The sequence below is a fragment of the Vombatus ursinus genome, unplaced genomic scaffold (assembly GCF_900497805.2).
Source record: "Vombatus ursinus unplaced genomic scaffold, bare-nosed wombat genome assembly UNPS02008961.1, whole genome shotgun sequence".
NCBI lineage: Eukaryota > Metazoa > Chordata > Mammalia > Diprotodontia > Vombatidae > Vombatus > Vombatus ursinus.
Window position 1 is genome coordinate 6,698,914 of NW_020948739.1, and position 72,089 is coordinate 6,771,002.

General features: G+C 39.1%; 1 protein-coding gene and 1 long non-coding RNA gene across 2 annotated transcripts; one reads left to right on the plus strand and one right to left on the minus strand.

Moving 5' to 3' along the window:
- Positions 1–4,150: 4,150 nt before the first annotated feature.
- On the minus strand, positions 4,151–20,311 carry PABPC1 (poly(A) binding protein cytoplasmic 1). Its single transcript, XM_027850017.1, has 15 exons — positions 19,821–20,311; positions 17,104–17,297; positions 16,847–16,962; positions 14,379–14,518; positions 12,872–12,966; positions 12,399–12,536; positions 11,894–11,989; positions 8,088–8,354; positions 7,798–7,888; positions 7,366–7,476; positions 7,114–7,268; positions 6,490–6,574; positions 5,807–5,937; positions 5,132–5,225; positions 4,151–4,610 (listed from the first exon to the last, which is right to left on the minus strand). Exons 1-14 carry the CDS (start codon positions 20,011–20,013, stop codon positions 5,136–5,138), a joined length of 1,902 nt encoding a protein of 633 aa, XP_027705818.1. The 5' UTR covers positions 20,014–20,311; the 3' UTR covers positions 4,151–4,610; positions 5,132–5,135.
- A 6,516-nt stretch (positions 20,312–26,827) lies between these two features.
- LOC114034355 lies at positions 26,828–48,493 on the plus strand. Its single transcript, XR_003568089.1, has 3 exons — positions 26,828–26,922; positions 33,547–33,625; positions 48,314–48,493. It is a non-coding gene; the product is annotated as an uncharacterized LOC114034355 (long non-coding RNA).
- Positions 48,494–72,089: the final 23,596 nt, after the last annotated feature.

Genomic DNA, 72,089 nt, shown 5'->3' on the forward strand with positions numbered 1-72,089 from the left:
ATGTAACTTTTAACTTGTCTTGTTATCAAAATGTCCAAAGGCACAAAGAGACTGTTGGGCTGGACATTTCAAGTAGAACAATGGTTTAATTTAGAATGTTAAATTAGGTAAAATTGCTTCTAGCAGACATGCCTAAAATGCAGAGCATGGGAGTTCAGTGGCGGCATATATTATGTAGCTGCTTTAAGTAGTTTGGAAACAGGCTGTCTGGTTAAACAAGCTGACCGGCCCTGTACTTTGAGAGCTGTTCAAACCGTATACTCAGCCAACTTTGGCAGGTGATTATTTTCTTTCACGGATAAGGCCATGAATGTTTAGGCTCTGCGCACATTTGTAAGAAGTTACTGTGTGAATGAGAAAAGAAGGCCATCACACACACAGACACACACACACCCTAACTCCACCATTTACTAAACTCTCCATGCTAAAGTAAAGCCCGAATGTAGGCTCCTTGAAGGTAGGTGAGAGGCAGGGGTGGAGGGGGTGGTGTTGCTTCACTTTCTTATAGCCCTGGAGTCTTACATGCAGCAGCTTAATACAAACCTCTGAGTATTTTGAACTAGAATCACTTCTGATGGCAGGTATTCCAAGGGTGAGTTCTTGTCACTCAACTAAGTCTCCTACTATTAACCTACTACTACTAAGTCAAATCTTGATTCTACCAAAGTGTTAGGTTATACTGACTGACAGAAGAAATGTTAGCTGTCCAACTACCTGCTACTTTCTATGAAAAAAAGTTGAACGCTGTGACGAGCTGCATTTTACCATGATCAGGCCAACCCTAGGACCTACTATACACAACTCTTAAGATGATTTGGTACATTTTGCTTCCTTCCCAGGCATCTCTTGGGGGTAGAGGGGTTGCAGTGCCAGTCTGTTAAGCTTAACATAGCCTTGCACCTACTCCTTTGGAGTAGCCTCCTCAGTGGCTATGCTTGGGTGTAAAGCTAGGATGGCCTAAGACTATGAGTCTGATTAATTTTTGATGTTCAGACTCCTAATAAACTTAACCCAAGCTGGTCTCTAAGGTGCTGAAGTAAGAGGCTAGACCTGGCTTTCAATTACAGCTTTTATCTTCTGTGTTACTTTGGGTAACCCCTTCTGACCTTCGAACCTTCAATAATACGAAGGGATGGGGAAAAAGTCAAAAAGGCTCTGGAGCTAAGTGGCTAGTGGATAGAAGGCTTCAAGTGAACCAGAGTTAAAATTTGGCCTCATACATTTACTAGCTGTGTGACCCTGGGCAAATCATTTAATCTGCCTCATTCCTTCTTTTAAAAAACAGGGATAATAAAACCTAGGGCACACAGCTGTGAGGATTAAAGAAGATATTTGTAAAGTACAGTATCTGATACATACTTAGTAAGCACTTAAATGCTTTTTTCCATCCCTTCTTAACCTGCAATTCATGGACTTGTTTAAAAAATACTGATAATGGCATTTCAATGTTTTCTTTTGTAACCACACATTTTATGTATTTAAAAACAGTTCTGAGAAGGGGTCCACCCATAGGTCTTACCAGACTGCCAAAGAGGTCCATGATACAAAATTAGGTTAAGAAACCATGCTAGATGTTTTCTAAGGGACCATTTTAGGAGGCTTGTATTCTCATAAAATGGGCACACTAGCCATCTTCTTCAAAGGATTACTGTGTAAATTAAGTAACTTGTCTTAAGTACTTTGCAAATCTTATATAAAGTTTTTTATGTATGTATGCTGGTATTATATGTAGTAGTGAAGGGGGCCTTTGAGGTAATCTTGTCCCAACTCTTTTCCAGGTGAAGCTGACTTGCCCAAGGTCACATAGGTACTAAATTTGAGATGAGAAATTCTACTTCCAAAACGTGCCTCCTATCCACCTACTTTAATTCAAAGATAACATCCTTAGGTTTTAGTCCTTTTCACCTCTTCCTGTGACTATTAAATAGCCGAACTGGTTTCCAGTTTCTCCAATCCTACCTCTATAAACCGACAAATTACCAAATGATAAGGTTGACCACATTACTCTTCTGGCTCAAACACATTGTTCCGAGGCCTAATTTATGCCCGAGTCCATTTACATGACCACTGGGGAATGCCTGCAAAAAGTCATGCCCATCATTCATTGCATCGTCTTAAAGAAACTGCTGAACCTTCTTGTCTATTCCTCATCAGCAATGAGGGGCGCCTGGACTAAATCGGCTTCCCAAGACCTTTCCAACTCTCGCTGGCCTGGGTTTCTACGTCCCATTGGCATCATTTTCTAGAATCCAATGACCTGCATTCTTAGGACTTTAGTTGCTTAGATGTTTATTAGGGATTTTTGACATGGCTACCTCTTTCTTTAACTGAGCTCCCAATAAATGAGTTTTGGTCTGTCAGACCTGGTTATTTTCATTTCCAGTTCCTAAAGCAGCTTGATCAAGGCCTATGAAAGCCTAAATGGTTGTTTTTCAAGGACTTAACTAGAAAAGAACATCAGTAGCAAAATCAAATTTTTTTAATGTGCAAAATGTGTTAATTTTTTAAAAAGATGTTTGTAGGATTTGATTAAGTAGTGACTTAAATGCCCTCTTTGTGTCCCTTTTTGACAACTAATCTTACTAAGATTTAGGTTGTATTAATAAGACATCAAATAGTATTGTAAGGAACCTACGGCAGTGGGGAAGCAAATTCCAAGGTCTTAGCAAGGAAAGAATATATTGCAGCCTGAGGCCCAACAGTCCCCTACATCTCTATGGTCCTAATCTCTTCACAGTGAAATAAATGAACTGTTTTAAAATATTTTTACCCATACAGTTCAGGAAACATCTCCCCTCAGGTTGTAGTTGTTATCCTTCTTTCCTCCGATCTTAAATAACACTGGTGCTTCTCCTGTGCTATTGTGGTAGTCTACCTGGAGGTCTCAAACGGCATTGCAGCTTGAATCAGATTAAAATGAAATTGGGAAACATGCAGGCCTCCAGGGACTCTTAAGTCTCATTGCCTCCCTCCATTTTGGAGTTTGACACCATTAGGCTACATTATAATGATCAAATATTTGAATTCTAACTATCTGCTGGCTTAGTGAGTCATTGCTATCTATTAAGCCTTTGAGTGCATGTGGTACAAGACCTGCCACCTGTCAACAAGACTCATAGCACCCACCTTGTTTCCTTGTCAGTAAAATGGATGTTTGGTTGGTGCTCCTTATCAGGTCTGCCATTTTAGTGATGTAAGAAACACTTAGGAAGAAATGCCCTCTAACTAATGCAGACTATTACCATCCACTTGCTCTGCAATTTATGGTCAGCTGCCTGAAGGTACTTAAGTTATACACCAAGTGTATATCTTGCCCCAGGGTCACAGAGCCAGTTATGGGCCTAGAAGTTGTCCCCAGAAGTTAACTCAAACCACACACCACACCACACCAAACTGGTTTTCACCAAATATTAAGCTTATTAAATGACCCTAAACTGATAAGGAAAATTCTGTTCATTAATGCTCTTTCAAGATGGAATGTTCACAAAACAGCTGAAAATATAAAGAGCAAAAAGCCTTAAAATATATTTAGTCAAAATAGGATCTTTTCTTATTCCATGATATCTCAAGGATCTACAGAACTGCAGGCTTAAAGGTAGATTAAAGTGCATGGGCTTTATAACATTTTGGCTACTTGAGCCTTTTCTGCTAATGAGGTAAACTATTCCAGAAAGGAAAGGTAAAGTCAGTCTTCATTCTCTGGATATATCACTTCTAGCTCTAAAGCTCTGTGAAAACAGCTTATTTCAATACTATTTTTAAAACACTGGAAAGAATAACCTTCCTTAAAGACATCAAGTCAGACTGAGTTCCCATGTAATGTCAGCACTTTGTTAAGAATCTGAAGAGTTAAAATTTGTTACATTTTTTTCCAAATTGAATATATTCTTAGACATGTTTTTTAATCTATGTCAGTTCTATTCCACTCTTTCCTCTTAAGTTTTGAAGGGGAACTCTAAAAAGGGACATAAAGATTTATTCACCTCTATTGCATTAACACCTGATGGTTCACAAACAACAACTAATTTGTAAGCTTTCCAACTGAAGGCCTGGCGTTGTTGGCTAAATTCCAGCTCAGGACTCAAAGATGCTAGCTACTTTAAAGCATGCCAATATAAAGAAACTGAAAAGAGTATAAAAAGTCATTGTCCACTGTTTAAGGAATTTTTATTAAAGCAAGAATTTTATAATCCAAATTACGTTTCCTTGCTCAGCTATCAATTCTGTTATCTAAAACAGTGGTGATATTCTGAGCTTTTCCACAGTAAAGAATTACAAAATTAAAGAAAGGAATGCTTTAAATTTTTGTACTGTGCTGAAAATTCTTTTCCCCCCGGGTCTATAAAACATTAATTTGTTTTTATATATTTTACTATTTTTTTGGGTTTTTTGTTTTTTCTTGTTTTTTGTTTTTAAATCAATAAGTAATCTAGGACTAGCATTAAGTTTGCTAGACCTGGCATTTGCTCGGTACATCAGGTTCAAAGTTTCCTTTCCTTTTTTTATTTATTTTATATTTTGCAATGTTTTTTCACAATATTTAAGTTTTTCGATGTTTAGATATTTTTCTTCGGTGAAGCAGAGGTTCCATTTCGTGGTCCCTGATCTTTCTGTAAGTTAAGAAAAAAGAAAGTTTATCTCCCCTTTCTTTTTTGCAACAGCCAAGACTCTAAGCCAGGGGTCACCAACTTATGAAATGTGTACCCAGAAGTGGCATGGCTGGTACCTGCAACCACCCAAAACAGTAAGTATGCCATTGTTATCCTAGGTGGTCATTAATTTCCACCCTCTTACCATAGAGCAAACTAGTTTCCTAAAGAAAATTATCCATTTTTCTAGCCCTTGGCTGGCAATGCCTGTTCAATAATTTGGTAAAGTTACTCCTTAAGTCTGTTTCTTCTGGTTGATTTATCAAGCTATCAAATAAGACAATGTAGAGCAGGAAGGGAGTATAGCCCCCTATCACAAACATGAAATTTTGTTCTTTCTTACTACAATTTGTAATTGTGATATATATTAAGTGAAGTGGCCAGAAGTATTCTTGCTACATAAGGCATTTTAAATTCTTCATCTGATAAAACTTGAGGACAAAGTAGGAAAACCAACTTGTTTTTTCCTCCAAAGTACTTACTCTTTTAAACAGTTGGAACGCCAGTGGCACTAACTGCTTTCTGGGCAGCTTCTTTAGCTTGGTGAGCTTGCAGTACGGCTACGGCTTCATCAACCTGAGGATCAATTAATGGAATTAGAACAAAGGAGGCTCTATCTGGTAGTGTATAAATAATTCTCAGTGCATTCCACCACTCCCCACCCCCAAACACTGCTGAAGTATATTAGTTGCCTCATGACTACAAAAAATGCAAAGATGACAAGGTGTATACCAACAATAATCTTATCTTGTCCTGGCTATGCGTCAATTAGGCAAAATGGGGGGGACTGGCTTTGGCTGGCCACTCAGGACACAAGCTAGGCCTGACAGTCAAGTATTTACAGCTTGGTAGAATCCCTCCTTCCAGGGCTTATGCTGTGAAATAGCCTGTCAGAGAGCACCACAAACAAGAACCTTAGTGGAGGGAAGACATTAATCACTTATGATTGTAAACCTTATTAATAAGTGGGCAAATTTCTGCTCAAAGTGTGATATGGGGAGAGCACTAGAAGAGTCAGGAAGAAATACAGGTCTATAGATCTTGTCAAGTCTAACCCTTGAGCATATTACCTTCTATTACTTGTTCATTTTTTAAGTAAAGACCTGAAAAAAAAAAAAAACATTCAAGCACTAGTCTAGGTCAGAAACCAAGATTACCTTAGAGCGAAGAGACTCGGGAGACTCAAGCATATGAAGCAGCTCAGAGTTGTCAATTTCTAGCAGCATGCCAGTGATTTTACCAGCCAGGGTAGGGTGCATGGCCTGAATGAGTGGAAACAGCCGTTCACCTAGGGGGTAGGGTGAAAAAAAAGATTTCAAATTCATATTTTATGTTGGTGCCTTCCAAAACTTCAAATCAGAACTATGATACTAATACTTGTAACTATGAAAAAAAATACAGGAAAAGCTGCTTTAAAGAGGACTTGTTTCTTTCATGAAAAAAATACATCTAGAAAGTCAGATTATCCATTCACAGTTCATCTAATCACTCCAGGGTACATCAGTTTTTCCCATGAAAAAACTACATAATATTAGATGAAAAATTAAAGTCTGACAAACTCAGCAATCAAGTTTTTCCCCCTCCCCGTTTTGGTTCAAATTCCCCTTTCTAGAAACTAGATATGATCCTCTTTTGTGATCACTCCAAATCAGCTAAAACACCCTACTGCCTTCTTGGATGCTACCAAGGCATTAAAAATCTCATTTCTGCCTGAAAAGTATATGGCTTAAATTTCTAACCCCTAACTCCTTGATTTTGTCATTAAATACAAATGAATACCATCGAAACTAATCAAAGAAACTGAAATAAAACTCATGATTGCCTAAAATCAAACACATACCCAACATCTGCTTTTGCTCTTGAGGAGGGGCAGATGCCAACATGGAAGCAGTTAAAGGTTCCTGACCTTGCACATGAACAGCAGGCTAGAAATAGAATATTAATGAGCAAATGCATAAATTGACACTACTTTGGTGTTTATATGTACAAATGAAAGCATAAATGAAGACTGTAATCTGGCTACTTGAATATGTAATCAATGGGTAATACAGAATTTCCAAGGCCCACAGCCCATTCCAAAGTAAACCCTGAACTTTTTTCCCCTTCTGCAAATGTTTCCACCAATATTTTGCTAAACTGCATACCAAATAGGATAAAGAAACTAGGATGACTTGGTTCTCTGACTGAAAATAAAGCAACTGGTGGTTAAGCATCAGCTGTTTTTACCTCTACGTTCTGTAGCTCAGAAATATAATTATCAACATGTTCTATTTTTTTTAATTCTATCACAAGGTAATCCATGTTATTCATCTATTATGAAAGAAATATGCATTTTACATGCTATTGAAAAATGGAGACAGATGCTAATAAACTTTTTTTAAAATCGCCCAAACTGCTTTATTGTGCTGCTGCCTTCAGCTCCTGTCGGGATGGCCACCATTTATAATCAGAATTAAATCCATACCTGCTGCATGGTAACCTGTGGTTGTGCATTAAGATGCTGTTGTGGATTGCGAACACCTGCAGCATACTTATACTGTGGAACTGTGCGGACAGCAGGTGTAGCTGCAGCAGCAGCTGCTGCGGGACGTGGACCCATTGTCTGAGTTGATGTGTTTGCTGAGGGGGAGGAAAGGATTTTTAAATATATAATATGAAATTAAACCCTAAAAATATTTTTTTGCTATTTATTACATCCCAAAGATTAAACACTCACCAACACGCTGTGTTGACATGACTCGTGGAACCTGTGAAGAAGCTGGTCTCATTGTACTAAATGGTGGCCTAGGAGCTGCTGGGCGGATAGCACCGGGCATGTTCTGGAATGCTTAATTTAAAAAATGCAGCCATGTGTTACTCATATTATCAAGAAAACACATATTTATATACTTTAAAACTCAGTCTCATTTACCTTACATTTGCAGTGTTAAGAGATGTGGACACATAAAAGGAGTACAAAACTAAGTTATTAGCTAGCAACAACCTTCCTAACACACTATCTAAGGGCCCTAGGATGACACTTCCTAGATCCTTAAACACACTGTGAAAAGAAGTTAAGGGTAACTCAACTGTAATAGTTTGAAGAGCTTGCTAATGATGTGCACTGCTAAATTTATGTTTTATAAAAGAAAAAAAAAAAAGGGCTTACGATGAGGTCTGGCACCCTGAGCAGTCCAGCGAGGACTTGGTCTGAGTTGAGCAATTTGGCTAGCAGGATAGTATGCAGCACGGTTCTGAGTCTGCAAAACAAAATTAAATAAACCAATCAGTTACATTATCTTCAACTACTTCCCAGACACTATGCCTCTACTAAGCAGGTACCTCAATTAAATCCTTACTAAAATATACTAGTAAAATATATACCATCAATATTTATGGCTTTAACTCTACATTATAAAATATCTTCATGTCAAAAGTTATCTTTTCTCTAGTACATACCTGAGGAATAGCTGCCATGAAGTAACCTGAAGGAGGCTGATAGGGGTTGATCACAGGGTTGGGCACAGCTCTGACACTCGCCATTCTCTGCATGTACTGGTTTGTGAGGTGAGCCTGCCTCTCCTCTTTGCGCTGGGCTAAAGCTACATACAATGGCTTAGTGGCAACAATCCTGCCATTCATTTCTGTGACTGCTTTGGTGGCTTCCTCTGGTGAAGAGAAACATACAAACCCAAACCCCTTGCTGCGGCCACCTTCCATCATCACCTTGTTGAAAAGAGGGGGGAAAACAACACAAAAACCATTGAAATTAAACACATCACTAAAGCGGCAATAATAAGCATGAACAAAGGGCTCTACACACAGTCTCATTTCTTCCTTATCCTAAGTATTTAATCTTATTTTTGTGATTACAAAATTGGGGCTCAGACCAAGTTGCTCATGTCAGTGGGAGCTAACAAGTTGTGGGAACTTCAAGTCAAATGCTCATTACATCATACAAAGAACCACTAATGATGTCATTTATTGTTCCTGGATGATCTGCGTACGAGGGTTTACTGTAGGGGTGTTCCGCTCCTGAGTTTATCTTTCCAAAATTAAGTTATATGTCTCCTACATACAGCCCAGTACAACATTTGGGGTTGAGGTTTATTTTTCTTTAAATGACCCCATATAGGAAAAACCAAAGAAACTGCTTCCTCTGTCAATTAGTAATAAACAAAGCTGAATAAGGGCAATGCCTTCACCCACAGGCACAAAGATGAAAAACTACAGGACTCAGTCTAGTGCTCATTCCACCATAACCAGGAACCACTAATGACATGATGTTACATTGTTTCCAGATATTGCACAATGGGGTTTATTGCAGACATGTTCCGAATCACTTGTGTTCTACAACATCCAATTTTTAGCCCAGTAAGAGATCTAAGGTTGAAATTTTTTCCCCCTATTACCCCCCAAATTGGAACAAGCCCACGATGATCTGCTTTCTGTCAATTAGCAATAAATGATAAAATGTTGAACAAGAGAGGAATAGGATAACCATTTGGCCAAATATTTTCAATAAAGGACTAGATTCTGTTCACTGAACGTCCAATTTTTCATTTTATGTTACTCAGTTCCAATGAAATTCCAATTTCAAAACTCCAAAGTTCAAATGGAAGTGTCAATGTTAATATGAACAAGCCAAGTTGCTTTTCTTGTAATTGTCAAGAAAGATTTGATTGTTCTATTTCAAAATACACGCCAAACCACTGGCTAAGTAAGGCCCTAAGGTGAAGCGTAACAGTCATGAAAATTTAGAGTCCTATCTAAGTTAAGGTGTTGTCATTTAATTTACTAGAAGTCACAGGCTTCCTTTTAAGTAATTTGGTTCAAATTAATTCAATTTTCAATGGATACACCTTTATATACCAAGGCACTCAGGTACTAGACTTAAGGGAAAATGCTTGAGATGCAGTTATACTTACATACAAACCTCAAATGAAAACAGAAACCTGTGCATTTTTTCATTGTAGAGTGGAGACTAGAAAAGTGATGGATCTCTAGAATGCAAATTACTCCATGGAAAAAAAAATCAAAAACTGTACCTTAAATGGTTATCACAAATAGAGTAGGCCATCAGCCTTTCTCCTTCTGATACCCAAACCGTCATTAGTGATCTCATAACCACTTCCCTGAAATACCTACTAGTACCTTCTGTACTCACCAAAATTTCTATTGTTAGCTCATTTATGTCTGACAACTAAATATTCAAAACATGTGGTCCACTGTCCCAAGAGCAAACTTGGAGAAAAGTTATCAGAACCAGACTCCTCTTAAGCTTTTATCTTGTATTAGAGGTTCTTAACCTATGGTCTAGGAACTTTAAAAAATTACTAATTATTTCAACAAATGGAAATCCTTTATAATCCTATCTTACCATAAAGGATAAATCTATATTACCCTTTAAGGTTTGCAAAGTGCTCTGTAAATCTCATTTTATCCTCATAACAACCCTAAGTAATGCAATTATTCTCCCTATTTTATAGAGTGATGAGGAAATGGATAGACTTGGCCAGGATCACACAGCTAGTAAGAATCTGAGAACAGATTTTAATTCAGGTTCCAGCATTCTATCTACTGTACCACCTCAGCTACCTCTATTTTATTTTATTTTATTTTTGGCTAGGCAATTGGGTTAGTGACCAGGGTCACACAGCTAGTAAATGTCAAGTGTCTGAGACTGGATTTGAATTCAGGTCCTCCTGACTCCAGAGCCAATGCTCTATCCACTGTACCACCTAGCTGCCCCCTATTTTATGTATTTTAAAACATTTAAACCATTATTCTGGGAATGATTCCATAGGCTTCACCAGACTGTTAAAGTTAAGAATGTAAAAGTTAAGAATACCTGCTTCAGATCAAGCAGGTGCTGGTTCTTCCTTTTTTTTTTTTTTTTTTTTTTTGGCTGGGCAACTGGGGTTAAGTGACCTGCCCATGGTCACACAACTAGTAAAAAATTATCAAGTGTCTTGAGTTCAGATTTGAATTCAGGTCTTCCTGCCTCCAGAGCAGGTGCTCTACTCACTGAGCCACCTACCAGCCCCTGGTGCTGGCTCTTAATCACAGCCTGGTGTGTGTATGTGTTAGTGTTACTGGTTATAGAAGTAGAAAATTCTCATAAATAAAATTGCTTTTCACAAAATTAAATTACCATGCCATATTACACTATTTGAACTTCCATTTCTTGTTAACATTGCTCTCTCTCTCTCTCTCCTGGTTCTCCTACCTGACCACTCCTGCCTTCTTTGCTGGGTCTTCTTCCACCATCATGTCTCTTGATCATGGGAGTTGGGGTCCTCCCCAAAGTTGTCCCGGGTCTCCTCTTTGTTCTCTATACTATTTTGCTTAAGCTTCCCAGCTCCCAGTTTCAATTATCTCTCTGCAGATAACTCTCAAGTCTACTTGTCCAGCCCTAGTCACTTTCCTGACTTCCATTATACTCCTACCTCCAGCTGCCTATTAAAGGCATCTCAAACTGGCTATCCCCTAGATATCAAACTATGTCCAAACCCTCCCTGACTTTACACACTCTCATCCCCCATTATCCAATCAGTTATCAAGTCCTATCATTTTCATAGTACATGTTCCCCTCCCATCCCCTCCTGTCCCCTCCCGACACATCCAGGACATCCTGTGCCTGGACAGCCAGCTAGTTGGGTCTCTGCTTCAAGTCTTCCTACACTCTAGTCAATTCTTCACTCAGCTGCCAAATTGACCTTTCTAAGGCACAGGTCTCTCCTATCCTCTCCCCTCAATCATAACAACTCCAGGGGCTTCAAATCACCTCTGGGATCAAACATAATATTCTGTTTGTCATTTTAAACCCTTTATAACCTAGTCCCCTACCTTTCCAGCCTTTACACCTTACTCACCCCATGTACTGTGCAGTCTAATAACACTGGCCTCCTTGCTCCTCACACGGGACTGTCCAATCTCCTAATTCTGGGCATTTTCTGCCTGTCTCTCAGGCCTGGATGTTCTCCCTCCTCTGCCTCCTGGATTCCTTCAAATCCCAGCTAAAATCCCACCTTCTACAAGAAGCCATAGATCATATATCTAATTACAGTTATGCTTGAACTTGATTACAACTGTTTTCGAAAAGTGTTTATTGGAGAGCATTTAGTCTATGTATTTGTTACTGTGATGAGAGCTTAGATAATTAACTTGTATCCAGTCATCCATCTACATATATACACAAATGATATAAGCAATCCCACTTTACAAAAAGAAGTATTTTCAAAATCTATTACCCAAATTTTTACCTTTGCACTAGTGATTGTACCAAATGGTGAGAACTCTTTTCGAAGACGCTCATCATCAATACCATCATCCAGATTTTTAACATACAGGTTAACACCCTAAAAAGAAGCAGTTAAGCATAAATAGTATTTAAGGAAAAGTCTTGATATTAGAGTTTAAAAGTGGGCATCCATGCTTAATTTAATCAAGCCAGTAGTCTAAGATACTTTTATCTGAGGAAATTTCAAGAGCTTGCCATGAAAGTCTTATTATGTTCTTTAGTCATTTCACGGGTCACTTCTCACTTTATGCCCCCCAGAACTAACATTTTAGCTTCCTTACTTTTAAAAATAAATGGGATAAAAAAATAAGTGGGACAATTAAAAAATTAAAACCCTAAACAGTTTATTTTTTACCACAGTAGCTTTTCAGTTTTATTTTTCCTCTCAGCTCATAAAAAAAAAAAGCTTCCCCAACCTGGCCTTAGTCATCTTAAAAAAACAAAAGAAGAAAAAATAAAACTCAAACCTGGTATCTGGTGATCCTATCCTGCTTCATTTGTTCAAATTTGCGCTTGAGTTCCGTCTGTCGCTCCACTTTTTTCTGAGCTCGGCCAACATAAATTTGTTTTCCATTCAGTTCTTTTCCATTCATCTCATCTACAGCCTTAAAGATCATAAAGATAAAGCACTTTAGATCTACATGGAGTCCAGTAAACTGTGGCTGAGAATGACCAATCAACTTGTCTACTTTGAATCAGTGGACAAAGCTTGTTCTGGAACTAAAATTTCTCCAATTTATGACATCACAAACTCCTCAAAAACATAAATTTCTCATAAAATATATGCATCCAGAAATTTAACAATAGTCTTCACAGTACCTACTAACTTGGATGCCACAATTCAAGATTAAAATACCACAATACTCTTTTTTCTTTCAGAGATTATTTGTACTCTATTTGCATAGAAGATGGTCATAATTTGAGAAAATTAAAGGCTTACTTTTTGTGCATCTTCATGTCTTTCAAAGCTCACAAAGCCAAAACCTTTGGATTTTCCACTTTCATCAGTCATTACTTTTACACTTAAAGCAGGTCCTTTAAAAGAAAAATTTAACACAGCATTCCAAAACTATTCAAAAATTGCTAACTGATTTTCCAAGATTCAACACACATCAGAAGAGATAAAGAATTAAGCATGAAAAAATAAAACTTGGCTTTTATTCAGAATACTGAACACCACAGGAAGCTCTAGTACTATTAAGGCTAGATTAAACTTGTAAATGAATACATCTTTAATGTTTGCAAAGCCCTCTCTCTTGTATGATCCTTTATACTCATCTCTAAAAACTACTTGTTTCGACTTAGAACAAATTTTCATATGAAAAATTTTCTTACTGGTATTGAAATGTTTTTGTAAACACATGAAAATGAAATACCACCACTATTGGTTAAGCCTTGGCCCAACTTGAAACAAGTAACATATGTATCCTCAAGCTGTCTGAGTGTGTTTGGAGTAGAGTTTATCCTACCACCCCCTTAAACTGGTCCCTGTCTTCACCCAAGCAAATGATTTTCAATATACTCTTTGTCTGGACCTGTGATTTCTTAAGTCGAGGGAAAACTTCTACCATACACACAGGCCACTTAGCCTTACAGAGTTAAGTTGCTTCAAGTTCTCAGAGGTAATGCCTCATATACTAAGCTAGCAGGTGTCAGGGATAAGACAGGAAACCAGCTGTTTCTGACTCCAAGGTCAGTTCTTTATCCACTCCACCGTGCGATAGAATACTAGGTATACCTAGGTTAAAAAAAAAAAAAAAAACAGCCCCAAACCTTCAAACCTGTATGGCTTCCTAGTGTAAGAGAAGACAACAAAGGTTGGGTAAGAAACTGCATTTTCACCAAGTTTAAAAAGTTTAAGATGGTCGGTCTGTGCTTTTCAGAACTAGCAGAAAATTATGTTATGGCAAGGCAGACAAGAGCATTTATGGATAATGTACCATTATCACTCAAAATGTGGCCACAAATTTACTATGCCTAGTGCAAAATTCATAGTACATAACCTAAAAATCAATAGCATTGCCTCTGTAAATTAACCACAACACATAAATGCAATGACTTCTAACTTAAAACCTAATTCTATCTCAAAATACTTGAATCCTTTGCTTAAATAACATCATTTCTTGAACTATCATAAAATTATCAGTAACTCCTCCCCAAACTAGCACTAGAATATTTCCTAGTAAGTACGCTGGCTCTAATCACCTGGAAAAATTAATTGCTGTTGATGTCAATATTTTTTATTCTTAATTAGAATCACATTTACCCAAATTTTTCAGTAGACTAAAGTGTTAGTTTAAACTAAGAACTTATCGTATTATAATATAAATTTTAATTTAAATTTAAGAACTTTATTGTAACATACCATGTATTTTTTATGAAAACTAATAAAAATCAAAGTTACAGCTTAGAACATTATAAATATAAAGAAATGTAACAGACATTACCAAACTTGCCAAAGAGCTCCTTAAGTCTTTCATCATCCATGTCTTCACCAAAATTTTTGATGTAAACATTGGTGAACTCTTTTGCTCTAGCTCCAAGTTCTGCTTCTCTTTCTTTACGGGATTTAAATCGACCAACAAAGCTAATGCAGAAAAGTAAAGACCAATATTAGTTAGTTTTGTGGGTTTGTTTTGTTTTAGTTCAGAAGGAAGCTAGCTTGATTTTATAATAGTTATTTGACAATCTTTATTGTAGTCAGAAGCAGCTAGGTGGTGCAATGTATAAAGCCTGGAGTTAGGAAAACGCATCTTCCTGAGTTCAAATCCAGATGCTGTCGACACTGTGAATCTGAGCAAGTCGCTTAGCCCTGTTTGCCTCAGTTTCCTACTCTGTAAAATGAGCTGGAGAAGAAAATGGCAAACCACTTCAATATCTTTGCTAAGAAAACCCCAAATGGGGTCATGAACGGTCAGAAATGACTAAACAAAAAACTCTGATGTAAATTAGTGCAAAGCCACCATGATTTGGGAAGAAGGGTGAGGGGGATTAGCTGCAGTTTCTAATAAAATATTTTCACATTGCAGTTTCTATTAAAACTTAAAGTATTTACATGCGGACATTTCTACATATTGGTTTAATTTTCTGGTTTGTGTCCAATCTTTCCTTTATCTTTCTCTTTCCCTTTATGGCTGTCATTTTAAGTCGAAAAATGCTCTTAGGACGGATTTTAGAAAACACATTAATCCTAGAATTGCATAGTAGTGCTGTCTCAGCAGGAATTATGCTGATAATGGAATTAACTTTTTACTAGTAACAACAAAATCACTTTAGTTTTTAGGAGGTATAATCAATTAGATTGCGTTCCTTGAGAACAGGGGCTGTGTTTTGCCTTTCTTTGTATCCCTATTGCTTAGCACAGCGGCTGGCATCCTTGAAGGCTTGACTTTTCATATGGAAAAAGCATTTATAGAGCTCCTACTATGTTCCAGCACCATGGAAACTTTTTTTTTTTTTAACTTGATAACTTTGGGAGATAGGTGCTATTATTCCAATTTCCTCAGTTAAGGTCTAGATTTGCCCAAGATCACATTAGTTAGTAAATGTCTGAGGGTGGATTTATACTTAGGTTTTCCTGACTCCAGGCCCAATGTTCTATCTATTTTGCCATCTAGCTGTCTTAATGTCAATATATATTGTAAATCTCCCGTCTGTATAGCTCCATGGACAAAAGGGTTCTATATTGGTTTTTAAAATTAAAAAAAAAAAATTGGGGGCAGCTAGGTGGTGCAGTGGATAGAGCTTTGGCCTTGGAGTCAGGAGGACCTGAGCTCAAATCTGACCTCAGACACTTGACACTTACTAGCTGTGTGACCCTGGGCAAGTCACTTAACCCCAATTGCCTCACCAAAAAAAAAAAATTTTTTTTAAAAACTGATGTGAATAATGCTATCAATTTTGGTTATTTCACTCACAACCCAAATAAAAATACCTAGAAATTTCATTGTTTTTGATCAAATTGTCAATTTCTGGCCATTTGTAGCAGAAAGAACCTAGGTTTTTACTTCATTTATCCAAAGGTATAAAATGCTTGGTCCAATGAATTTTTTTTTTTATTGCTTAACTAGTTATTCAAGATATTTAGTTTTTGTTCTCATTTTCATCTGAGAGCAGTCTTCTCAATCCTAGAAATGGGTTTCCAATGGGCAAAACTCTTTCCAACACGTAGGCCTTTCCTATAGTGTTGCTTTGAAGCATACCTTTGAGGGCCTCTAAATAAAATCTGCTTTGGTTTTCCCTTCTGCACTCAAGTTATGTCAAAGTCGGAAGACTGTCTTTAGTCTCAAGGTTGTTTTCTGGGCATGTTAGATGAAGAATGCTACAAAAGCAGGTTCTTTCTTATTAGCTAATGAATTACCTATCAAAATGAAACCTGAGTCTTTTGGCATTTATGTACAACTTCAAGGGCTTCATTAACCTATTTAGCCAAAAATCTGATAGAATTTCCATTTAAACCATTTTTGGTTTTTCTTGCTTCAAAAGTTTACCTACTTTGTAATCTAAAAGTCATTGGGAACATTTAGGAAAACTAATCAATTATTTGTCAGTAATTAATCTTATAACCAACTTTCAAATTTCAAATTATTCTGGTTATATACACACCCCCTTTGTTTCATTTTTGATCACTAGTTCTAAATTCTGCATTTAATTTTAAAAGTCTTACCTCCCACAATTTTTCCTGGCTGTTCAGTATTATTTTCCTCATTGCTATTTACCAGTTTAGTTACTTATGATATTCAAGTTATATGCACATTATCTTGAGCACTTTTAAATAAAGGCAATATTAAAACAAAAGTATATTTTATCAGTAGAATGTAACCTCCTTGGTGACAGCTAACTTTGGTTATCTTTGTAGCATGTAGCATATCCCAGTTCCTTGCACATAATAAAGACTTGATGGCTATATACTTACACTTTTCGATCATTAAGAAGCATTCCATTCATTTTTTCAATAGCTCTTTCAGCAGCTTCTTGTGTCTCAAAGTGTACAAATCCATAGCCCTTTGACCCATTTTCATCACATACCACCTAAAAAATTATCATGTTACTAAAGTTATTATTTGCTTAGTAGTTTCTTAACATTATATTCTTATCTCTTGCAATTTACCTCATCTAAACACAACTAAACACTACAAACTAATATATTCATTAACTGGAGTTTCAACTTACCTTACAAGAAAGGATGTTTCCAAAAGCAGAAAATGTATCATACAATGCTTTATTATCAATGGATTTATCCAAATTTTTGATGAATATATTGCCCACACCACTTTTACGCAGTGATGGATCACGTTGAGACCACATGATACGCACTGGCTTGCCCTTAATGACATCAAAATTCATTGTATCTAATGCCCGTTCAGCTGTGGAGATAAAGAAAATAATCAAATTATCTACATGTAAGTGCTTTCAAGATTTTGTATTCTGAGGGAAAAAAATGCCCATAACACCTTAATAATGATCTCAGATCAATGCTCCTTCCATGTAACTTTTGTGAATACTGGGCAAGGAAGAAACTGCCAATACTTTAATCTGTTCAAAGTATGATAAATGAAACATCAGAAATGGTTTCCCATGAACAAAAGATGATAATACAGCAGAATTTTTAAGTTAACTGACATTATCTTCTTTAAAGATCCAAGGCATTCTTCTACCAAATAGCCACTATTTCCCCTAATTTTTCCAAAGTTATATAAGATAATTTATGGTAATTCTTATATTCCACAACCTCCTTCCCTCAATGTAAATACTCTTTTATGGTATACTCTGCACATCACTTGGCCCAAATCCTTACTAAACAGAAAGAATTTATATTTTAATAATTTTGGTTACAAGTTGAAGTTTGATTTAGCAATGATAGGCTCTATAAGGCATCTCAAGATGTCAGGAAAATCTAGCCCTTGGGTCAAAGGACAACTATTTCCTAAGTAGTAGTACCTTTTCCCAAAATTTAAGTAAGAAAACCACTTTCATGATGCCCCAGGCACTTTTCTACAAATGACAGTTCCAGTTCCTACATTTTGGAAATCAGCTAGCCAGCCTATTATCAATTGACTACTCATACTCAGTTTCTCCTGGTTTAGCTGACTTTGCTTGAACTTCTTTTGAATGAGTCACCACTTCCTACTGAAGCAAGCTGGTGACTTTCAAAGATTAGTATATAAGCCCATCCTGTCAGGCAGTGTGTAAGCAAAAGTCAGCTCTGAATGATATCTGCTTAAAATTTTTGACCCTAAAGCCCACAAATTACAGAACTACAATCCCACAGGAGAAATGCTTTCTGCTTTCTGTTGATTGGTTGCTGCACTGCTCTTTAACTACTAGAAAGGACTAGTAATGTAAACAGAACCCTGTATCCATGGCAACCTACAGTTCTACTTTTCCAAGCACTGAGTAATTTTTATTTCTTTAAAACTTTACAGTCCCAGCTCCAGATCTATGTATGAGCCAAAGAATCACCTCCAACTTGCCATTTTCTGTTTACTAGTGATGACCACATTATTGTAACTCATTTTATCAATTACCTGTCAAAAAGTAAACAAAAGTCATTTAAATAAGAGTCAGTTAAATAATATATATTTTGGGGAAAACCATTTGATACCATTTACAATTAGTCTAATGGATTTTAGTCCACAACTAAAATTCTATTTTCAAAGGAATGTACATCTAGAAAACAAAAAGTTTAAAGCCTTCACGTTTCAGAATGATTATAAATTCTCCTTTACAGCATATAAAAGCTGTAAATATGCCATTAAATAAAATTAATCTAATTTTGAAAAAGGTGATTCAAATGCCAGGCCATTTCTGTCACTTTAACAAGCCACAAATTTGATTAACTTGGCTGAACTTTAGAGTTGAATTCATAATACTTTTAAAAATGTCAAAATTCTAGTAATCATGAATCCCGACTATTGATACAATGTTTCACAATGTCGATTACAGATGAATACCCTGTTAGTGATTTCACATCAAAATAAAATTCCTTATACTCTGAAGATAATGGTACTAAGCAATGGTGAAACTTTGTAACATAGAAGAAAAGAAGAAACCTCAAAGTCCTATCATCAGGTGAAACATAAGAGAGAAAATACTGAGCGAATTTCTCAATAGCTTGAAGCCAACCAAATTCAAGTTAGTTATACTGTTTCGAATTTTGCCATTTACAAAGATAGACAGCTCCTCTTCAGAGGCCAAATTGGGGGGAGGGGGAAGGGGTTCCACCCAGAGGCAGTCCCCTTCCTCAACCTGCCCCACCCCTACAAACTACCCCTCACCCAAACACTTTCCAATAGGCTTTATATTCTGAACTTTATTTCAAGGCCCAGAGGTCTCCCCTCGGAGGATTTCAGCAGACACAGGCCTCGGGCCTATGGGTTAGAGTTCAACACGTGGTATTCGTGGGCACCTGATTTCTGTCACGAACGTCTTCCCCTGCTTCCTCAAAGCTGGAGGCCCCCAGTATACCTGAGGAGTCACATCACTGGCAGCCGTGGAATGGGCCGGCGCCCAACGCCCCAAACCAGCAAATCCCACGCCTTGGAGAGGGAGGGCTTGGGAAATACTGGATCCCAACCCCCAAACCTACGCGTCATCAAAGTTTGGAAGTGGCTTTGCGGCCGAGAAAATGGTCGCAAAGGAGGAAGTGCTCGGGGCGGGGGGCGTGTGGGTGCCGCGTGTGTGTGAACATGGCTCCAGGGACAGCCCAGCCCGGACGCGTCCTTTACCCCAACTTGGACCCCAACCCTTAGCCCGCCCGCGATTCTTCTCCCACCCCTTAAGAGCTTCCCTCCCAAACTGTCCCCTCGGACCCACCCCCATCCGGTCCTCGGCCAGCTCCCTCGTGGCCTCTCCGCCCCCGATCCCTTCCCTCCCGGCCCCACTCTCACCGTCCGCCGGCTGCTGGAAATTGACATAGGCGTAGCCCAGGGAGCGGCGGGTGATCATGTCCCTGCAGACCCGGATGGAGAGGATGGGCCCGGCCGGGCTGAACTTCTCGTAGAGCATCGCCTCGGTCACATCGGGGTGCAGATCCCCCACGTAGAGCGAGGCCATAGGATAGCTGGGGGCACTGGGGTTCATCTCGGCGCCGCCGCCCGAAGGGCCACAAGCCGCGAACTTTCCGTGGGAAAGGTAGGGGAGTGTGGGGGGCCGGAGTCCGGAGTCGAGGGGCTGGGGGGAGGGGAAAGGGCAAGCGCAAAGGGACAAAAATCAACCAGAATCGAAAACTACTCAACGGCCACGGAACGGGTACGATCCGCCGCCGGCTACCGGTGCTGCTTGCTCAGGGGTGGCTCGGGAGGTGGCTGTGGTCCTGGCGGCGGGGAAGGCCTGTCTCTTCGTTCCCTCTCGGAGCTGCTGCGGGGCCGCGGGCGGCGGGTCGGTCTCGGCTGCTTCACCGGGTTATTTTATAAAACAGGAAAAAAAATAAAAGTCTCCGGCGGGGGAGACGCGGATTTTTTATGATTTTTTTTGTGGGTTTTTTAAAAGATTTTTTTGTATTTTTTTGTATTTTTTTAATAATAAATGTGTGTTCCGGGGCCGGAGCACACACTCCGCACTCACAGCACTAACCGCCGGGGAGAAGGGGACGCACCGCCTCCCGCACCCTCTACTTATACCCGGCGTCGTACTCGCCCCGCCCCCGCGCGTCTGACGCCGGCGCCCGGCGCGAGCGTCAGTCCAGAAGAAGGGGGAGAATGAGGAGGAAGATGAAGGGGAGGAGGGGAGAGAAAAAGAAGAGGAGGAGGAAAGAGCAGAAAGGAGAGGGAGAGGCGGTGGCGGCGGCTGCGGGTGTAGGGAGGGGTAGGGTGGAGAGGACAAGGGGTGGAGCCGCCGCGCATGCGTCAGAGGATGGGGCGGAGCGAGCGTTAATGCAGGGCTGGGGGAGGGGCGACTCCCTCGCAGAGGAGGTCCCCGACCCACCCTCCAGTAGGGGAAGCGTTAACCCGTCATAGCGGCGGTGGGCGGCGCGCGGCAGCTTCCTAGTTCCCTCGGTCTAACCACCCCCACGTGCTCTGGCCTCTAGAGCCTCCCCCTCCCCCCTTCCCCGCCCTCGGGTGCACCCCACCCAAGGACCCCCCCCCCGTCAACTCCCGGCCCGCACCTCCCCCAGCGTGGAGGGCACCCAGAGACCAACCCCCCAGCCCTGACATATGCATGGGACTGAGCAGCGAGCAGCTCTCGGTTACCCCAGGCCGGCCAGACTACGAGTCCCAGCCTGCAGCGCTTCCCCGCTCTGACGACCCCAGGAGGCGGCGCGGCGCGGCGCCGGCCGGGATCCGTAGTCCAACGGCCACATCCCCCGCCCTCCCCTAGGCGGGCGGACTGCGAACGCCCGGGGCGTGGGCTAGCTGTCTGCTGCTTCGGGCCGGGCGGAGCTCGCGTTCCCTCCTTTGGGGCTCGGGGATCCCTGACTCACCGCACCCCCACCCCCACCGCCACCTCCCGCGTCCGGACTTCCGTCTTCGGTTAAACGGTCGCTGCCGCTTGCCGCCCTGATGGGCAGCCCCTTTCCACGGGGGCTCGGGATGGGGCGGGGGATGCGTGACAGCCAGCACGTGCCCATCCTGGGCTCGTTAAAGGTTACGTTCCTGAGTGATAAACTGAGCCTTCAGGACCCCCTGTTTCCTTTTCTTCATCTCCCAGTCGGGGATGGTAGCCTGGCTTCCCACACAGCCACCAGAAACTTGCTATTAGTCAGATGGCTCTATTTGGGGATTTTGCAAATCAGGCTTTTTTTTTTTTTTTTTGCTTATATGGATTTAACATTCTATGCTAGAGGTTGCTTCCTCCTAAGGCAGGAATCCCTAACTTTTTTTGTTTTTTAATTTGGGGAAGGGGGCGGCAGAAGAGGGGTCATGAACCCCTTTGGCAGTCTGAAACCTCTAGACCTCTTCTTAGAATAATGTTTTTAAATACAGAAAAATAAAACATGGGAAGCTAATTGTATTGACCTACAGTTTAAACATTTTAAAAAAAATTTTGTGGATCGGAAGTTTAATCCCCTCTGCCCCAGGTCCTGAGGATCAGCTGTTACCTTACTGTGCCACTTGGCATACTTTTTCAGTTCCGTTCAGCCCACGTGTAAGTGCCTTCTGTGTATGAGCAAGGCGCTGTGCTGGCTTCTTGATTTTCTATTCCTAATAAGGTATATGTACACGTTTTTCACAGAGTGTTTTAAAGACCTGGAACATATGAAAAGTGAATGGCGTTTTCCCTGTCCAACCCCAGGAACTCTGGCTATAAAGAACTGTCACTTAGGAAAAACGGAAATGCCATATGGTAAAGCTTTAAAAATAATTTCTATAAATTCCATTAAGGCTTTACCTTAAGCAGTGCTAAAGATCAAATACTGGCAGACTAATTACAGTAATGACGTCGTTAGTACAAGGGTACGGGTCCTTATAATGCAAAATAAATAAGCCCACAAAACCAATAACAAAAAAAACAAACTAATAAGCCCCTCAACTGCAAACTCCATCAGGGAAAAAGAGTTCTTTTTGCTTTCCTGAAGCAAACTACATGCTATCACCCACTTAAAAGCTAGTTCAGGGTTTCTCCTGTGAGTTTCACAGCCGGTTCACTTTCATTTTGAGGTAGGAATAAAATAGCTTTTGGGGGACGAAACTGTTACAATAACTTGAATATTGGTGGTTAATTGCTAAAAGGCAAGGGAACTTTATAATTGAACAGTTGAAAGAGTACTCGATTTGAAGTGAGAGAACCAGGTCTCCTCAATTCAGTCTCTTATTTGAGTAACCTTTAACTTTCTCTGTGCATCAATTTCCTCATCTTTATAAATAGGATGTTCAGCTAAATGATCTCTGACATCCTCTTCAGAGCTAAACTTATGATCTTGTGCTTGATTGTTGGTTTATTTGGCATTTCCTGTAAATGTTTATAATAGTAAATAAAATTGACAGTTGATTTATGTACTTCATTAAGCAAACAGTGGGGCATAACTTATGTTTCTGTTTTGAAAGAAACATAACTATTATGAAATGATGAAATTGAATTTGTAAAGCTCTTTACAACTTACAAGGCACTTTCTTTATAACAATCTTTTGAGACAGTTATTGGAAATTACTGTGCAGTTTTTATAGGTAAAAAGGAGGCTCAGAAAAGTTGCCTACAGTTACCCTTTAAATGAGAATAGACTGGGAACCTAGGACTTCGGACTCTTCAATGCTATGTTCTTTCCCATGTATGATGGCTATCATTAGACTTTTGTATGGAAATCAGTATCATCAATATATTTTTAAAAAGCCTGATGAGCAGAAAATATATGAGGTGACATAGGGAACTACCCAAAAAACTCAGACTCATTCCCTGCCCTCAAGTAGTTTATTATAGGTCCCTATGTTTTATAATTTTGAGATTAATAAATACAGTATTTCCATCATAGCCATAAAAATAAGGCAAAAGTTTGCTCAAATTCTTCTTTTGTTGAACCAAAAGGAAAAAAAAACCCAGTAGAAACCAAAGACAAAAAAGAAATTAAATTGTGACCCAGTTATAATTTTGTATTGGGTTATGATATTTATTATTAAAATAAAAATGTTTCAAATTCATAATTCTTAGTTTAAAAGAGAAAACACTTTATTTTGTGACTCTACTTAAGGATTGTAATTTCATCAATAAGGATCACCCTCCAGTTTAGTAGACTTTAGACTGAACTATAGACTGTCTTGTAGCATTGTTGTGTCGGAAAATTTCATTACCCTGTGTCCAAGCTGGTTCAAACCCCTTTGAATTTAGTTTAGACTGGTTCTTGGATGACAGATGTAATAGTCTGTCTTCTTTCCATTCTTGAAGCCTTTCCCAGCTTGGTAAGACCAATTTCTGAAATAATGTTTAAGACGCTAGAATTTCCCCTACTCTTCAAGGAAGCATTAGAGAACTTTAGTGTTAATATTCTTACTAATTTATTAAGAATGAATATTTTAGAAGCCTTACAGAACTAATTTAATGACAGATATAATTGGTGTGGTTAGTCCCTAATAGAACTTATTTTTTACAATCTGATAAAGATGATTGGCATAAAGGAAAGTAATTCAACCATTTGTCTGCACCTCTTTTCATTCTCTGTATTCTTTTCCTTTTCCCATCAACTTCTTTTTTGGCCTCTTTTTCCTTTTCAGTTCCCTCTTTAAAAAATCAAAGTGCTGTCTATGTTTATCTGGTTTGGCTATATTTATCTAATTTTAGATTGCAAGCTGTGGGACAGAATAATTTCTCTATGTGTGTACAGCATCACCCTGTGGGTGCTTAAAAATGTATAATGACATCATTACCATTCAGTTTTCAGCTCAATGAATAGACTGCAGAGTTTTCTAGAGAACTTTCATCATTTAAGCTTTCTTAGATTTTTATAGATAATTTTCAGGCCAGTGGTATTTAGAAGACACCAAAAATACTCCGTAAGATTTCATGTAATATAGAAGACATGATAGTTGACTGCTTTAATGATGTCTTCAGCTAACTGTGAAAGGCCCACTTTATGTGACTAAGAAAAGATCTCAGGAGAGCTGATCCATTGGAAAGGGATACTTTAAACATATTCCATCTAGTAATGAAATAATAATAACGAGTGATGTGGGATGCTTTAAGTTTACTGTATTTTCTTCATTTGATAGCCGGAAGGACATTCTTTCTGATGAGTAGCATCATAAATATAAAACTAGAAAGGACCTTAAAAGGATTTATATCAACCCCTTCATTTTACAGATCAGGAAACCAAAACTTGGAAACCCTGCTTCTCTAACTTTAAATCCAACAGTCTTTCCATGGCACCAAGCTTCCCTCAGAATGATTGATAAATGGATGAATAAGTATTTATTAAGTACTCACTAGCTGCCAAGAATCAATCAATTGGTTGATTGAATGAAGAATAAGCACTAATTAGATGCTAAGTGCTAAGAATACAAGTACAAAGAGAGTTTCAGCCCTTAAGGAGCCTACATCCTAATAGTATTTCTGGAAACCACACTAGGGGCCAGGGCAAGTATTTCAGTTTAGAAAATTACAGGGAGAGTAGTGAAGCCATAGAAAAGTACAATGACTAGCCTTTCTAGGAATAATTGTGTAAGTGATCTGTCAGTCAGGCAAGGAGCATTTATTAAGCTCCTACTATGTGCCAGGCACTGTGCTAAAGAAGGCAAAAAAGATAATTCCTGATCTCAAGGAACTCACAGTCTAGCCTATTGGAGAAGACAGCAGGCAAACATCCATATACAAACAAGTTGCACACAGGCTAAATTAGAAGGAAGTTAACAAGGAAGACATTAGAATGAAGGAGGTTGGGGAAAGGCTTCTTGCAGAAAATGAAACTTAATCTGAGATTGAAGGAAGCCAGAGAAGCCAGAAGGCAGAAATATGGAAGGAGAGAATTCCAGGCATGGGGGACATCCAGTGAGAAGGCATGGAGTCAGAGATGGAATGTCTAGTGTGAGGAAAAGCAGAGAGGCCAGTGTCCCGGGGTCACAGAGTTGGGATGTGGGATGGGGTGTAGAGAGGGCAAGGTGTAAGAAGTCTGTATAGATAGGAAGGAGGAAGGGACGAGGTTATGGAGGGCTTAAAATGCCAAACATGGCTTATATTTATTTCTGGAGGCAATGGGGAATCATTGGAGTTGATTGAATATATGGGGGAATGGTATGTATGGACATGGTCATACTTGAGCTTTAGGAAAATCAATTTGACAGCTACATGGAGGAGAGGCTGAAAGCAAGGAGGCAGCTAGGTGATGAAGTGGATAGAGAATTGGGCATGCGGTCAGGAAGATCAGAGTTCTCTTTACCTCAGTTTCCATGAGGATAATAATAGCACTTACCTCCGAAGGTTATGCTGAGGATCAAATGAGATAATATTTGTAAAGCACTTAGTACAGTGTCTGGTGCCTAACTAATGCTTATTCTCTTCACTTCCCCAGGGAGACCAACCAGCAAGCTATCACTGTACTTCAGTCCTGAGATGATGAGGGCCTGCAAAAAGCTGATGGCAGTGTCAGAGGAGAAAAGGGAGCAGATACAGTAGATGTTATATGAAGGTAGAAATGTCCTCTTATCCAGGCCTTAAATGTGGACTAGGATTTATCCCCTGCTACTGTTTAAGCCAAGATAGTAAATCTGTCATCTAAGGACTGATGTGACCTTAGACGAGTCACTTGTAAAATGAGTTCTAAAGCTCTGTTAAGGTCTGTAATATTGGGGAAGCTATTCTCTCTTATCTGAGGACCAACTTTTCTAAATTTGGAGAGGCATAGAAGGTTGGGCCTCTGGTAATTAATTTTTATCATCCACAGCAGGCAGTGGTATAGTGGACTGACCTTTCTTAAAATCCTGTCTCTACCATGTGTGTATTTGTGTGACTTTGTTAAATCAGTCCACCTCATTTTCTGTCATCTGAAAACTGAGGGATTGTACTAGTCTCTAAGATTCCTTTTAATTCTAAAACTATGACTTTATGAGTTCAGGAAACCATTTCCTAAGGCACAGAGGAGCTAATTGGTAGAAGGTTTATTCTCACTGATGAAATCAAACTGTTTCATTAGGCTCTGTTCTTGCCCTATGTTTTGTGAAGGAAAGGGCTGCTGTCATTTTTTGATGCAGTTAAGATGGTGTTCATTTATCCATAGTTCCAAGACCTAGGTAAAATGTTAACTTATTCATGAAGACTTCCTTCATCCCCCAGCTGAAAGTTTTTTCTTATTTATCTGATTTCATAGAATTTTATATTCTTCTGTGCAGTCATTGTATTCTAATTTGTATCATATTTATCTTGTAACCCTCCACTAAGGTCCTATTTCTGGTTATTCATTGTGGAAGGAATATTTATACTGATGAGATCAGAAATCTTCAGAAATTATTAGTAATAGTAATTTGTGTATGTTCTATTTTCTGTACTAGAATATAAGCTTCTTGGAGACAGGAACAATTTGTTGTTTGTCTTCGCATCTAGCCCAACCTTCTGCACGTTGTGGTATACCTAGTAAGTATGTAATAATAAAAGTTTAATTAATTAATAAATAAATGCCTCATAGAATATTTGTACCTTGTAGTGATGATCACAGTTCACTGTGGTAATCAGGATCTGAGGAAACAAGTCACATTAACCGAATTCATAAAAAGATATTTTATTTATTTATTTTTTAGAGGGGGAATGTATCTGGCAAGATTACCATTATCAGGAAATCATTCATAGCCCTGTCTTCTATACCAAATTACATTAATATGTACTTTATTGAGAACAGAATTAGAACAAAGAGGATTAGAGATTTTTAAGGGCTACCAATCAACAATAAATCAATCAATAAGCATTTATTTAGCTCTGTGTCTCTAACAACATGCTAAATTTAGGGGATACAAAGGAAGGCACAAACAGTCCCTGCCCTCAAGGAGCTTACATTCTATTGGGGGAGACAATATGTAAATAACAAGATGCACATAAGATTTAAAAATAATAGCTAATAACATCTCTAGTCTTTCTGTATTTCTATAAAGTTGTGGCTATGGGGTAAATGGCCCTTCTCCACTCTAGGGCTATTTCTTGTCTAGACAACTAATATTATTAGAGTCAGAGTACCCACTATTTTGCTCCATGCTGGACATATTGACAAAAATCTTATGTTCTGGTTCTTCTTTTTCTAGAGTTAGACCCAAAGTAGACCATAATCCTTTTGTTTTCTGTATATGCTTTGTTCCTGTATCCAGTGTAGGTTGTAAATTTATCTTAGAACTCCTTTCATCAGCATGAGGAACTCCTGGATGTCACTACTCTCCATTCAGATCAGCACTCCTCTCACTTAGTGTTAAGTTGAATGGGACATTGAAAAGTTAAGTGACTCGCCCCATAGTAAGCATCTAAAAGATATTTGCTGCTCTTCCTCCTTCCTTCCTGGTAACACTTGTAAGAGATAGAACTCAGGTATTCCAATCTCCAATGTTAGCCCTCCATCCATTAGACTCTTTTGTTATATTACAATTAATGAGGCTATAATCTAATTGCATTGCCATTTTTATAAAATGTAGCAATAGATTTTTATTAATAACTTTTGTTTTTCCATGACTTAGGTTTTCTCATTTTCTTCTCTCCCTCTCCCAGAGAGCAAACCCCTGATAACAAAGAATTAAAAGGAAAAAAGAAAAGGAAAAAAATGAGCAAAACTGATTAACACATCCAAAAAAATCTGAAATGATACGTAATGTTCTACAGCCATGTATCCACCACCTCTGCAAGGGAGGGGAAATGAGGGAGAAGGGATGTATCTTGTCAGTATCATTTTACTAGGGCCAAGCTTGTCTTTTATACTTTTGCAACTTTCAGTTTCAGTTGTTTTGTGGTTGTTGTTCTTTCCATTTACATTGTTGCAGTTATTGTGTATATTGTTTTTACTGGCTCTGCTTACCTGTTATCAGTTCATAAAAGTCTTTCCATGCTTCTCTGTATTCACCATGTTTATCAGTTCTTAAATAATAGGTAACATTTATATAGTGCTTGCCATGTGCCAGGCACTGTGCTAAGCACACTTTATGATTATGCATTATGATCTCATCACTATTCCATTACCTTCATGCACCATAATTTGTTAAGCCATTCTATTCTCCAAGTGATAGACATCTACTTTGTTTCCAATTCTTTCTTGCTTCCAGAAGTACTGCTATTAAGTATTGAAGTATATATGGATGCTTTCTTCTTGCAGTGGCTAGGTATATGCCTAGCAATGGAATTTCTGGGTCAAAAGATTTCAATCGCTTTATCTGAATAATTCCAAATTACTTTCCAGAATGGTTGTATCAGGTTATAGCTCCACCAACAATGTATCTTTTTAAACTTTTTTTTGTACATTTTGTACATTTTAAAGCATTATACAATTTTCTCATTTTCTGACCTATAAAGGTAAATGGAAATTTTAAAAAATCTACATTCATCCAAAATGCAACAATTATACATATGACAAATAATATATAAAATATAATTAACATATCTTAAAAGTTCTGGAGGTAATCTGACTCATTTAGTAAGCAATTATTTTTGTTCTGAAAACAAATTTCTCTTTACCTCAACTTCCATGTTGGAAGCTGGGGAGATTTTTTTTTTAAATGGAAGAAAGGAGGTTATGATTCACACCTATCCAGCATGAACATCACTTGAACCCAAACTCTTAAGTTATTTTGCAGCCTGTCTTTGATAGGTGAGGATCCTCATTTCAGTCTGTCAAAAACTGAAATGTCAGATTTATGCTCTTCTGTGCCTAGAAAATCTTATGTGCTCTTTATTTTTTTTGAAGTTAAAAACAAGTGGTTATTAAAATCCTATAACTTCCCAAGTAGACAACCACCTTATATCTACATATTACTACTATCCTTATGTCTACTTAATATTCTCTGCAAATAAATGCCTTTTAACTGAGATTATGGCTCCTATGCCTCAGGGATAAAGTTGAGGAATTTGAAAGTTGTGCTGGTCTTTCCACAACCTCTCCAACATTGACTATTTCTGTCTTTTGTCATCTTTGCCAGTTTGCTGGGTATGAAGTGAAACCTCAGGGTTGTTTTGATTTTATAATTCTTTTAGTATTAGTGATTTTGAGTATTTTTTCATATTAATAGTTTGCAATATTTTTTGAGAACTTTTTGTTCCTAGCCTTTGACCAATTCTTTTTTGGGGAATAAGCAATGCTGTCTTCTTGATAAAATTTAGGAACCACAATATAGAGAGTGACTTCAGCATTTAACGAATACTATAACATTATAGAATTTAGAGATGGGAAGTCCATTCATCCAATCCCTTTATTGTACAAATAAGGAAATTATGGCCTAGAGAAATTAAATGACTTGTCCTAGATCACAAATGTAGTAAGTAGTAGCTCCAAATGACAGTCTAGTATCCAGTTAAGCACTAGATTTGGAAGGTAGAGGGGCTGCTCAGGTTTAAATCCTAGCTCTGCCACTTAGTACCTATTTGATCTTAAGTAAGCCACTTAACCTCAGTTTCCTCATGCTATGATTTCCAGTCTTCTGACTCAAAACCTAGTGCTCTTTCCACAATTCTTGAATTGTCTCCCATGTTCCTGAAAAACTACCTAAGGGCTTCTGAGGCTCCATGTATTTAGGTAAGGTTCACTGAAGGATTTTTCTTTTTAAGTCTGGATCTATGATTTCATTGGCTTGGAGGACTTCACAGAGCTATTCAACAGAATTTTGTCTTATGATCAAATGAATAAGCAAATGACTAAAAAGAAGTGCCTTAACACTCACATAACATACTTTGTAAAGCAAAAGGAATGGAAAAATGTGACAACAGAGGCCACAAGGAGCAAGTGTCATGTGCAAAAGAATGAAGACAGGAAAAATTCCCATTATGATATTACAGTTATCCCTTCCACATTTCGACTTTCCCTATTGCAGTTTCAATATATCGAGGGTCAGCATAAGAAATTAAATGAGAATTTTTTGGGAGTTTTGTGGAAGCCACAGATGACATGGGAAGGCTAACAGACAACACAGAAAAAATTTAGAAACTCAGGAATGTATAAAATATATGTATAGTATTATATAATATTAACCCAAACTTTACAATAAGGTACTATAAACACCCCATAAAAGAGAAAGAAAAAATTCAGACTTCTTTTCTGGTGTGAAGGGAGGGTCAAATAATTTTACACAGATTGTCCAGATCCACAGGGGTGCCATGCCCCTAATCCCCAGGATGCAGAAGGGATAACTGTAGTTCTGGTGGGTTAGCCAGGAAAAATTAGCATTGTAGCAAAATATAAGGTTCATCTATGGCAGTAATGAGAAATGAGGTTTGTAAGATGTAGAAGAAGGTTTGGAGATGAAGAGCCTTGAATGTCAATCTGAAGAGTTTGGATTTCATTTTCCAAGAGTCAGCATAAATTTTTGAGCAGAGTGTGAAATGATGAAAATGTTTGATAACATTTTTAGCAACTGTGTATAGGAGAGACCCAGGGAGATTTGAGGCAAAGAGAACCACTAGGGAGCTGTTGTATCGGTTTAGGTGTGAGGTAATGGCAATTAATTAATCAATAAGCCCTTTATTAAGCAGTTATAATGTGCCAGACACTGCCTGGTACAAGGAATATATAGCAAAAATAAAACAGTCCTTCCTTGCCCTCAAAGAGCTTACATTCTAGTATGTATGGAGATAGACTAATATGTCTACTGTGGAAATGACAATCAATCAATCAATATGCATTTATTAAGTGCCTACTATGTGCCAGGCACTAGTCTAAGCACTAGAGATATAAAAAGCAAAAGACAGTCCCTTTCTTCAAGGAGCTTACAATCTAATGAGAGACACAGTGTGCAAACAAATAGATACAAAGCAAGTTACATACAGGATGTGCAGGAAATTATTAACAGAGGGAACGCACTAGAATTAAGAAGGATTGGGGAAGGATTCCTGTAGAAAATGGGATTTTAGGGACAGCTAGATGGCCCAGTGGATAGAGCAGCAGCCCTGGAATCAGGAAGACCTGAGTTCAAATATGACCTCAGACACTTGACACTTACTAGCTGTGTGACCCTGGGCAAATCACTTCACTCCATTTCCTTGCCCCCCAAAAAAGAAACTGGGATTTTAGTTGGGATTTAAAGGAAGCCAGGGAGGGCAGTAGTTGGAGCAGAGGAGGAAGAGCATTCCAGGCATGATAGGGGACAGCCAGAGAAAATGCCCAGAGGTAAGAGATGTTTTATTTGTAGAACAGCAAGGAGATCAGCATCACTGGATCATAAAGTATTGGAGTAAGGTCTAAGAGGACTGGGAAGGTAGGAGGAGGCTAAGTTATGAAAGGATTTGAATGCCAAATAGAGAATTTTATATTTGCTCCTGGAGGTAACAGGAAGCCACTGGATTTTATTAAGTAGGGGGATGACATGAAAGGACCTATGGTTTTAGGAAAATTACTTTAGTGGCTGAATGGAGGATAGATTAGAACAGGAAGAGACTTGAGGCAGGCAGACCCAAAGTTAGCAAAATTTTGTAGAAGAATCATCAGGACCTAGTTTTAATCTATGGGGGCAAAGGAAGAGATAAGTAAAAAAATACTTATGATGTTTCTATCCTGTGGTTCTGTAGGTAGCTGGGGATTAATTGGATCATGTCATATGTTTGGGGGAGGAGTGAATAGATTATTAGCTAAAAGTTCAAGTGTCATCCTGTTAGGACATCAAGTTGGATCTAGATTCATCCCTTTCCCACCCCTCTAATTGAGTGTTCTTTAAACTTTTACAGCCTACTCACAAAGCTTCAAATGATCTTTCTTCAGTTTTTTTTTCTCATTTAGACATTTCATTACTCATAAAAGCTTATTGTCAGTTTATAAATTTGGAGTTGCCATCCTCCACTTCCTTTTATGAACCAGTTTTTTAATGCGTTAACACTTGGTCCAGAATTGATCCCCACAATTGACCACACTGTTTACACTTTTCCATAGTCTAGATTAGGACCAAAAAAATGACATAATTGGACAAAGACTAGAGGGAACTCCCTTTACCAATGCTGGTTAATGCCTTCTCTGTAACTCAGTCTCAGAGAGTTGTCAGTAGTATTGAGAAGTAAAGTGCTTGCCCAGGATCACACAGCTGGTGTGCTTTACGGGCAGGACTTGGATGCAAGTTTCCTTGGTTTATGAGGCTAGCTTTCAGTTGATTATGTTGTGTACCCTTGTACTATAGAACTGAGTCTGATAAAAAGTCTGGTGCTCTTTTGGAGGCCTTCAGTTGTTTAGCATCATGATGCAACTTCTGCTCACTCCCCTCATGAAACAAGTGCAGACTTTCTTTATTCAGGTAGGATAATCCCTAGGCAATTTTAGAATTTGGGTAAATTTTATCTGTTGAAATTTCCCACCTCTCTCTTTAATCCAATTCAACAACATCTATTAAGTCCCTACAAGGTGCCAGGCACAAAACAAAAAAAAACGAGGCGCTTACATTCTACTCGGGAATTATAACCTATAAGTGTAGTCTGAGGAAGATTGAGGAGAGACCACTCACAACTAGGGGGAAAGGAAGGAGGAGGACTCAGGAAAGACTCCCTGGGCAAGATAGCCCTGTACTGAGCCTTGATGGAAGACGAAGATTCTGAGAGGCAGAGGTGGGGAGGGGGTGCACCCCGAGAATGAGGGAGAGGTTGTGAAAATACATGGAGGTGAGGGATGAATCATCGAGTTTGAGGAACTCAGTGAGGTAGCCCAGTGTTGCTAGAATGTAATCAATTCATGAAGGGGAATAATAGGAAATAAGGCTCCACATGCAAGTGTGAAGCAGATTGTAGAGTACGCTAAATTCTGTCTTTCCTCCGTTTTCGGACGTCAAGTGATCTCTGGCTGTTTTGGCAATGCTGAACTCCTCATTCGGGGGCCGGTGAGGGGAGACGGGGACGGTGGCAGCTGGAGTCAGCTCTCTAGAGCCAATTGTTAAATTTCCGGTGTAAGCATTTACATCGTGGAAATCGGCAAATGCTGCAAATCAGCATGTGATTTATTGTTTTGTTGTCTAGACTTAAGGAAGTGATGGAGAAAATGTTAATAAAATATGAAACTGAGATGTTAAGCTTAAAAATGTGTTGTGTGTACATTTTTCCCCACAGAGAGCTGGATGGTGAACATTTACCAGTATCCCTCTGCCCCCATTGCAGTTTCTAACCCAGGAAGGCCTGGATTAAGTAGGTGGGTCTTCCATTCTGAGACCTTAACCTTAATCTTCTATTCAACATTTACCTTTTTGGCATCCCATTCTTGCTGGGGATGTGCTTTCTACTAATACAGAAATAATAAGAGTTGACATTTATAAGATATTATGTATATAATCTCTTAAGGTTTGCAAGATGCTTTCATAACAATACTGAGTGTGTTTGTCTCATGACAATCCTTTAGAATAGGTATGTATTATTCTCATTTTATAGATGAAGAAGCTGAGGCTTAGAGACGTGAGTGACTTGCTCATAGTCACACAACTAGTGTGAGTCAGGATCTGAAACCAGGTGTTAGCTGACAGACAGACTGAATTTAAAAGATTTATTAAGCATCTACTGTGAGCAATTACTGTACTAAGTGTTGGGGATACAAATACAAGTAAACAAGACAGTCCCTGCCCTCAGAAAACTTACATGCTAATAAAGGAAGACAACTCATAGAGGAGCGCTTGAATTGGAAAGGAGAGAAAGGGGCAAGTACATATATGGCAGCTTATGTGGTTTGGACATAGTCAGGAAGTGGTGTGGTAGCTCAGTTTCAGATAATTTAAGGTGAAAGCTTAATGTGTTATGTTCCTGGCAGCAGGGCAGTTAGGTGGGTGCCAGGCCTGAAGTCAGGAAGATTCATTTTTCTGAATTCATATCTGCCCTCAGACACTTGTTAGCTGTGTGACCCTAGACAAGTCACTTAACCCTGTTTGCCTCAGTTTCTTCGTTTGTAAAATGATCTGGATAAGGAAATGGCAAACCAGACACACCTGAAAAATGACTGAACAACAACAGCAACATTCCTGGCAGCATGATAGAATGAATAGAGCCCTGGATTTGGAATTAGGAAGACCTAGGTTTGAAATGCTTACTAGCTCACACACTCACTAGCTGGGTGACCTTGCATAAGTCACTTAATTTCTCAGCTTCAGTTTCCTCATCTGCAAAATAGGGATAAAAACAACTGTAGCAATTATCACACAGGCTTCTTGGATATAATGTCAGTCACTACTATCAATCACCTACTTTGAGCAGGATACTTTCAGAAGCATTGTTGAAGAATAAAAAGGAAATGTAAGATGCACGTTTCCTCCCAAGGAGCTCATGCTATTTAGGGAGACATAATATATACCTACAACAGCTGAAGACATTTTTATGAAACAATTGTTTCATAAGCAAATTCATGTAACAAATATTTAATAAAGCCTCCTTTGTAAAAGACTCAATGGAACATATACAAATACATTGAGCAAATTTTATCCAATACAGCTTCAGCTAGGCCCTAGCTATCCTTTAGCAATTCTGCCTCACTATTATTTCCTTCTTATCTCATCTCCCAAGAAGCTTTTCTAAATATTTGCTTCTTGGGTGGCTAGGTGGCGCAGTGGATAGAGCACCAGCCCTGAAGTCAGGAGGACCTGAGTTCAAATTCAGCCTCAGACCAAACACTTGACACTTACTAGCTGTGTGACCCTGGGCAAGTCACTTAACCCCAATTGCCTCACCAAAAAAAAATAAATATTTGCTTCTCTTTTTTCACCTATACCCATGATCAGATCCCTCCACCTCCAAAGTGAATAGCACATAGCCTAGCATCTATTAATTTGACAAATAGCGACTTGAGGGCAAGAACTGCCTTTCTTTGTATTTGTATCCCAAGTCCTAGCACAGTACCTGGCTCATAACAGGGACTTGATAATGCTTGCTGATTAATTTAACAATTACTTGGTGAAACGTACTTTATCAGTCAAAGGATACAAAGGTAAAAAAAGAATTTCCATCTTCAAAAAACTTAAGTTCTATGTGAATCCAGCAACTTCTTTCCTTTATTGCAGAAACCATCTCAACATCATTAACCACTTGTCCTGCCTTTCCTTTCCTTTGGTTACAGAAGAGGAAGTATCTTTCTACTCACCAAGGCTAATTCTTAACTTTTGATCTCCTTCCTTCCCATCTCTTTCAGGACCTTGCTCCAGGTCCCCTCTGAAGCATCTTCAGTCTCCCTCCCATTGGCCTATAAACAAATACATTTCTTCCATCCTAAAACAAAAAACAAAAACAAAAATAAAATTTTCCTTGAACTTTCTACTTTGTTTAGTTGCTGTCCCTTATCTTCTATACCCTTCACTGCCAAACTTCTTGAAAAGATTGTCCATCTGACGTGCCCTCCACTTCTTTCCCATCCATTCTCCAGTCCAATAAACATTTATTAATAGCCTTTTATGTGCCAGACACTGTGCTAAGCTCTGGGGATACAATTAATAAAAAGAAAGACAGTTCCTGCCCTCAAATATCTAACAACCTAATGGAGGAGGGGGGGGAAACAATACACAAAAGGAGGCAGGATGGGGACGCCAAAGGGACATCTTGTTCCATGGAATTGAAAAACCAAGATGGGTAGCAAGGAGTGAGCTCCAAAGTCCAGTTTCTGTCCTCTGTAAAGGAAGGCATTGGGTAGAGTTTGGTACTCCACCCTCCACCCCTCTAAATCTGAGGAGAAACAAGGCTGAAAGAGGTGGTGTCAGGCTCCACTGGAGTTAACTGCATGGTGATGTGATTTGGAGTGATGAGCTCAACCTGGGAGTGGCAGCTTGTTGTAGTTGAAAAAACCAAGACAGGGCAGCACCCTTCTGTCAAAACTTTTCTGTCCTGGTCACCAGTGACCTAATCACCAAATTGATGGCCTTTATCTATCATCTTCTTTTACTATTCTGTAGCTTCTAAGATACTAGAAATGACTTGCTGCAATTGACTATTTGATCTTCCTAAATTTCAGAGACACCCCACTCTCCTAGTTCTCTCTCCAGTCACTCCTTTGCCTCCTTTGCTGATTCCTCCTCCTCCTCTAAGGTTCTGCCCTTCCCCCTTTTATTTTCTTCCCTACTCTTCTTTCCTTGGAGTATTCCTGTACTCTCAGTTTCAATTCTTACCTCTATGTAGGTGATTCACAGATCTACATCTCTAATCCTGACCTCTCTTCTGAGTTCTGCACTTGCATCTTCCACTATCTCCAGCACATCACCACTGGATGTCTCACTGGCAACCTTGATTTGAACATTTCCTCCTAAACCTGCTTTTCCTTCTGACTTCACTCTTTTGTTTGCAACATTACTGTTGATCCAATGTCCCATGTCTAAATGTTGGTATCTTTGGTTGCTTACTTTCCCTCATTCTCATATGCTACCCTTACCAGGTCCTGTCTTCAACATTTCTCACATATATCCTCTGCTCTCTATTCCAACTGTCACTCTCCTGATTAAATGGATGAAGGATACCTAATGTCTAGTTTATAATATGTCTAGTTGTGTGGACAGCCCATAGTCCATCAGTATTTATCTTGGATGAATGATAGATAGTGAGCTAAGCCCAGAATCAAAGAGGAAAAACAGAGAGATTGCATTTAGAAAACTGTGCAGTGCTTTCAGTGATCCCCAAACTGCTCAGTAACACAAAAAATCCATTCTTTTATTTATTTATTTTTAATATTTTAATATTTTTCTGATTACACGTAAAAACAATTTTTAACCATTTTTTTGTTTTCTTTTTTACACATTTTGAGTTCCAAATTCTCTTCTGCCCCCTCTCTGCTTTGCTGTCATTGAGAAGGCAAACAATTTGGTAAAGGTTATACATGTGTAGTCATGCAAGACATATTTCCATATTAGTCATGTTGTAAAAGAAAATACAGACAGAAAAAAGCCCAAGAAAAATAAAATTTAAAAAATTATGCTTTGATCTACATTTAGATTCCATCAGTTCTTTCTCTGGAAGTGGATAGCAGTTTTCATCATAGGTCCTTCAAGATCTTCTTAAATCTTTGTATTGCTGATAATAGCCAAGTCATTCACAACTGATCATTGTACTGTATTGCTGTTACTGTATACAATGTTCTCCTGGTTCTTCTCACTTCACTTTGAATCAGTTCATGTAAGTCTTTCCAAAAAATCCATTTTGTTAATCAAATATTCATTAAGGTCCTGCAATGTGCCAGGTGATGGGGATACAAATACTGAAGAAACAATCTTTACTCACAAAAAGTTTCCATTCCAATGAGAGAGACACAATTGTTCTTCTAGTTAAGCTAAATGGATTGGGAACAATATCGAATTTCCAAATCATCAAAATTGCGGGTAACACAAAGGATGATGAAGAAGTCTAACTTATCATAGCTGTCTCAAACATAGCACAAGGTAATTCTTCTGTCAAAGATTTATGGAAGGACATGGAAAAGAATCTCACAGGAACAAAAGGTATGGGTGAGTTAGGATCTGCCACCCAGGGGAGGGAATGCCCACACAAATGAGATCAGGAATCTGTCAAAGTATTGGAGCATTATGTTGGCCTCTTATCTCTCTACTAAACTGTAGGCTCTTTGTGGGCAGGGCCTGGGCTTTATCTCAACTTGGTATTTGTTTTCCTTATTATTTGGAAGAGGGCTCTGTGAATATAGTAAGTGCTAAATAAATGTTTCTTTTATGTTGTCATATTGTCTAACTTAAATGAGTTAATTATCTAGTAAGTATGACAAGGGGTCCATTAAAAACCACAAAGTGAAACTGTCTTTGATATGTGGCATATAAATTATTCAGAAAACAATTGCCACAGGTATTCAGTGAGGGAGAAATTGAGTCCAGCTGATATAATATAATTTTTCCTTAAAATTAAGGAAAGTGTCACAGAGGAGGCCTTATTTGAGCTTGACCTTGAAGAATGTTGTGTAGGATTTCTTCATGGAGAGATAGGGCCTGGAGAGAATAATACTGGTAAAGGGAGAAGCATGTGCAAAAACATGAAAATAGGTATGAGATATGCAAGAAATGATTAGTAAATCAGGCGATTTTGAGCAGATGATTTGTTTAAGATAGAGTTAGGTAATATCTTGGAAGGCCTTGAATACCATGTTTTTGTGTTTGGAGCTTATTTGGTAGGCAATGGGAAGTTACGAAAGCATATTGAGGAGGAACGTGGCATAATAAAAACCCCATTTTAAAAAGATTAAGTTAGAGCAAGGTTTATTAATATTAGAAGAGACTAGAGTCAAGGAGACCTGTCATGAGGCTATTAAAATAGTTCAGGTATGAAAGTAATAAGGGCCTAATGTTGTAGCTGTGAAAAGGAAGCAACATCTAAGAAAAATTGTGAAAGAAGAATCATGGAATTTGGTAACTGATTAAGTGGAGAACATCAAAGATGATGCCAAAGTTTTTAGACTATATAACTTCGTTGTTGTTGGAGTTTTCATCCCAATGAGGGAGACACCATTCTTCTAGGAGAATGGTAATAGAGTTGATAGGAACAGGAAATTAGAAGAAGGAACTGATAAAAGAGCCTTCAAGTCAGGGATGGAGACAGAAATTATAAGTTATCACAAAGTGGTGATAATTTGAACCTTAGGAGAGTTTATAGAGAATGAAGCTATAGAAGAGGGGGATGCCTTTGAAAGAAACTTCATAGGGAAATAAGGGCAGAGAGCTATAAACAGAGCCCTGGAGAATGTCCTTATTTTATTGTTGTTGTTCTATTGTCTCAATTGTGTCCAACTCTTTGTGACTTTTAGATTGATTAATCAAACAATATGTACTTTTCACTTAATTTCTCAAGTTAGTTTATTTCTATAGACATGTAAGTGTGACAGTATTATATAGAGAGATAATTTGGTTTACTTTAACATTATAGTTGGATTTGAGTTTTGTATATTGGTTGTATTTTATACAACTGACACAAATAAATGTTTGCCTATTAGGCATCTCCATTGCCCATTGGACATTTCCAATTGTATGCCCTATAGGCATCTCAAATTCAACAAGTCTAAAATAGAACTCATTTTCTTTCCCTCAGATCCACCACTCTTTTAAATTCTTTGTCTATCTAGGGGCCACTATCCTTCCAGTCACCTAGGTTCACAACCTAGATGGAGAATGCCATCTTTGACTCCTCGCTTTCGCTTACCCTATATATCTAATCACTTACCGAATTTTGTCATTTCTATCTCCACAACATCTCTTATACAAATCTCCTTCTCTCTATTCCCATAGTCACTCCCCTAGTTCAAGCCCTCATCACCTCTTACCTAGACTGCAGTAGCCTTCTAATTGGCCTGCCTGCCTCAAATCCCTACCCACATTAATCCATCTTCTACACAGCTGTTGAAGTGATTTTTTCTGATATTGAAGTCTGACTATGTTACCCCACTACTCAGTAAACTCCAGTTGTTTCCTATTACATCTAGATCCAGCATAAACTCTTTTGTTTGGTATTTAAAGCTATTCACTGGGGTGTAAGGTGTGTTCAGGGAACTCTACTACCTCTGGTCTGAGGGCTGCTGAGCCCTTTTCAGGGCTGCTTTCTACCTTTGGTGTCTACCTGATCCACCTAATTCACACCCGTGGTTCCAAGAAGCAGTGGCATGCACTGAGGCCACACCCCAGTAAACCATTTTGGCAAGTGAGCTAAAACAGATTGAGGGTAACTGAGGGGTCTCAAACCCATTAGTGAGTTAGGAAGGTGTCTACTCCAACCATGTGTAGACTTACCCTGATGGAATGGACTGATGAGAATAATTTGTTCCAACGGCCATGAAGGCAGCTGAAGTAAGTGCTGTGGAGTTCTTAGAGCTTGGTTTGACATTGAAGATGCCAAGGTCATCCACTGTATCTCAAGCTATCACCAGTCATCTTGACTCTATCCTGCCACTGGACTGTTATGACTCTGGGGGAGAGAGTAAAGCTGATGACCTCATGCAACTCTGCCTCACTTATATTCAATTTATGCATGAATCAAAAGACATTACCCATGTCATTTCATTTTATCATTTTTACTTTTTCTAAGTAAAAATTTCCTGTGGTGACAGGCAAGTGACAAAGAATCAGGTGCAGATACTTTGGAAGCTGTAGTCACGACACTGCACACAGACAGCTCAGGCCATAAGGTTATCTTCTGACCAGAAGCAGCAATGGCATTCTGAGTAGCCTTTTAAGGATCACACTGCTCACTTCCTGGTGTGAGGAAGGGGATAGACAAGGTGCCCTAAAAATTGTCTGCTTCTCCAGCTCTGGCCTGTTTACTGTAGCAGGTGGGGGATCCCACCCTGCAGTCAAAACACAAAAAAATGTACAAAAACTTATACAAAGATGATTGCACTCACCATCAGTACATGGAACATGCACAAACTTATAGATAACATAAAATCCAGTAGACCTGAAAGAAAAACAGCTCTTGTTGCAAGAGAATTCAGCAGATATTGCATCCAAATAGCAGTCCAGAGTGAAACAAGTCTGGCAAATGAAGGCCAGCTTACTGAAGTTGGAGCTGGAAACACATTTTTCTGGAGTGAGTGCAGTGAAGGGGAGGGCCAGGAAGCTGTTGCAGGTTTTGCGATCAAAACTAATCTTATCAACAAGCTTGTATGCCTATCAAAAGGAGTGAATGACAGGCTCATGACCAATATGATTGCCTGGAGACCCTTGTCATCAATATGCAAAAAGAGGACAAACTTATAATTCTGGGTGACTTTAATGCTAGAGTAGGCTCAGACTACTAAACATGGCAGGGAGTCCTTGGGAGGAATGGAGTTGGAAACAGCAACAGCAATGGTCACTTACTTCTGAAGACTTATTCATCTCATGACCTTCTCATATCCAAATGCAATAAAACTTCATGGAAGCACCCTTTCAGCAACCATAGGCATTTAATAGATTATGTGATTGTAAGGAGAAGAAATAGACAGAAAGTGAGAGTGAGGAAGGCAATGTGTGGTGCAGGAAATTCCACCAATCATAAGCTTATCCTCTCCAAGCTAAATATTCACATTCAACAAAAGCAGAGGCCCCAAGGCAAAGTGACTACCAGAAGACTTAATGTCAACAGATTAGAGCTCTTCTCTGAGCAGGAACAGTTTGTTGCTAACTTGGAAGAAGAGTTGAGCCAACACTTGATTGGCAACAGTGGAGCAGAAAAGAAGTGAGCACCTTTCAGAAATTTGGTGTACAGCACTGCATTTGCTCAGCTGGGTCAGAACACTCAAGAACATCAAGACTGGTTTGACAAAAATGGTGGGGAAATTCAGAAGCTGCTAAGTGAAAAACAGGAACTCCGCAGGGTTTACCAGCAGGTTAATTCATCCATCTCTAAGAAGGAAACATTTCACTCCATTAAAAATAAAATACGAACAAAACTTAGAGAGATGCAGGATTGTTGGCTCAGTAAGAAAGCAGATGCAATTCAATTTTATGCTGATAGTAACAATCCAAAGCATTTTTATGATGCCCTGAAGGCTATTTATAGGCCAAAGACCTATGGCATATCTCAGCTACTTAATGCTGATGGAGCCACATTGATTAGTGATAAAGACATGATGGGCTGAACACTTCCATAGTGTTCTCAACAGACCATCATCAATCAATGCTAAAGCCAATGACCATTTACCTCAGGTTGAAGTGAATCCCTCTCTAGCCAAATTTCCAACTGAAGAAGAGGTTTTGAATGCCATTAGGTTCCTTTCCTGTGGCAAAGCACCTGGTGCTGATTCTATTCCAGCTGAGATTTACAAGGTAGGGGGTCCACAGCTCATACAAAAGCTGACTGAAATTTTCCAGGTTATATGGCAAAAGGAATTCCCCCAGGAGTTCAAGGATGCCTCCATTGTCTATCTCTATAAAGGTAAAGGAAATAGATTGTCCTGTGACAATCATGGAGGGATGTGTGTGGAGGGGGGGAGGTCTCTCTCTTAGTCATTGCTAGTAAGATTCTTGCCAGAGTCCTCCTTAGTAGGCTGATTCTTCACCTAGAAGATGGTCATCTACCTGAGATCCAATGTGGCCCAGGAATGGTTGATATGGTGTTTGCTGCCTGACAACTTCAGAAGAAATGCCAGGAGCAGAACAGAAGTCTCTACACAACATTTGTAGATCTGACCAAGGCCTTTGAAACAGTCAGTCATGAGGGTTTATGGAAAATTATGTCAAAATTTGGTTTTTCAGAGAAGTTCATCACTATTGTATGTCAATTTCATGATTGCATGCTTGCCCAGGTTTTGGATAATGGACAATGCTCTTGTGCTTTCCTAGTCACCAATGGAGTGAAATAAGGCTGTGTGCTGGCTCCTATGTTTTTTAGCATGATGTTTTCAGCTATGTTGTCAGATACCTTCAGTGAGGACTAACATAGCATTGAGTTTAGCTATTGCACTGATGGTATGTTGTTCAACTTGAAAAGGCTACAAGTCAAAACTAAAGTGGAGGGAGTGTTGGTACATGATTTTTTTCTTTGCAAATGATTGTGTACTCAATGCAGCCTCTGAAGCTGAGATGTAACAAAGTGTAGATTGATTCTCTGCTGCTTGTGCTAATTTTGGTCTAACAATTAACACCAAGAAAACACAAGTGTTCCATCAGCCAGTACCACAACACCCATATATGGAACCATCAGTTACAGCAAATAGAGAAGTTTTGAAAACTATGGATAAGCTCACTTACTTTGGCAGTATACTTTCCAGGGATGTACACATTGATAATGAGGATGATGAATGCATTGTCAGAGCTAGCTCAGTGTTTGGGAGGCTCCAAAGGAAAGTGTGGAACAGAAAAGGTATTAAATTGACTACCAAACTGAAGGTCTACAGAGCCATTGTGCTGACCTCATTGTTGTATGACTATGAAACCTGGACAGTATGCAAGCACCGTTCCAGGAAACTGAATTGCTTTCATTTGAATTGTCTTAGGAAGATTCTGAAGATCACTTGGCAGGATAAGGTACCAGACACTGAGGTCCTTTCTTGAACTAAACTGCCAAGCATTCAAACTCTACTGTAGACAGCACAACTCTGATGGGTTGGCCACATTGTTCTGATGCTTGCCTGAAAGACTATTTAATGGAGAACTGACACAAGGCAGGTGATCACACATAAGTCAGTGGAAGTGATACAAGGACACTCTCAAGGCCTCTCTTAAGAACTTTGGAATTGATTGCATGACATGAGAGACATTGGTACAGGACCACCCAGCATGACAAGCTCTCATCAGAGAAGGTGTTGTGCTCTATGAGCAAAGCAGAATTGAAGTAGCTTAAAAGAAACATGAGATGCACAAATTTAGAGAATCCACCCCAAATGTTCACATGGCCTATTTATGCCCAGTCTATGCTAGAGCATTTGGTCTGATAAGCCACAGTCAGACACACTATAACTTGACTCTAACATAGTGTTGTCATTTTGGTCCTCTTCAAGAATGAAGGACAACAGCCAACCAAAGCTATTCACCAACTGGCCCTTTCCATTCTTACACATCATACCCCTACACCTTTTAGTGGTCCAGTCATACTGGCCTTGTTTGCTGTTTCTACACATGATGCTCCATCTTCTCTGTCCATGTCTTTGCTTTGGTGTCTGTCCTCCATGCCTGGAATAGTCTTCTTTCCCATTTCTGCCTCTCAGAAACTTTGGCTTCCTTTAAGATTTAGCTCAGATGAAATGGTCTGTGGAAAGGCCTTCCTATGTACCCCTAGCTGCCAGTGTACTCTCCTTGTGTATTATTTTCCACCTACACTCCATTTATGTACAGTCATCTCTCCTATAAGAATGTAAGCTTCTTGAGGGCAGGAACTATTTTTGTTTTACTTTGTATGCCCAGTACTCAGCACGGTGCCTGGCACACATATTTTTTTTTGTTTGTTTTTTAGGCAATTGGGGTTAAGTGACTTGCCCAGGGTCACACAGCTGGTAAGTGTCAAGTGTTTGGTCTGAGGTCGGATTTGAACTCAGATCCTCCTGACTTCAGGGCTGGTGCTCTGTCCACTGTGCCACCTAGTTGCCCCCTGGCACACATATTAAATAAGCATTGAATATTTTTTTTTTCTGTTTGAATGTGCTTCATCTACATAAATTTAGATTGCTTCTTCAGAATACTGAGGTCTAATTAAAATAATGTACTACATATATAGTATTTTTATATACATCATCTCATTTGAGTCTGACAACAACACTGTGAGTTAGCCAGAGCTGGCTTTATTTCCTCCATTCTCCTGGGGGGACAATTGAGGCCCAGAGAGGTTAAATGATTTCCTGAATGTCATATGGGTAAAAGAGACTGATCCAAGATGGAGTGATGAAATTGAAACAAGTCAGGCTCTTCACATACTACACAAAAAGCAATAAAGAGAAACACCAAAGAGAAAGAAAAGAAAAATAGCTAATAAAGGCACAAAGAAGAAAAATAAAAGTAAGTTAAAATTTAAAAATATCTAAGGAAGCATGGATAATACAGTGGATACTGTACCAGAGTAAAGAAGACTTTGGTTTGAATTCCCCAAAGAAACTTGCTTTCTGTGTTACTCTTGCCAGGCAGGTCGCCAACCTCTCTGGGCTTCTGTTTTCTCCTCTATAAAATAAAGATATTGGACTTTATGACTTTTAACCTTCTCTCTAGTGCTAAATCTATGATCTTGTGATGCTATGAGCAGAGTAAAGTGACAATACAGTAAACAATATAGTAAAAAAACCCAAACCTATATAGTGGCTATCAGCTAAAGTACCAGAAGCAATGAAGATGGGGGAAAAACATGTGTGATATCCCCAAAGAGGTCTACAAGTGGATAAGGACACATTCAAATAAATTTGAGAAGAATTGGCACAGGTAAGAAAACCACAAGGCCAAATGAAAGAAGAGTATGAAGAAAATTTTTTTAAAAAGAGGAAATAAAGATAGAATTAAAAGATGTTTAAAAAGAACTATCTGAAGGAAGTAATGAATAATAATAATTATAATGATAATAACTAATAATAGCTAACATTTATATAGTGCCTACTATGTGCTAGGCACTGTGCTATTTATAAATATTATCTCATTTGATCCTCACAACCTGGGAGGTAAAAGCTACTATTTTCCCCATTTTATAGACAAGGAAACTGAGTCAAACAGAGGTTTAGGTGGCCCAGGGTAACATAGCTAGTAAGCATCTGAGGCTGGATTTGAACTGACTCCAAGCCCAACACTTTATCCACTGTGCCACCTAGTAGCGCCAGTTAATGTGGAGAATAATGTGGAAAACCTAAAAAAAAAATCCTAAGAAGCAACCAAGAGAAGATTTACTCATCAGGATCAGGCAATGGGATTGACATAGTGCATTACAGCTGGAGATACAGCCTTTAAAAAAAAAAATTACTGAATTATCCAAATGAGAGGCCCAGGGAATGGATGACAATGCAGCAATCTCAGGATTACTAATACCTCAGAAAATTTACAAAAACAAGTACCTGAACACCTTATTCCAGGGAAAGAAAAAAGAAAAAATTCCAGATTTAGAAAAAACCCAGAAAAACAAACAAAAAAACCCCACAACTAGTGAAATCCAAAACCAAAAAATCCATAGGATTCTAACCCCCTAATCAGGAAGAACCTAAGATTTATCACACCTAGACACATCACAGTTAAACTACCAGAGTATCACTATAATTTCATATTGCCAGGACTAGAACCTAAGTCTTCTGACTTCAAGTTCAGTTGTCTGTCTATTGGGCCATACTGTTCCGGCAATATTCCTGCAGAGGAAGAGTCGGCTATATTTCTTGCACTATATATACTGTTGAACATTTCTATTGAAATTAAACAGATTCCTTGATAACCAGAAACATATCATAATGCCAGTTTTATGGCTTTTGTTTCATACTTTATCATGATTGCATAAAATCAATTGCATAAAATTAGACTGATTATGAAATACAGCTTTCTGCACAGGATTGGATCAAATGGCCATTTTATCATCTCTGGCATCCTGTACCAAAAGGGACAATATGCATCACCATAACATTTTTTACTAGAGTCATTAATTACTGTCAAGTGGCAAGTCCACTGGCTAAATAACCACCAGGAACTTAAGCCTATTGATGATACCAAATGCTTTTAGGGTCAGTGAATATAGGTTTTGATGTTGCTGCCAGAGCTTTAAAAAAATCATTGTATCTCTTCTTATGTGAAGATCATGTTCATTGTACCATTTATTATGCCATTGTAATTTCAGCGATTGATTGTATTGCATGGTAGCCAGCCCTGAAGGATTCTAGCCAAAATCTTGCCCACAATGAAATGCCAAGGCAATAGTCAATGTGATGTTTCTCATGATGTTTTATGGTGATGTTGGCATTTTTGAAATATACTACAGAGCAGTAATCCTCAAAATTACTTGGTACTGGTTAAAAAAACTGAAAAGCCAAGCAGTGAAACAAATTACATATATAATATAAACACAGAGAGGCATACAAGTATAATAGCATATTATTCAATAAACCCAAACACCCCAACTACTAGAGTATTTACTATTAAATTAAAACACTTGGGAAAATTGGAAAGCAGTTTGGCGGAAATTACGTTCAGGTCAATAACTCACATTGTATGCCAAGATGTTTTAAACTTGCCCTAGAATGGCAGGTTAGGGTTCTAGATGCTTATAACTATTTCTTCCCTTAGGGTTCCAGGGATAAATAAGTCAGCGGTTTTCGGGTTTTTTTTGTTTTTTTTTTGGTTTGTTTTTTTTAAGGCAGTTGGGGTTAAGTGACTTACCCAGGGTCACACAGCTAGTAAGTGTCAAGTTTGGTCTGAGGCTGGATTTGAACTCAGGTCCTCCTGACTTCAGGGCTGGTGTTTTCAAAGGAAGAAATACAAACTATAAGCAGTCATATGAAAAAAAAAGTTCTCCAAACCACTAATACTTAAGGAAACGTAAATGAAAATAACTCTTAGGTTCTACCTTATGCCCATCAGATTGTCAAAGACACTAATGTAATGCAATATTATTGTGTATAAAAAATGATGAAGGGGAAGCTTTCAGAGAAACCTAGGAAGACTTGTATGAAATGAATAGAACCAGAAGAATGCAGCAACAACTTTAAAAGACTTAAGATTCAGATCAGTAAAATGACCAGTCATATTTCCAGAGGATGGAAGATGAAGCATGCTACCCACCCCTTGGAAGAGAGATGATGGACTTAGGGGGCAAAATGTGACATATTTTTCAGATATGGCCAATTCAGGAATCTCTTTTGCTTGGCTATGCGTATTTGTTACAAGGTTGTTGTTGTTGTTGTTATTATTTTTCAACAGGAAAGGTGGAGTTGGGTAGGTTAGAGTTGGGGAAAAAAAGATAAGGAAGAAAAGAGGGTTATTGAAGAATTTTTTAAATGTGCAGAAGCAAACAGACAAGTTGGACAGCTTTGAAAATTATATGTTGAATTTATTATATACTTAAAAGAAAAATAAACCAAGCTGTATGTAAGAGATATCTGTGGTTTCATGTACAATCTTTTTTTTCACTACTCTAGACTGCATATGGAAATACTCATTTCACTTGGTGTTTTAAAAAAACATTTAAAAAAGAAGAAAATATTGTGGCATTTACTTAGTATTCTGCATGTGGAGGAAAAGACTGGGCATAAAGCTAAGCAAACTCCTGCCTTCTTATTTAAGCAACTAAGATTGAAAAGTTTTCTTGTATTATTACATATAAAAGTTTTGTTTCAGAAATTTCAGGAGAATTGATAAATACAAACCACTTATTTGAATTGAACACAAAACTTGAAAGACAAATGCCTATGTTTTTTTTTAGGTAAAATGTTTAATCCATTTAGACTTTTTAGACTTTCTTAATGAGTAGTTAGGTGATCAAGTTCTCATTTCTCTGCCTACAGATATCCCCTTGAAGACAGTGTGGTGTGGTGAGAAAGAACACTGGATAAGAGTCAAGATAAACTTGGGTTCAAATTCTACTTCCCATAATTACTAGTTCTGTAAACAGGGGCAAGTCATCTTTCCTTTCTGAGCCTGGGTTTTCACATCTGTAAAATGGAGATGGTGGTATGAGGAGTATCTACCTGAGCATGTTGCAAGTTGAAAATTAAATAGTATATGTGAAATGCATTGTGTTACTACTATAAATATTAGTTACTATTAAGTAAATAGAGATTCCCACATGCTAAGAAAATCCTTAGCATGCAAAGACAAAAGACTCAAGTCAGCATTTGTAACTTTGAAAAGATGGTGGGGTTCAATTTTATTAAATGTATAAAATTAACTATAAAATGTTAAGCAATAGGGCTTAAATATGCACTAATTAAAATGATCACTATCTTAACATCCTTTCTGTGGAACACATTTCCCTCTGATTTGGAAGCTTCAACATCTAGCAAGCCAAAACAAAATAAACTAAATGTCATTTTGTCCTTGAAAAAATTAATACGGTCTTCTTGTCTATAGCACTGCTTCCCCCCTTGAAATACAGTTAAGACTCAAAAAACATTTTTATATGTACAGAATATTTACAAATGTTATATAGAGCCTCCAGAAGTATTTGATTGAGGAGACAAAATGTACATGATAGTTTCCTTAAAGGTAAGATCTTGCTTGGTTATAGATTTTTCTCCCAGGCTCTTAGGAATCCAATACTGTTCACTTAAATAACACAAGAACCCAAAACAACAAGGATCTGTGACAAAGAGATAAGGAAAGAACATGTGATTTTCAAAGAGAATGCTACTTTAAGCCATTCCTTTGCAAGATAGTAGTGCCTGTTTGCTTCAGATACTGTTTTCTGTAGTAGATTATTCCTGGGTTAGTGCCAACCACAAAATAGTTGTAAGAGCATAAAGTAAGTAAACACATTGAAAGCACTTGTTACTGAGGGGAACATAAATTCCTTCCCTATTTTGATGCCACTTTTGTAAAGGAACTTTAAAAGAAAATTGAACAGGACTAAGGGTAATATGAGATTGTCATTGGCAGTGGGAAGAAAAGCAATGAAGACTGACCAGGACATTAGGAGCATTTCTAAACAGGACCAGACCTGACCAAAATTATTATTATTTTTTAGGCAATTGGAGTTAAGTGACTTGCCCAGGGTCTCACAGCTAATAAGTGTCAAATGTCTGGTCTGAGGCCAGATTTGAACTCAGGTCCTCCTGACTTTAGGGCTGGTGCTGTATCCACTGTGCCACCTAGCTGTCTCTCTGACCAAAATTATTCAGTAGGCAAAGTTTGTCTTCCAATTCACAGTCTTCCCTTTGTTTATTCAATAGAATTTAAGTTCCTTGAGGGCAAAGACTGTTTGATTTTTTTTTTAATCTTTGTAGCCCCAGAACTTTGCACAATGCCTTGCACATAGTAGGTGCCAAATTCTTGTTTAATTGAATTAATATTCCCTCAGTAGCACAGCCTCTCGGATACCAGATATCTCTGTTGTCATTTTCTTTGAATTTATCTGCTTTGGTCTTTTATTTGTCTAGCTCCCTTTTAAAGGCCATATCCAAGGCATGAGTTCAATTAACTAGCTATTAGTCAATCAGTAAACATGTATTAAACATCTATTATGATCCAGGCTCTGTACTAGGTGCTGGGATTAAAAAGACAAAAATAAGGCAGTCTCTGCTTTTGATGAACTATTATTTCTTTGAAGAGGCAACAAATACATTGTAGAATCAATGAGAAAAGCCCTTAGAAGTCATCCAGTTCAACCCCTTCATTTTTCAGATAAGAAAACTTAGTCCCAAAGATTTTAAGTGACTTGCCCAAGTTAATACAGGTGGTCTGCTGTAGCCAGGGTTTCAAATCTATGTTGTTTGACTCCAAACCCAGCTGTAACTTTGTTAGATTGGGGGTGGGGGGGGGAGGGGAAAGACCAGCTGATTAGCAACCCTCCCCCTGGAATCCTGTGATTATTGAGTGGCCTTGGTGAAAGAATGGTGGCACTGATGAGGATGGGATCTAGACCCCAAAAAGGAAAAACCCGGGACTTTCCCACATGGCTAAATCTCAAGCAGTCACCTGAGGCTATAATCCCATCAACTGGCCTTTTATTGTGCCTACACCCAATTTCCTAATTCTGTTACCCTTAAACCTCCCTATGTCCCCCAGCCACTTCCCACTCTTAATCCTATCTAGGCTCCATTCTTCCTTGGCCACCCCTGGAGTTCTATTACCTCAGACTACTTGGCCACTCCTAGATCCCTCCCATTGTCTTTCTGTATATAAGGTCCATCTTGTCTCCATTAAGATGCTCAAATTCTTATAGTCTAATCACTGGTGAGATCTAGCCAACACCTCACAGACCTGCAGATTCCTTAAGAGTCTGGCTAATATGGGAAATCTTTAATAAACATTGTTTTTGGCTGAAAGAAGGCTTGGATCGAATTCTTTTAGGTGGGACAGGACCCGCGTGTTGTGATTTTGAGATTCCAGCACCCCTAAACCTCTAGGCCTCATCAGCACCTGCTTCCACAGCTGGTTATTCCTTACAAAGGAGAGTTGGACATGTAGATCCTGGGTGTAGGGAACAGGGAATCTCATCTGGATTAGTAAATAGTAACAAGTGTTAAAAATCAGTAACTAGTGTTTGTGTTCCCCAGGCTGAATTGAACTCGTAAGGCTTAAAATATCATGCCAAGTGAAATTTTGCAAAGAATCCTTGGTCAGACATTTTTGTTGCTCAGTCATGTTTGACTCTTCATGATCTCATTTGGGGTTTTCTTGGCAAAGATATTAGAGTACAGGGCTAAGTAACTTGCCCAGGGTCACATAGTGTTTGAGGCTGAATTTGAACTCATGGAGATGAGTCTTCCTGATTCCAGGCTGGGCACTTTATTCACTGTGTCACCTAGCTGCCAAGTCAGACATAGGGATCTAACAAATCTCTAGTTTTCTAAACTGTAAGATCGTTGAAGGAAAAAAAATCTTATTTTCTCTTTTATAGCCCCAAAGGGCCTAACATCAGTGTTGTGCAAACAGTAGTCACTCAAGAAATATCAGCTAAATTGCATTATGGAATTTAAGGCATCACAGTAAGCCAGTAGGTTAGGTGCTTTGAGGATCAGGTAAGCCATTCTGGCTACATCTGCCACAGGAAGCTGTTAATTCTTCCTATAATAGAAGGCTGACTCTTTCTCTAAACATGATTTGATTAGATTTCCAGTGACTCAGATGTCAAATTGATCTTCCTAAAGCATAGGTCTCACCATGTCACCTCCCATTCAGTAAACTCCAGTGATTCCATATCATCTCCAGTATCAAATATAAATCTTCTGTTCAATATTCAAAGCTCTTCACAACCTGGACTTTTCCTACTTTTCCAGTCTTATACCTTACTTCCTTCCCTGTATTCTACAATCCAGTGACACTGGCCTCCTTACTATTTCTGGTGCAAGGCACTCCATCTCTCTGTTCCAGGCATTTTTTTCTGACTGTCCTCCATGCCTAGAATTCTCTCCCTCCTCATTTCTGCCTCCTGGCTTTCTTCAAGTCCCAGCTAAAATTTTGTCTTTGTAGAGGAAGCCTTTCCTAAGCCTCCTTACCTCGAGTGACTTACCTCTGTTGATCATCACCAATTTATTCTGTATTTATCTTATTTATATATAGTTGTTTGCATGTTTCCCTCATTATAATGGAGATGGGATCTGAACCCCTAAAAGGAAAAAACCATGTCTTTGGGATCTGGACCCCAAAAAGGGAAAGCTCTGGGCTTTCCCACATGGCCCAATCCCTGGTGTTGGCCTGAGGCTATAATCCTATCACCTGGTCTTTCATTATCACCTACATGCCCAATCTCTCAATCCTGTTACTCTTAACCTAGCCTAGCCTTCCATTGTCTTGCCTCCCTTTGGCTCCTGGCCACTTCCCACCCTTAATCCTATCTAGGCTCTTTTCTCCCCTGGCCACACAGTCCAGGTCTCTGGCATTCTGTTACCTCAGTCACCCTAGCTTACTGGCCACTCCCATCCAGATCCTCCTTAGACCCCTCCTCCAGTCACCCCAGACTACTTGGCCACTCCTAAATCCCTCCTACAGTCTTTCTGTATGTAAGGTCCATCTTGTCTCCATTAAGGGGCTCAGATTCTTAAAATCTAGCCAATAGCTCACAAATGTTCAGGTTCCTTAAGAGTTTGGTCAATATGGCAGATCTTTAATAAACCTTGTCTTTGGCTGAAAAAAGGCTTGGTTTGAATTCATTGGGCAGAACCCATGTGTCATGATTTTGGGGTCCCAATACCCCTAAACCTCAACAATTAGACTCTAAGCTTCTTGAGCAGGGACTTTTTAACATTTCTTTATATTCCCAAGGCTTAGCAGAGTGCCTGGCACATGGTAGGTGACTGACTAGTTGACTGACTGATTTCCATCTTTTTCCTCTTCCACAGCTGTTCTTTCAATATGCCTCACCACTATCCCCCAAGAGTTCACTGGTCATTAAACTCTCTAGGGCAAGCTCACGGCAGATGAGTAGGCAGGCCATGAGAGGATAAGATTCAACAAGTGACTCAAGATACAATTTCTTGTCTACTCTTAAAGTTCTGGTTGTCTTGAATGGACAGTTCCTCAACCAAACTGAATGACAGTGATAGTTGGCTGTCCTATCCACATTTTACTGAGCTACATCAGTCAGAATTTCCCCGAGACTGGCCTGAAGACAGTGCAGTTTGGAATAATTACTTCCTAATAGCCTATGTATGTGCTAAGCTAGTAACTGAATTCTGGAGCATTAAAAGTTTTGTTTGGACCTGCTCTCTCTGCTCAAGTGAAATCTTGTTACCAGAGTAACAGCACCAAAGCATGTTATTGGATTGTTATGTGGGAGGAGGCTTAATTTGATTCCAGATGACTTGCGGTTCCCTAGGAATTCATTTTCTACTAGTAGGTCATCATTAGTAATCACCAACTGTAATCACATACTGAAGGCAGATAAGGAGTCACTCACGTGCATAATTGTAGTGACTGAAATGCCTTCTTATCTCCCAAATGTCTCCTCTACTAGTCTGAGGTGATACTTAGGTTTCCCAACAATACCTTCATTCTCTAGGGTTAAGGAATTGGTTATCTATAAAGTACCACCCTATAAGAATGAGACACACAAGAGATAGTTTGATGGGGATTTTTGAAGGGGATACAGGCAAGATCTGAGGATGGAGTACTTAGAAGTGAAGGTGTTTCTTTTACATAACCTGCTAGCTATCAGCTCAGTAAGCTCACCTCTTATCCAGGGCTTTCATATTACTCCAACTTTCCCTCTCTTGAAATGGCATGGTTCTAGGGGACTACTTTTACCGTTTTTTTTGTATCACCACTACTTGGTACAGTCCCTAGCATATAACTATATTAATAAATAAATGCTTGTTGACTGACTGACTGACTGGGTAGCCAGGGAGCCCAGTGAGGGCATTGGGTGCTTGGAATTGAGCATTTAAGAGGAAGAAGGGGTGCCAAAGACATTTTATTACTTTACAATTTTAACCTAGGCTGGCCTCACTCCTACCTTTGTTTTTTGAGACCATGTCTCTCTATCTCATCTAGGCTTAGAAGTACAGCAGGTACTCATGTGTCTAACTCTACTATTGATCAGCATGAAAGCTCTGACCTGCTCTATTTCCAACCTGGTATGAGTCACCCCTCCTTAGGTAGCCAGATGGCTCCCTATTCCCAGGGACTCGTTATATGTATTGAACCTGATTGGCTTTAGCCCTATAAACTCAAGTGATCCATAAGCCCCATCCTCTCCAGTGGTAGGGTCACCACTGGGTTTAGCCTATATTTATACAACAATAACAAATGATTTGGTCTGACATATATAAGTACAATATGAAATAGAATGCATTACATGTCAGAAAAATACAAGTTTTGTTAAAAAGTTTGTAGTAGTGATGGGGTTGGGATCTGGGCCCCAGAAAGGAAAAACCCTGCACTTTCCCACATGGCCAAATCTCCCATCAACTGGCCTTTCATTGTGGCTACACCCAATCTTCCCTCCATTGTCTTACCTTCCTATGGCCCCTGGAAATTTCCCACCCTTAATCCTAGCTAGGCTCCATTCTCCCTTGGCCACTTGGTTCAGGTCCCTGGAATTCTATTACTTCATAGACTACTTGGCCACTCCTAGATCCCTCCTATAGGCTTTCTGTATATAAGGTCCATCTTGTCTCTCTTAAGATGCTTAGATTCTTATAATCTAGCCACTGCTTATACATGTTTGGACTCCTTAAGAGTCTGCCCAATATGATAGATGTTCTAATAAACCTTGTCTTTGGCTGAAAGGAGTCTTGGGTCAAAATCTTTTGGGCAGGACCTGCTCATTGTGATATTGGGGTCCCAGGACCCCTGAACTCCTAAACCTCATCAGTAGGGTGATAATACAGAGAAGTTAGGCCTAGCCCTCCCTACTATGGAAGGAAGAGTTTTGGTAGCCAGTTGTGAATGGTGGATTCTCATAGAATGGTGGATTCTCTCAAAGAGACTGTACCAATCTGAATATCCATCTGTTGTCTCAACCCCCCCCCCAAACTTGAATGTAATTAGTATCTTCCTGAGTGTGGGAGTTTCTTTCCTTAGACTGGATTTTCAGGACTGAATTCACTTCCCTTTGTCTACCTCAATATAAAATTCTACATTCTACAACCATCTCAGGCCACGCCAAATCAGGCTATGTCTAGAAAGTGGCTACAAGTATGACTTCACCCAGAGCCAGAACAAGCCCGGAGACCAAAGGGTGTGATGAGACAAAAATGTATGTTTCTTGGTATTTTTTATGTAGAAGTTAGTGTTCTGTGCATGGTTTAAATTAATGAAAGAAAAAAACATTCCTTGGACCTGAGTTTAAATCCGGCCTCAGACACTTGACACTTATTAGCTATGTGACCCTGGGCAAGTCACTTAACTCCATTGCCTAGCAAAAAAAAAACAAAAAAGAAAATGGAAAAAAAGCATTCCTTAAGCATTCACTACTTGCCAAGTTCAGAGTTAAATGCTAGGAATACAAATATAAATGCAGAGATAGACTCTGCCCTCATGGAGTTTATATTCTAGTGAGGGAGACAATGCACATCTTCCTATATAAAGTTATAGACGGTGAGTAGGTCATAAAGGATTAGATTGATATACTCCATCCAGGAAGAATAGCAGAGATGATTCAATTATGGTTCATGGACAAGCATTTGTTTGGTACTCCCTATATGCCAACACTGTTCTAAATTTAGGGATACAAAGAAAGATAAAAACACAAAAACAGTCCCTGCTTTCAAGAGTTTATATTCTAATGGGGAAAGAATATATATATATATATATATATACACATATATATATATTTATATCTATAAACATAACTATAGAGTGATGTGGTTTGGGATTGCTGGTGACCCCAAAATGTCAAAGTATAGGATAGCTTCTGCCTGGAATAAATTCACACAAACCTCTCAGTTAAGTGACAAGGTTTATAGTGTAGTATAGCATAGCATAGTATAGTATAATATAGTGTAGTATAGTATAGTATAGTATAGTCTACTCTAGTCTAGTCTGGGCTGGGCCAGGTACAACGGTGAAAGGAATTTCAAGTAGGCTAATTAGGTGATCTAGATGGGATAAATGAGTGATTGGTATATGCAAGTAGTTTGGGATGGGCCAGGTACAACAGTGAAAGGAATGTCAAGTAAGCTAATTAGGTGATCTAGGTGGGCTGGGGTGGGCCAGTTGCCTTAGGCAAAGGTACCAGTGATCTGATCTACTGAAATGTATGGGAAAATTCAAAGACATGATCTTTTCCTTTTAGAGGTCCAGGTCCTATCACCCCATCAAGAGTATAAGGAAGGTTGTAACCTTAGCAGAAAAAGTTGTAGGGGAGAGGCAAAAGGCCTTCTGTTGAAGGTGGAATTGGAACTGAGTTTTGAAAAAAGGCAGAAGTGAGGAGGGAGAATTTTCCAGGCATGGGGAATAGTTAGTACAAAAGCATGGAGATGGGAACTGGAGTGGTCAGTGTGAGAGTAACTCAGAATCCTGGATTATAGAGTGCCCAGAGGCTAAAAATAGTTGAGAAGACTGGAAAAGTGGGAAGGGTACAGGTTGTAAAGAATCTTAAATACCAAACAGAGAAGTGTATATTTGATCCTAGGAGAAATGTGAAACCACTGCAATTTATTGAGCAGGGGTACAGCATGGTTACAACTGTACTTTATGAAAATCATTTTGGTAGTTGTGTGGAGAATGTACTGGAGTGGGAGTCTTACCTCCCTATTACCCTAGGGTGGGACTGTAGGATAATAGAATGCCAGGGACTTGGACCAAGTGGCCAAGGGAGAATGGAGCCTAGCTAGGATTAAGGGTGGGAAGTGGCCAGGGGCCATAGGGAGGTAAGAAGATGGAGGGCCAGGCTTGGTTAAGGATAACAGAGATTGGATGTAGCCGCAATGAAAGGCCAGTTAATAAGATTATAGCTTCAGGCATAGCCAGAGATTTGGCTGTGTGGATAACTCCAGAGTTTTTCCTTTTTGGGGTCTAGATCCCATCCTCATCAAAATTATTAATGTTTTTTTCCTCTCTTTTGTTGATGAAAGTGCCTAAAAACATAAATTTTTTTGTTTTTTGTTTTTTTTTGGTAGGCAATTGGGGTTAAGTGACTTGCCCAAGGTCACACAGCTAGTATGTGTCAAGTGTTTGGTCTGGGGTTGGATTTGAACTCAGGTCCTCCTGACTTCAGGGCCTGTGTTCTATCCATTGTGCCACCTAGCTGCCCCCATAAATTTTCTTTAGGATTGCTTTGGCAGCATCTCCAAAATTTTGGCATGTTGTTTCATTGTTGTCATCATCTTTAATATAATTATATGTTGTATCTATGATTTGTTCTTTGACCTACCCACTCTTTAATTTTGTTATTTAGTGTCTAGTTGATTTTTAATACTTTCTTCAATGACCCTTTGTTGAATGCAAATTTATTTCATTGTGGTCAGTAAAAGTTAAGTTTAATGTTATTGCTTTTCTGTATTTGGTTGTAAGGTTTTATATCCTAATACATGGTTGATTTTTGATAAACATATCATACACCTCTAAGAAATGGGTATACTCCTTTGTATTCCCATCACCAGAGGTTTGTTATATTTTCTAAAGTTCTATTTAGGTTCTTAACTTCTTTCTTATTTGCTTTTTGTTAGATTTGTCTAGCTCTGAAAGGGATGTTTTTGGGTCCCTCACTTTTATAATTTTATTGTTAATATCTTTGTGTAACTCCTTTAGCATTTCCTTTAAATATTTAGATCCTATACCTTTTTGTGTGTATAGGTTAACTATTGAGATTATTTCATTGTCTATGGCATCTTTCAGCAAAATGTAATTTCCTTTTTAACCTCTTTTAATTGAGTTTGTTTTTGCTGTTGTCTTGTCTGAATCATAATTGCTACTCCTGCTTTTTTTAATTCCCTGAAGCATAATAGATTTTGCTTCCTCCCTTTATTTTAATTCTGTGTGAGCCTTTATGTTTCAAGTCTCTTTCTTGTAAACAACATTTTGTTAGATTTTGCTAAACTCTTCTATCTTATAGGTAAATGAATACCATTCACATTCACAATTGTAATCCTTAATTCTCTATTTACCTCCATCAAATTCTCTTATATTTTCTTTGCTCCCCACCCTTTTTTTAACACTAGTTTTTGCCTATTCTTTTTTTTATTTTTACTTTTTCACTCTGTCCACTTAGGTTATCACACCCTTACCTACTGGTGCTTTGCCCAAAGGCAACCTTTTAATCTCTGAAACTTTTTTTCTCTAAAAGATCACCTTAACCCCTAATCACTCTGGCTGTCATTGACTGACCAACAATAGGTCCCAGGCCAACCCCAACTTGGTTATTGTTTGGGCCCTGATTGGCTCAGAATGAATGTAAATAGCAATTGTTTCTGCTTTGGCCAGAAATCCTGAGAATCTTCCCCTTGAAAACCTACTTGTTTTAAAAGAGGTCATTCTTTGCCTCATTTCTTATTAAGCCTTAAAAATTGAATGAGTGTTATTAAAGACCTTAGCTTGAAAAGGCCAAAGTCCCCCTTTACATCCTAGCCCATCTCCAGTTGTCCATATCTGGCCACCAGACCCAGATGGCTCTGGAGGAGAAAGTGAGGCTGGTGACTTTGTATAACCCTCCCTCAGCTAAATCCAATTCTCTTGCATGCCATGGCATTTCCTCCCTGATGTCATGGTTCTTTTCAAGAATGAAGGATAAACAGCAACAGTAGTTTCCTTTTAAATCACTCTTTATAGTCTTCTCCAAGCTTAGGGTTGTTTCCATTTATAAATAATCTCTCATGAAATCTACTCTCCCTTTTATTCACCTTCTTTTCCCTCTCCCTGTTCCCTCATGTTTCCCCTTGGTGAAATGAATGCATTTTTGTAACTACCTCTTTATGGATGTGTGTAGTCTACGTCTCTTGACCGGTTCACATGAAAGTGAGATTCGGGTGGCTCCTACTCTGTCTGCCCTTCCATGTTTGTATACATTTCTTTTTGTGCTCTGATTATATAAAATAATAAGCTCCCCCATTCTTCCACTTCCCTTGTCCCCAGTGTATTCTTCTCATCCCCCCTACACCTCCTTCCTTTCTTTTTTAAAGATCATCAAAACCACAAAACCATTTCCAGGCCCTCTATCTTATTTGACTCCCTGATGACATTAGGATTGTGAAGGGATTCTTGTCCCTGATAATATTTGGGTTCTAAAGGGACCCTTATTTCATTCCCTTCCATTAGAACATTAAAAAGTTCATCCAATTCACTTTTTATTGTTTCTCTTATTTCAAAGTTTCTATTCATTTCTGGTCTTTTCATGAGAAATGCTTGAAAGTCCTGTTTCATCAAAGGTTCATTTTTTCCCCCTTGTAAGAATAATTGTGATAGCCCTAACCCAATTTAATCAGTGTTTACTAAGTTCATTGTGATTTAGTGGGTATCAGTGATTGTATTAGTTAAACAGAACAGAATTAAGTTTGATTTAGTTATATTAGTTAATTCTGTAAGAATAAGAATCATAATTAATCCACTGTGTATTGATGATTTACATTAATTCTATTGATTTATAGGATAGATTTATACTTAGGCCTGTTATAAGAATTTATGGGGGCAACTAGGTGGCTCAGTGGATAGAGCACTGGCCCTGGAGTCAGGAGGACTGGAGTTCAAATCCGGCCTCAGACACATAACACTAATTAGTTGTGTGACTCTGGGCAAGTCACTTACACTTAACCCCAATTGCCTCACCAAAAAAAAAAAAAGAAAAGAATTTATATTAAATTGTGTTAGGAATTTGCTGAGTTAGTATTACCACAAGAGGCTTGTGGAACCACAGTATCCTTTCCTTGTTCATTGTCATGGATGTTCTTACAAATCTTATAGCTTGTGGAAAACTCTAGGATACTGCTTACACTGTTTAAAGCCCCAGAACATTGCTGGCAAAGGGCTGACCAAATGCTAGTGGTTGATGGATATCTCCCTTAGCCAATAATATTCAATCTCCCCACTTCTGAAGATGACCAATCATGAATTCTAATGCCTATTAGTGACCTTTGAAGGTCTATAAAACCCCCTTGCCAATGAGCCCCCTGCTTGACTGTTAGGAAGGTCTTGGATCTCATTGCTTAGGGACCACTGATTTCTCTAATAAATTGATCATACTCAAAGATCTGCCTCAGTTGCCTGTTGTCACAAAATGGATTTTTGCAGCCTACACCCTGTAGGATTATACTCAGTTTTTCTGAGTAACTTATTCTTGGATATAGACCTATATTTTTTACTTTTTGGATATCACATTCCATACTCTCCTCTCCTTAATAGTGCTGCCGTTAATTCTTCCTTTCTGACTATTGATAGTATTTTTTCTTTGACCTGAAAACTCTTGATTTAGACTATAATATTCCTGGGAGTTTTCATTTTGAAGTTTCTTTCAGGAGGTTATCAGTAGATTCTATTTTCATTTTGCTTTCTTGTTCTAATATGTGTGAGAAGTTTTCTTTCATGATTCCTTGAAATAAAAAATCTTTATTGTTATTATAGTTATTTTTTTCAATCAGCATAAATCTGAATTCTTTTACTCAGGGGCTCTCTTTAAAGAAAACCTCTTGCCTCATCTCTTCCAGGAATTCTAATAGAATTTATTCCCAAGTTATATATTTCTTTGAGGCTTTGCTTGTAGATATTTTGGAGTTATTTTCTTCTGGGTTTGTGTTTTGAGCATCCTTGTCATAATAGCTTTTATGGTGAGTTTTTTTGTGTTTTTGTTTGTTTACTCATTCTTCAAGCCTGCTTTCTGACTTCAGACTTGATATGAAAGCTGGGCTCTGCACACTTCTGAAAGGAAGGACTGGGCTGATCCAGTTGCTGCTTTCTGGGGTTGTTGAATTTTGTGTTAATCCAGGATCCCAGGGACAACTCAAGCTGTTCAGGACCTGCAAGCTTTCAGTGCTCCCAAAGTGATCTGATCCAGGGCAAAGTCTAGTTGCTGTCCCTCTGCTCTGAGCTTTGCAAATTCCTGAACTGGGTTTGAGTCTGAGCAACAGTGGACTGCTGCTGAACTTCCCCACAATTTGCCAATAGGAAAATTCTCCTGGTTCAGAGTGACAGAGGAGTCTAGGATTCCTGCCCTAGTTATTCCTCTATAGGCTTGAGACTGTACTAGAAGCTAAAACTGAGACTCTGCTCCACTCCTGGGGTCTTACACCCTCCTGTTGTTTGCTTCTGAACTTGCCTAGAGCCTTTGACAGCTCCCAACCCCAGTATGCCACCTCTGGTGTAAGGTCAGCCTGACTTAAATCTGTGACCTGGAACTGGACAGTGGTTAACAAAGTTGCCATTTAGCACCCATTCCCTTTACAGTGCCCTATGTAGCTCTGGAACCTCCTCTTGCCCTGATGCATGGTCTTTCCTGGCCAAACACTTTTCCCAAGTTTCACTGACCTTCCCTATGCTGACCCAAGCTGGAAAAATGACTTGCTATGATTTTTCTTGGGGGCAGCTAGATGGTGCAGTGGATACAGCACTCAGGCCTAGAGTCAGGAAGATCTGAGTTCATATCTTGCCTCAGACACTAGCAGTGTGACTCTGGCAAGTCACTTAACCCCTATTTGCCTCAGTACCTCATCTAGAAATGGGGACACACTGGAGGAGGAAATGGTAAACCACTCTAGTATCTTTGCTAAAGTTCATGGGGTCATGTAGAGTCAGACATGATGGAATGACTGAACAATAATAACACATTTTCCTGGATTTCCCCATCAGTGTTCAGTTTGGCACATTTCCTAGTTCTATTTGGAGGTTTTTTGTTTTTTTGGGGGAGGAGGAGGGAGTGGTAATGGAACTCACTGTACTTCTTCCTGCTATTCCCCATCTTGGCTCTACCCTGAAATATGGAATTCAGGCTCTTTATTTTTTTGGTTATGACTTTCAAGTAGCCCAATGATTTTTAATTTATCTCTCTATGTGCTTTCAAGGTCAATTGTTTATCATGTGAAGCAGCTTAGATTTTCTTCTATTTTTTTCAGTTTTTAAAAATTTAGTTGTAGGTTGTTTTTTTTTTTTTATTGTTTCATGGAGTCAGTAATCTTTATTTGATCCATTTTGATTTTCAGGGAGTCTTTACTTTGAGTAAGGTTTTGTGCTACTTGTGCTAAGCAGTTAATTTTCTTTCCCAATTTCTCTTCTATGACTCTCATTTCCTTTCCAACTCTTTTTTCTGTCAGTCTCATTTCATTTATAATGTCATTTTTGTTGAGGGTGGTGGTGTATCTAATTCTGGATTGCTTGAGATTGGCACTTCTGAACCGTAGTAAGACTAAAGCTAATTGGCTTTCCACACAAAGTCCAGCAAAAATATAGTGAGTCTCTGACCACCAAGCTGCCTGAGAAGAGGTGAACCATGCTAGGTCTGACATGGGACAGGTCAAAGCTTCTGTGCTGTGGAGTTGGGCTATTAATGGCCATTGCACTTCTAGACCAGGCAAGATAGGGTGATCCATCTCAAAAACAAACAAACAAACAAACAAAAAACAACAATCAGAAACAAAAATAATAATGTCATTTTAAACTCCCTTTAAAGCTTTGTATTATTTTTTCTAGGAATTCTAATTGATCTTGCAGCAATGCTGTGTCTTTCTTTGAAGCTTAGCTTATAGGAGTTTTGGAATTATTCTCCTAGGTTTATGTCTTAGAGATCCTTGGCATCATACTAACTTTAATCATTTTTTGTTTATTCATTTTTGAGGTTCTAATCATCCATGTTTAGAGGATGAGTCTGAGATGCCCCAGTCTCCAGGGACTGGGATCAGAGTAAGTCCCAGATCTCCTCTCCTTCCAGTACTAAGATCAGAATGGCCACATTGGAGCCCTGCTCCCTACCTGAGGGAAGTCACAGATATCCCCTCCTCTGGGGATTGTGATTAGAGTCAAGGATGCTCCTTGCTTAGAGATTCAGTCCCAGATCTTACTTGGGTAGAACCCTAATCTTCAGTCCTCTGCAGAGCTTGCTGAGAATTACCTCACTGCAGAGGCCCTGCTTCTTCGGGGTGCGGAGGCTTCTATCTCCTCCTTTAGGGACAGTTATCAGAGAGCTGCAGGCTTGACCCTCTTTCTTGGCTGGGGATGAGTCATAGCTCTTGCCTCTTTCAGGGACCTGGATCAGAGTTGGTACTAAATTGTCCAAAGGAGGATAGAATCCATCCCATCATGCCACAGGACCCCACTTCATGCTTGAGGGTTAGTCTTGGGGAACCAGGTTGGAGCTACTGTGAGTAATAGAGGTAGACCCTGTGCAGATGGCAGGAGGCTATCATTTAGTATTAGGGGAGCTGGGCTATACTGCTTCCTTCTACTCCACCATTTTAGTCTGATCTGTTTAAAGTCTGATTTATTTATTAAAGTATTTATTTATGCACATGTTATCTCCCTTGATAGAATATAAACTCCTTGAGGTAGAGGCTGTTTCATTTTTGTGTCTTAGTATTGCCAGCATTTTCCACACTTGCTCTTAAGAGTAGGTGCTTAATAAATGCTTATTAATTGATTGATTGACCATGCAGGTCCAAGATAGGGTAGGGCCTTCTGTCAACCCAAGTGGTTTTCCCTTGTGAAGGGCTGCAGTATAGCTCAATAAATCTGGAGATGTTGAGGTCCTCCCATCTGGAGATGGGAATTATTAGAAAGGAGGGTTATTGGATTCTCTACCATCTTTAAGTACTTTCTCCTGGAAGGGGTAACACAGCCAGAACACACACAACACACACATGTGAGGGATTGTCTGATGTTGGCTACTGCCACATGAGAGTTGTGGCAAGATGGGGTAGAAACAAGATATTAGGAAGTAACCGGAGCTCATGCTCCCGAGGCAGGGGGCTGTGCCATGTGGAGTTGTGGTGAACTGGGATAGGAACTGGATACGGGGAAGTAACCGGAGCATGTGCTCCTGAGGCAGGGGGCTGTACCACGTGGGAGTGGGACGGCAGAGAACGAGCTTCCTTTGTCACGTCCTCTCCCTAGGTGCAGTGCTAACCCCAGATATCCCCTTCCGGTATCTGATTCTACAATCAATGACTAGTAGGCAGGCTGAGGAGGAGGGGCTAGGAAGGTATATAGGGGCGGTAGGGGTCGGAGCTCGCTCTCTCTTGCTCCTGCTCTCTTGCTCTGGCTTTCCTGCTTGGCCTTGCTGTGATGGCCTCTGAATAAAGCTCAAGTGTTTGCACCTCCTGATCAGCTCGTCTCTGTGTTTATCCAGGTGGGCACTGAAGACTGGTAAGTATGACCTTGGCAGCCTGCTCCTTATAGGAGGAGAGTGCACGGTGCGACCGGCACACACACACACATATATTTGGGGCCTTGGGGGCTCACTGGAGAGGGAAGGGGAATTATCTTGATTCTCTATGGGCTTAGGTACAAATACTTTGCATTATTTTGTTCAGGTTAAATAAAGTGTATGCTGTTTTCAATGCCTGGTTAGCCTGAGTGATTGAATGGGAGCCAAGAGACCTTTTCTTTTTTTAAAAATGTAGACCTAGACATGAGCTAAATTTTAATGTTCCCTGGAGAAATCCTGGGAATAGGATTGGGGTGAAATGACAGGGAGACAAGACATTAAAGAATTATCTAGGGAGAAACTCCCCAGATCGAATCCTTTTTACACAAGCCCGAAGTATAGATTCTGGACCAAAGGTGATAATGAGAAGGCTGGGGGGAGGAGGAGGACACCCGCAAATGGCTGGTCTCCTCAGGAGATGAGCATGAGCTCTGTGCTTAAGCCAAAAGAAATGTTGTTTTATGTGTGTTTTCTTTCCTCACTGGTGTTGTCTTTTTGAGTTTTGGTCACTCTAAAGAACAGGGAGTGGTTTGAAGGTATTGTCACAGATAAACTCCCTCTTGTCCAAATGTCATGTTAGCCTGAAGTGAATGACATAAGCAAGTGAGAGTGCCTGCCAGTGCTTTTGTTCAGATCCTATTTAGGTCCAGAATTTTGGATTTAACAAGTTTATTTAGGGACAAGTCAAAGGCAGAATATTGCCAGTCCTGTGTTGATCCTCCCTAATAAAACAGGTTCATCCGTGTCCCTGGACACTGATTAAGGGTGAAAAAAAAGCCCAAACTGTAACCCACACAAGGGTGTGATGGAGTCATTTCCTAACTGCTCAAAAGCTGATTGTTAAAATTTCAATGTGAGCATGTACATCTTGGAAATCAGCAAATACTATAAATCAGGGCTTGATTTCTTGTTTTGTTGCTTGTCTAGACTTTTAAAAGTGATGGAAAAATGTTAATAATTCAGAGTAAACATAAAAAATGTGTCTTGTGCTTTTAGAGAGCCAGCTATACAGTTATAAGCTTACCCCTAAACCAGTGACTTACGGCCCATTTACATAAGAATCTCCTTATTAGTAGAGATTGATTACTCACTGCTTCATGCCTGCCATTGGGGAATTTCTCAGCCTAGGTTTCTAGAAAGTCCAGGGAGACTGCCACTCACCAGTTGGTCTACAAAGACTGGAGGTCAAATAAAGTGAGTAACCAGACTGAAAGGAAAAGGAATTTTTTTTCAAAATTTTCACATTAGTCATGTTGTAAGGAAGAGAACCAATAGAGGGAACCGCCAGAAAGAGGAAACAAAACACAACAGAAAAAAAAAATAGCAAATAGTATGCTTCGATCTGCATTCAAACTCCATAGTTCTTTTTTTGGATGTGGATAGCATTTTACATCATGAGACCTCTGGAGATGTCTTAGATCCTTTCATTGCTGAAAAGGGCTAAGTCTATCAAAGTTAGTCATCAAACAACGTGGCTGTTAACTGTGTACAACTTTCTCCTGGTTCTGCTCACTTCACTCAACATCAGACCATACAAGTCTTTCCAGGTTTTTCTGAAGTCTATCTGCTCATCATTTCTTATAGCACAATAGCATTCCATTACATTCATATACCACAACTTGTTCAGCCGTTCCCCAATTGATGGGCAAACCCTCAATTTCTAATTCTTTGCCACCACAGAAAGAGCTGCGATAAATATTTTTGTACATGTAGGTCCTTTTACCATTTGTATGATCTCTTTGGGATATAGCCCTAGAAGTGCTATTGCTGGGTCAAAGGGTATGCACATTTTTATAGCCCTTTGGGCATAGTTCCAAATTGTTCTCCAAAATGGTTGAATCATTTCACAACTCCATCAACAATGCATTAGAGTTCCAATTTTCCCGCATCTTCTCCAACATTTATCATTGTCTTGTTTTGTCATGTTGGCTAATCTAATAGGTGTGATGTGGTACCTCAGAATTGTTTTGATTTGCATTTCTCTAATCAATAGTGATTTAGAACATTTTTTCATATGACTATAGATGGCTTTAACGTCTTCACCTGAGAACTGCCTGTTCATATCCTTTGACCATTTATCAATTGGTAAATGACTTGTATCCTTACAAATTTGACTTAGTTCTCTATATATTTTAGAAATGAGGCCCTTATCAGAGACACTGGTTGTAAAAATTCTTTCCCAGTTTTCTGCTTCCTTCCTAATCTTTGTTGCACTGGCTTTGTTTGTGCAAAAACTTTTCAATTTAAGGTACTCAAAGTTATCCATTTTGCATTTTGTAATGTTCCCTATCTCCTGTTTGGTCATGAATTCTTCTGTTCTTCATAAATCTGATAGGTAAACTATTCCCTGCTCTCCCAGTTTGCTTACATTATCAGCCTTTATATCTAAATCATGAACCCATTTTGACTTTATTTATGGTGTGAGATTCTGGTCTATCCTCCTTCATTTTCAAAGAGGACCAATGACACCATGAGATGATGTTTTGACTTGTGTGTGAATTGGATTTAAGTGAGGCAGAGTTGCCCTAAGTCATCAGCCTCACTCTCTCTTCCAGAGTCATCAGAGTCCAGTGGCAGGACAAAAGTCAAGATGACTGGTGATGGCTTGGGATGCAGTGGATGACTTTACCTTCTTCAATGTCTGACCAAGCTCTAAGCATCACCTTTGGAACAAATTCGCCCATTCCTCCAGGGGAAGTCTTCACATGCTTGGGGTAGATATCCCCCTATCTCATTAATGGGTTTGATGTTTATTGGTCACCCTCAACCTGCTTTAGCCGTCTGCCAGACAATTTTCTTAGCATGTGGCCACTGTGCACGCTATAGCTTCTTGGAGCCACAGGTAAGGGTTTGGTGAAGGTGGACACCAAAGGTGGGTGAGCAGCCCTGGAAAGGGCTCAGCAAGCCCTCACACCAGAGGTGCTAGTTCTCCCTCATCACCCCGTAAACCTCTGAGTACTTAATAAATGTTTGTTGAATGAATGCCATTGAGCCAAAGTAAATATGCTAAGATTTGGGCAGATGGAGTGTAAATAACATTATTTGGTATTTTTAATGGAATCTTTGAAGTTTTGATGGAGGACAGTTTGCAGTGGGAGAATCAGTAGCCTATTGTTAGAAGAAATATCAGAAAGAAATACTGATAGTTTTATGAGAGATGAGAATAGAATATACTATTTTTGTTGTTCAGTTGTTTCAGTGTCTGACCCTTTGTGACTCCATTTGGGGTTTTCTTGGCATAGAGCCTGGAGTGGTTTGCCATTTCCTTCTCCAAATCATTTTACAGATGAAGAAACTGAGGCAAACAGGGTTAAGTTACTTGCCCAGGGTCACACAGTTAATAAGTGTCTAATTAGACAGATTTGAACTCAGGCCCTCCTGACTCCAGGGCCAGTGCTCTATCTGCTGTGCCACCTAACTGCCCAGAGCCTACTATATGTCTCCTAAAAAGAGATATAGAACCTCTGAAAGAAGATCGCTGAATTTTAGACCTGGAATGAATCTTAGAGATCATCTAGTCCAGCACTTGTGTGTGTGTGTGTGTGTGTGTGTGTGTGTGTGTGTGTGTGTGTGTTCCTTTGTACTCAATTTTTTTCAAGCTTTTAGTAAACAAAAGGAAAAAACAACCCTTTTTCTGCCACTTTTAAGCCATCAAAATTCACAAGTAAGGCATAATTCTACATTTTTTACAAGGTTATATGAATCTTTACATGTATGTCACATTTAATTTTCTGTCCATAACTACTCAAAACCCACCTGAAATCTACACTTCTTTGTAAACATATTTCATCAATTTTTATTAAACCAAAGTTCTCTTTCTACTTATTTCAGGAATCAAAATGTTCATCTATTTGTTGTTGTTTTTCAACCATTTTCAATCATGTCCAACTTTTCATGACCCCATTTGGGTTTTCTTGGCAAAGATACTGGAGTGGTTTGCTATTCTCCAGATCATTTTACAGATGAGGAAACTTAGGCAAACAAGGTTAAGTGACTTGCCCAGGGTCACACAGCTAGTTAGTGTCTGAGGCCAGATTTGAACTCAGAAGATGAGCCTTCCTGACTTTAGGGCTAGCACTCTATCCACTGCATCACCTAGCTGCCATTCATCTATTATAGCAGTAACATATTACATTCTTTAACTGATGGTTTACATCTTTTCCTTTTTTTAAAAATTTTTTATTAATTTATTTTAATTTATCAACAATCACTTCCATAAGCTTTTGAGTTTTAAATTTTTCTCCCCTTCCCTCCCCAAGACAGAGCACAATCTGATATAGGATATACATATACATTTCTATTAAACATATTTTCACATTAGTCATGTTGTAAGGAAGAATTAGGACCAATAGGAGGAACCACAAGAAAGAGAAAACAAAACAAAACAGAAGAAAAAAATAGCAACTAGTACACTTTGATCTGCATTCAAACTCTATAGTTCTTTCTTTGGATGTGGATAGCGTTTTCCATCATGAGACTTTTGGAGATGTCTTAGATCCTTGCATTGCTGAGAAGTCTATCAAAGTTAGTTATCACACAACGTGGCTGTTACTGTGTACAACGTTCTCCTGATTCTGCTCACTTCACTCAACATCAGACCATACAAGTCTTTCCAGGTTTTTCTGAAGTCTGCCTGCTCATCATTTCTTATAGCACAATAGTATTCCATTACATTCACATGCCACAACTTGTTCAGCCATTCCCCAATTGATGGGCATCCTCTCAATTTCCAATTCTTTGCCACCACAAAAAGAGCTTCTATAGATATTTTTGTACATGTAGGTCCTTTTCCCATTTGTATGATCTCTCTGGGATATAGCCCTAGAAGTGCTATTGCTGGGTCAAAGGGTATGCACATTTTTATAGCTCTTTGGGCATAGTTCCAAATTGCTCTCCAAAATGGTTGGATCATTTCACAACTCCACCAACAATGCATTAGTGTTTCAATTTTCCCACATCTCCAACATTTATCATTTTCCTGTTTTGTACTGTTGGCTAATCTGATAGGTGTGATGTGGTAACCTCAGAGTTGTTTTGATTTGCATTTCTCTAATCAATAGTGATTTAGAGCATTTTTTCATATGACTGTAGATGGCTTTAATTTCTTCATCTGAGAACTGCTCCAGTGCTTCTTAAACTGTGGGTTGAGACCCTTGGAAAATTTAGCAACAGTGAGAAGTTTCACAATGACCAAAAATCAATTAAAAATCAAACATGTAATGAATCCCAGGTTTTCATTGCAGCGCTTACCCATGTTGCAACAAGCAACTTCATTGCAGCCTTGATTCTGAACATAAAGTATCCTCACTTTGCACTGTGCATGCCCTCAGTACACGCAACACCAAGGAACGTTGCCCAAACACTAAAAGGAGTTGGGAGTTGAAAAAGTTTAAGAATCTCTGACTCTAGTCCATATCTCCTTACCCCTCATTTCACAGATAAGAAAATCTCACCTCAGAGAGATTAAAGGCATGATTCAAGGTCACACACACCTGAATTTAAGGACTGACTGTCAATATGACAGTGCTCCCTGACTATGCCAGGCCATCTTTTTCTTTTTTCACTTTTTGGTGAGGCAATTGGGGGTAAGTGACTTACCCACGGTCACACAGCTAGTGAGTGTCAAGTGTCTGGGACCGGATTTGAACTTAGGTCCTCCTGACTCCAAGGCTGATGCTCTAACCATTGAGACACATAGCTGCTCCCAGGCCATCTTCTGGGTGAATAAAAGCCAGTACAAAGCTACTAAAATTGGGGTTGATGAGTTGCAACAGGGATGAGCAGGAGCCAGCTTTACCTGGCTCAAAGCTGGTTTAAATTTTCAGTGTGCACATTTACACCTCAGAAATCAGTAAAGGTCACCTATCAGGGCTTGATATATTGTTTATACATTGAGTAGACTTACAAAAGTGATGGAGAAAGTGTTAATAATTACAACTTAAATTGGAAAGAGTGGTGAGTACTTTTTAAAAAAATTTTTCTGAGAACTGGTCATTAAACATTTATCAGCCAGTCTCTGATTACACCTAATAAAAGCCAATAGTTTTAATGACAGTGCTAAATGTAATCTATGTATGGGGTTTTGTCCATATCTGTAATACCTGGGGACTAGACAAGAACAAAAAGTTAAACAGGGCTTACCAAAAAAAAAATAAAACAAAAACTTCCTTGGTTTCTATTGCAGGCCACCATCTGACCTGTGCTAATCCCTGGGAGACCACATTAGCATAGCCCAATCAGGTTAGAACAAAGAGTATCTCACGGAGCTAAGAGTTTTCTTTAATCTCAGAATAAAGGATATAAATTTCTAAACAACTGCTAACTGAAGAAGCACCACCCAGGTTAAAGGGAGTCAATTTAAATAAAAATCTTCACTTTTTTGCTGCTATTTGGATTTGACATTTATTGTACAAAAGACCATACATAATACAGCATTATGTTGATTTCTCACATAGCTGGCAAGGACCTTGTAGGAGAAGCATGGCGATCCAGAGCAGAGCCCAGGACTAATCCTGAGTGACTAAGTACTGCCTTTTGTCTCACTACATAAGCCCATACCTATTATTAGGATTAGGATTCTTTTTTTTTTTCTATTAAGATGCTTTTTTAAAAAATTAATTTATTTTTAGTTTTCAACAATCACTTCCATAAGTTTTTGAGTTTTAAATGTTTCTCTTCCTCCCTCCCCACTTCCCTCCCCAAGACAGCGCACAATCTGCTATAGGCTATACATATACATTCCTATTAAACATTTTCACATTAGTCATGTTGTGAAGAAGAATTAGAACCAATAGGAGGAACCACAAGAAAGAGGAAATAAAACAAAACAGAAGAAAAAAAAAGAACAAATAGTATGTTTCCATCTGCATTCAAACTCCATAGTTCTTTCTTTGGATGTGGATAGCATTTTCCATCATGAGACCTTTGGAGATGTCTTAGATCCTTGCATTGCTGAGAACCACTAAGTCTATCAAAGTTAGTCATCACACAATGTGGCTGTTACTGTGTAAAAGTTCTCCTTCTGCTCACTTCACTCAGCATCAGTCCATTCAAGTCTTTCCAGGTTTTTTTGAAGTCCATTTGCTCATCATTTCTTATAGCACAATAGTATTCCATTACATTCATATACCACAACTTGTTCAGTCATTTCCCAATTGATGGGCATCCTCTCAATTTCCAATTCTTTGCCACCACAAAAAGAACTACTATAAATATTTTTGTACATGTGGGTCCTTTTCCCATTTTTATGTTCTCTTTGGGATACAGCCCTGGAAGTGTTATTACTAGGTAGGATTAGGATTCTTTAAGGACAGTAAGTGATTGCAAAATTGACATGTTAAAGGGTTATGTTAATATATGTGAGGTAGGGTGGAGACCAGAAACTGGGACTATACAAAAGGAGCCATTTTTCATGGAAGCCTTTTAGGAAGCAAGGTCTGCTAGAACCCACTGGATAGGCATTGTGGTGTAGGGATGGGTATCTAGGTGGTGCAGTGGATAGAACACTGGACTGGGAATCCTTTTTGCACTATCAGTGGCTCTTTTACTATTTTTAAATCTATCTCTCTGTAGGTCTATCTGTCTGTCTGTCTATCTCTCTACCTCCCTACCTATCTCCTTCCTTCCTTCCTTCCTTTCCTTCTTCCCTTTCTTTTTTTTCTTCCCTTCCTTCCTTCCTTCCTTCCTTCCTTCCTTCCTTCCTTCCTTCCTTCCTTCCTTCCTTCCTTCCTTCCTTCCTTCCTTCCTTCCTTCCTTCTATCCAGACTGGAATTGCAGCAGCTACTCATGAACTATATATCCCAATACTGATCAGCACGAAAGATTTAACTTGTTCCATCTTT

Bases quoted from the DNA above. Each gene is read 5' to 3' on its own strand.
- PABPC1 (XM_027850017.1), bottom strand. From the start codon at position 20,013: ATGAACCCCAGTGCCCCCAGCTATCCTATGGCCTCGCTCTACGTGGGG. The intron at 14,519-16,846 runs GTAAGTATATAG...TTTCTGCATTAG, and splicing joins CTTCTTAATGATCGAAAAGT to CTTTGTTGGTCGATTTAAAT. The intron at 5,938-6,489 runs GTATGTGTTTGA...CCTACCCCCTAG, and splicing joins AGAGCAAAAGCAGATGTTGG to GTGAACGGCTGTTTCCACTC.